At 38.4% G+C, this 72,089-nt stretch overlaps 1 protein-coding gene and 1 long non-coding RNA gene across 3 annotated transcripts; one reads left to right on the forward strand and one right to left on the reverse strand.

Moving 5' to 3' along the window:
- Positions 1-18,185: 18,185 nt before the first annotated feature.
- Positions 18,186-31,811, forward strand: LOC105052251 (uncharacterized). Of its 2 annotated transcripts, XR_002165597.3 has the most exons (3): positions 18,186-18,584; positions 18,979-19,077; positions 31,119-31,811. It is a non-coding gene; the product is annotated as an uncharacterized lncRNA (long non-coding RNA). The 2 variants fall into 2 exon arrangements; XR_002165596.3 differs by lacking the exon at positions 18,979-19,077.
- An 812-nt stretch (positions 31,812-32,623) lies between these two features.
- LOC105052250 (laccase-3) lies at positions 32,624-36,335 on the reverse strand. Its single transcript, XM_010933005.3, has 5 exons — positions 36,173-36,335; positions 35,929-36,080; positions 35,483-35,727; positions 34,048-34,176; positions 32,624-33,879 (listed from the first exon to the last, which is right to left on the reverse strand). The coding sequence occupies exons 1-5, from the start codon at positions 36,281-36,283 to the stop codon at positions 32,792-32,794; spliced, it is 1,725 nt and encodes a 574-aa protein (XP_010931307.1). The 5' UTR covers positions 36,284-36,335; the 3' UTR covers positions 32,624-32,791.
- Between the last annotated feature and the right edge of the window lie 35,754 nt (positions 36,336-72,089).

Raw genomic sequence — 72,089 nt, forward strand, 5'->3', positions numbered from 1 at the left:
AGTGCCATTTGTCACTCATTGACGGTGGAAGGTGAAATATTTTTAGATCGGAGCTATTCGAGCTACTATAAATAGGCGTAGTTTGCTTCTATGCCTTTCACTTTTACCATTTTATTGTTTCTGAGGGAGAGGAGTGGTGATTCACTAGTGATTTTTGATAGTCTCCAATGATCACCATCGATCAACTCAACCTTCTTCAATCGTAGCTGAGGTCCATGTTATAATCATGATAACTGTTCAATTAGTTTGTAGGCTAGGAGTCATGTTTCAATGATTATTGAGAGGACCCATGCAACTCATCTGTGGATGAGGTGGTACGTTAAGAGATGGACTTTGTCCAATTCATCCATCATAGGTCATTAGGGAGTTTGGAGAATGCTGGGCAGTGACTTCTATTCTTTGTCCGTGGACGAGGACTGCCCATTTGGAGAATCACATGGAGGGTGCATTCTGCTTTTTATCCATGGATAAGGAGCGTGCATTTGAGGAACCGTATGGAGAATGCAATTTGCTCCTTATCTATAGATGAGGAGCATGCGTTTGGAGAACCGCATAGAGAATACGTTTCGAAGACCGCAAAGAGAACACATTCCACTCCTCATTCATGGACAAGGAGCATGTATTGGAGATCGCATGGAGAACGCGTTCCACTCCTTATCTACGGATGAGGAGCGTACGTTGGAGAATCACATGGAGAGCATGTTCCGCTCCTCATCCATAGATGAGAAGCGCTTGTTCGGAGAATATTGGAGGTTCTCGGAAAGATATTAAGATCTGCAAAACAAATATCTTTATTGCTTGATTTTATGAAAATTATAATTCAAGGATAATAAATGCGTAGATTATCAAAATTTCAGATCCGAGAAAGCAAAGCTCCATCCAGTCAGCGAAGTTGATATGCTCCTGATCGCACCACTTCGTCAATGTGGTATGAACCCTCCCAATTCGGTGCTAGCTTTTTCTGCTCTATCAGTCGAGACACTTTAGCTCTTTATAGGACGAGGTCATCTACTCAAAAAACTTTACCTTTAATCTTTGAGTTATAATACCGAGCTACTCATCGCTAGTAATTCGCCATCCAAACTTGAGCTCATTCTTGGGTCTCCTCCAATAGATCCAGACTTGCTCTAATCCGATGAAGTTATCATCCTCATTGTATTTCTCAATCCGAAGTGACGGCAAGCCGATCTCCAAGGATATTACAGCTTTAGTCCCAAAGGTGAGATTGAAGGGTATTTCTCTGATAGGAACTCATTAAGTTGTGCGATATGCCCAAAATATGTTGTAAAGCTCCTCGACCCAAAGCCCCTTAGCTCAGCCTAGTCTTACTTTTAGCCCCTGTGACAGGGTTCAGTTAGTTATCTCTGCTTCACCATTGCTCAGGGGGTGAGCTACTGAGGTCAGTCATATGAAATCTTAAGACTGTTACAGAATTCCACGAACTTCGGATTGTTGAATTGGTGCCTATTATCTGTGATGATAGTTCGAGGTAGATTGAAATGATAAATAATGGATTTCCATACAAAGTCACGGACTTTAGCCTTGGTGATGGTTGCCAATGCTTTCGCTTCCACCCATTTTGTGAAGTAGTTGATTGTAATGAGCAAGAATTTTTTTTATGCAGCCGCAATGGGAAAAGACCCGAGAATATTCATGCCCCACTGGGCCAAAGCCAAGACATAGAGATCAGTGCCAGAGGGATCAACGATCGACATTGGATGTTGGAGTTCCTCTAGCATTAGTTGCACTTGTTTACCAGGTTCACTACATCCTTCTGCATACTCGGCCAGAAATAGCTTTGTCGGAGCACCTTATGTGCAAGTGCCCTGCCCCCTAGCAATGGTACGGATCTCTCCGATTACTGATCGATCTCTCTGAGGGTCTTCACATTGTGGCGGATCACCTTTAGGTTCTTCTCGATCTAATCGAGCATCAACATAACATCATAGGTGCCTCCGTCAGATTAGTGCTCCTATCTTCTCCTTGAGTTGCTAGCATTCTTTCGTATCATGACCGTGGTTTCAGTGATACCTACAATACTTTCTTGCATCCCTCACCTGTGCCGATGCAACCATCTTTTTTGGCCTTGGGAGCTCCTCTTGGCACTCTATTTTCATACGTATCTGAGCCTAGGGAGTATTCAATGGAGTGAAGTTGTGGAACCTTCATGGAGGAGTTCTAGATCGACGGTGCCTGGGAGGGGACCTGGCACAATCCCTACAAGGTGGAGTTCTGGATCGACGAGGTCCCCGTTGGGCGCACCCCATTCATCGGTGGTCTTTGTTCCCCTGACCATTCTTCGGCTGTGAGCCACCTCTAGGGTTATCTCCCTATTAATCCCAGGCTTCTTCTGCATGTACGTACCTTTCAACCTACTCAAGTATTTTAGCAAAGTCTTTGGGGTACTTTTTATTGAGCGAGAAGAGAAGGTTGTTCTGGAGGAGCCTGGCCTTAAAAATAGTCATAGCAACTGACTGATCCAAGTTTCGCACTTTCAGGGTCATGGTATTGAAGCGGTTGACATAATCCCAGAGGAACTCATTCTCCCACTATTTAATGCTGACAAGGAAATCCGAGTTTCGATGTTGTCTGTGGCTACTGATGAAGCACGTGACGAACATCCAACCAAGCTAATTGAAAGAGCTTATTGTGTCCGACTGAAGGCTTGAGTATTGATAGTGAGCGGCCTTCCTTAAAGTTAATGGAAAGCTCGGTAGAAGATTGCATCAGTTGCTCCATATAAGAGCATGAGAGATTTAAAGTTCTCCAGATGATCTATTGGATCAGTGGTCCCATCATATGGTTTCACTTGAGGTATTTTGAACCAAGGTGATAGTGGCTCGGTCATAATCTTCTACATGAATGGAGGGTCAGTGTTGAAGTCGAACTCTACACCTTGCTATAGTGAGGCTTGCAGCGCATTAATCTGGTGCTATATCTCCTGGAGCCTCTTTTGCATCTCCTCCTTCTAAGTTGAATAGCGACGAGGAGATAAGTTGTCTGATGTAGAATCTCTTCTTGACAACGGTGTCGGCGAGTGCCTGTGCCTCCTCAAGATGAGGCCATCTAGTCGGCTGAGATGGTTGGCACTTGCCCTTGGACTAGGTGGGTGAGATCGATTGATTGGTCTACCCCTATCCTCTTGTGGAGCCTTCGTGACGGGTTGAGGTGCAGAGGTCCATTGCTTCCCTCGTACTACGACATACAAGGCTTGCAGTTGTTAAAGAAGGCTGTTATACTGTTCTTACGAAATGGTCAGAGCTGGTGGAGGAGAAGGATTTTCATAGATTGGTTCGGGTGCAACATTCTCTACTGAACGTTGTTGGTCCACACTTCATTTGAATGGTATGATGCATTTGATACTCCTCATCATGGCCTCATGGCGATCTTCAGCGAATTCTCTCCTTCTTAGATCTGACTCCCAAATTAAGATGGGAACCCTTCCTCTAGTGCCAACTATTGGTTGCTACCAACTCCTGCACTTGAGGTCGGATGGCTAAGGTGATGAAGTAGCTGAGGATGCCTCCCGAATTCTGATTCGAAGACCTGCAAAAGGTTCTATTGGAGTATTTTCTGATGAGGACCCTCTGTATTCAAGTCAAAAGATGGAGAACAAATGTTGGATTTCGGTCATGCAGCAGAATATAAATTTTAAAATTTTTTAACATGCATAAAAAGAGTTTTAATACTTAAAATCAGCATACCAAAATTCAAACTCTAGAATCACCTTATTGATACCAATAAAACCAAAACAAGTATGCAACAAGATAGAAGTTATACTTTCTGAAGTCGATAGTCAGATAATAAAAGAATCCCCATAAAGCTCTAATGTAGAATTCCTCCAACGATGATTCACATGGGACTGATTAAGGTCCTTCCCGACCGAAGTAGTGCTATAGCCTTTTTTCACAAGAACACTATCAGCTTGTTTCTCAAAGAACGGTTAGCACCTCCACCTGTAGCCTTCAAATCTTTCACTAGGACTATGCCAAGAATCTCTTCTCGAGAGATCTCTCCATCCAAATTTGATTTTAAACTCCAACACTTAAAAAAATCAAACCTTAGGACAAGCAACCCCTTGTTTTTCTTTTTATTTTTTCTCTTCTTTCTATTTTTTTCACTCTTATTTTTCTTGTCTTTTTTTTAAATTTTTTCTATCTTTTCTTCTCTTATCACATGCCTATGCATCAAAATTTCTCAGCCCTTGTCACATAAGAGGCATACCATTTAAATAGAAAAAGAAGGGACAGTAAGAAGTCCCAAGGGGCTCCAACTCTTGGCGCTCCATTTCTTTCACACGGAGAATAATTCTCTGTATAACATTAAGTGGCACAGAAGAGTCTTCAAATAGAAAGACTCCTCCTCTTTTGCATCCCATAAATTCCATATTTAAATCAGCATGAAATACCAAGAGGTGGTGTGGAGAAATGCAAGTCTTCATTAAGGACTCTTCCTTCTTAACACAAAAAAGTGGGCGCTCTTAATTATTTGGCATGAACTTTTGGGAATGGCATGGAGGACTCCATTCTCACCTAAAACTCTTCCAAGTTAAGGCAAGAAATCTACCTAATCCAATTAGGTTCAAGGCTATAGGTTAGGTCTAGCTCAAACACTTTGAACTTAACCTAATTGGGAACTTGGGTTAACACAATATACTAGCATATCAAATTAACCCCTAGGATTTACACTAAATCCTAATTAAATCAGATCAAGATCAAATTTTAAAGTGTGTGACCCATTGGATTTTAAATCTAACTAGCAGTGGACTCGGGCTCTTGACCTAATCCTAAATCGATTAGATTAAGTCAGTCCAATTGCACTAATTAATCAGAACTTTTTTAATTAATTTTTGAATTAATTTTTTTTAATTTTTATAAGTTCACAAGTAAAGATTGACATCTAGCAACGTGTTATGACTATCTGAAAAAGATAAAATTTGATGAAAATATCAAAATTATTCTTCAGTGGCAAGTTATCATACAATTCAATCTTTCGATCATATAACATCCTAGATGAGCTATAGGTATGAAATCATGTCAAACTCAAATGCTTATCTATATGTATTTCGATCAGATAGTGATGATTCAGTTGATGATATATTAAAATTTTTTTTCTAATTATCATCTCATTTTGATCAAAGATTTTTCAAATCATCAACCTATGAGATCACATAGGATATTCGCTCCTCTTATTAGGAGTGACTGATCCCTTATTGACCACTCACAACCTCTATGCATACTTCACCATATCTAGAACATCCTATACAAGAATCAAAGAATCAAGCTAGAAAATAAATCAAAATATGGATTCATGTACACAAGACACCATGGTGATCTTAGGTCTAAAGATCACTTGCACAATTTTTACTAAAAAATAACCTGCTGATATGCAAATAAGGCTCCATTAGATATTTTTTACTAGGTCAATTCAGTGAATCCATTCTTTAATGAGCACCCACATCTTTATATTAGTATCACTATATAAGTGGTTATGAAATTAACCACCCTCTCCATTGACCATACATAGGATATGTCAGTCTTATCGGTATCATTGATCTCCGACTCAATGAACCAACAACTGAAAATATTTTAGATCAGGACTATCAAGAATCTAGCTCTCACTGATATGATCTCATCATGGCTCTAAAGCCATTGTCCTAATCTATAGGGTTATTATAATCCTAAGCAAGCATAAGATGCAGCATATAATGAATCAAAGTACCTAACTTTATTAATAAATAATATCAAATACATAAATTTAGAAGATAAAATATAAAAAAATATTCCATCACATCACATATGCAATTGGCTTGTAGGGCATTATTCTTTCAACAAAGAGAAGGAGAAAGTGGAGTTAAGAGCCTACCTTGGGAGTCCCTACACCCCTCTATTTATAAAGGGAGAGTTGGAGTCGTGAATGCCATGGAGTTCTGGTGGATTTTTGAGTTTTGCGCATAGATTAGGTTGGCAGAGAATTTTTTTCATTCAGGGCACGATTCGATCATAAAGATATTCTTCCTTATTTGGACTTTTCTTAATTAAAGAAGGCATGAAACTTGTTGATGGAGAACACTGTTCCTTTTAGGCAAAGGTCAGCCATAGCTGACCTGAATGTAGATTGTGCAAAGATGAGGTGAAGGAGTCATCGTCGAAGTAAGAACCTCGACCAAATCCAAGGTCCAAGTTTTTGATAATTATTTGCTGTGCTTATTCTGGTATAAGACGTATCTGGCATAAGTGGATCGGTCTGAGTTGTTCTCCATACCTATACTTCGGTTGCATATACCTCGACTTTTACTGAGGAAAAGATCAGACCAAGGTCGAGGTGAGGATCCACAACAATATGGATGATTGAATCTTCAATTTGGATAATCTACTATTAAAGTTAAAACTATTAACTATTTTTTTAATATTATGGATCTATACCTCAGCCTCAGTTGTCACATCTTCAACTCCAGCCGAGCTACGAGAGATGGATGCTTATCAAATCATAAGTATATGACAGATGTAAAGATCACCAGACATGACCTATTGAGTTCGCAGTAATTTTTGCTCTCCGACCCAATCCTGATTTACCTCGTCATTAGATGACCTACTACAGCTCGCACATGGTCGATCAATTTCAAACAATCTAGGGTCAACGCGTGCTCCACAGTCTCCAGAACCTTGGCCATGAACAATCTATCATAGTTCGTCCATTGCAGAGCTAAGCTCCTTGCCACCAGATCCGTTTCTCTTTTAAATTAAGAAAGTTCAAATAGAATAGAATTCCTCCATGATCGAGTCTTTAGCAAAAGAAAAATATCTTATCTGAATCAATCTGTACAATAAATCTAGAAGATTATTAGGACTCTGAGATGGATACGACTTCAACTCTTCTTCTATAAATAAAGAGACTCTGGGATCCTCACAGTAAGCTCTCGACTCCCTACTCTCTCCTCTCATTGTTCTCTATCTCCTAACTTGAGTGTCGGAGAGTCTTCACTGGAGAATACCTTGATGAGGACTTCTTATAGGCATTCGAGTGGAGCTCCAGTAGTGGTTCCACTTTGGCCACACCCACCTCAACGGCCGACCTCAGGTGGAGAGATCAGAAGCAACACTTAGCACTAGAGAAAAGATTCTCGACTGATTTTGAGATCTTATTTCGAGAGGAGAGAGCTCACCACTAGCCACCGTGAGGATGCGAAGGGGTGCATCGAACATGTCGCAATGCTCTAATGACAGGCAAGCCAATAATATCCCATCGACCAATGCACTACCACCATCAATCCAAGGAATCCCCCACCAATAGCACCGACGGTCTCTCAAGACTAATACAATAGCCTTGTCTAGCAGGTGCAAGTGCTTTTGGCTGCAGTGAGAGGGATGCAGCAGAATAGTGAACCTCGTCCTGCCCTTGAGAATCCATAGCCAGCCAGAGGAAGATCACCGGACCAACCTCCCCACAGTCCAAGGGCAGGAGCCAGTCGTCATAGCCACCTTGGTAGCCCATTCTGCCATAGACCTAGGCGATCACCTACCCCAATCTTGAGAAGGGATTCGACCTTAGGTCACGTCTCTCTTCGGCACCGTCCAACCTAAGAGGATGATTTGGAAAGGAGTTCCAAGAGATGCAACAAGAGATCGATATGCTACAGGCACCGAGGTAGTTGGATGATGATCTGAGATTTAACGTCAACACTCATTTACCCAAAGGATTATGAACAAGCCCCTTCTATCTTGATTTAAGATGTCCCAAGTAGATCCCTATGACAGAAATATTGACCCAATGGATCATTTAGAGAATTTCAGGTCTCTTATGCTCTTGCAAGAGACCAACGATGCGATTTTTTGTCGAGCTTTTCTCTTAACTCTGAGGAAGGCTGCTCACCATTAGTATTTGAACCTGCAATCGAATACGGTGGACTCCTTCCATCAATTAACTCGGTTGTTCATCACACACTTTATCTGCAATCATCAACAGTGCCGTAATTCAAATTTTTTGGTCAGCATAAAGCAGAGAGAGAATGAACTTCTTCGAGACTACATCAACCGCTTCAATGCTACGACCTTAGAGGTGCGGAACCTAGATCAATCCGTGACGATGATCGCGCTAAAGGTCTAGCTTCTTCAAAATGACCTCCTCTTCTCACTCAACTTAAACTATCTGAAGGACTTCACCAAAATATTGGAGCAGACGGAGAGGTACGCTCAGGCCAAAGAAGCTTGGGATCGACAAGGGGAGAACCTCGATGGTGGATCACAGTCGAACGCTGTGGGAGAAGAAGAAAGATTATCGATGAGTCAAGGTCTCATCGTTCTCAGACTCCATCTCAAAACAACTGACCTAGATCCCCTACGGCACCTCACCGATCCATGACCCCTTCGCGGAGGTTCCATTACTTCACTCCGCTGAACACTTCTCGAGCCCAAATCCTCATGGAGATAGAACAACAACAAGAGCTCCCCCTGATCGAGGAGGATGGTCGCTCCGGCTCGAGCAAGAAATCTAAGAAAGTACTGTAGATACCATCGGGACCACAGGCACGATACAGAAGAATGCTGCCAGCTCAAGGAGGAGATAAAGATGCTCATCTGATGTGGGCATCTTCGGTGCTATATTAATGAACGACGGATCTCAGAGAATCCACATAGTGAGCCTCCTCAACAAGAAGACCTTCATAGAGACCAACCATAGTAGGAGAGATCCGTATGATCTCTGGGGGGCAGCTCGACCGTGGTACCTCTGATCTGAGCCGAGCTGAAGAGAAAGAGCTGGAAAAGAGGAGGATCAACAATGAAATCATCTCCTCCGAAGCCGATCTAAAAAGAATAAAGTGCCCACATGATGATCCTCTAGTTGTTTTTCTAAATATTTCTAATTATGATGTACATCGAGTCCTAGTTGATAATAAAAGTTTTGTTGATATTTTTTTTTATGATGCATTTGTTCATATGAACCTAAATTCTGAGTTGTTGATGAAGAGGAACACACCTCTGATTGGGTTCTCGAATAGCATAGTGCCTGTAGAAGGAACCATTTTCTTGACCACGACAGTCGAACGAGCTTCAAAATAGACTGTGGTCAAAATAAATTATTTTGTAGTGAAGAGCCCATCTGTCTACAATATTATCTTAGGTCGACCTGCACTGAATACTCTCTGAGCCATAATATTGACCTATCACTTGATGATGAAATTTTCTACTCCATATGAAGTCGACGAGCTCTGAGGAAATCAGCAGCTTGTGAAGGAATACTATATGGCGATCTTATGCAGGGTGACACCAATGGAACAATCGATGGATGCGCTAGACATATGGGACAAGCTAACCAAACAAGAGGCCATCCAGTGGAAGATCTTATCCCAGTATTGATTGATGAGGACCCAAATAAAGTAGTGAAGATCGGCTCAAACTTATGCGAAGAGGATCGTCGGCATCTCACCTCTTTTCTCCAAGCTAATACTGATGTATTTGCTTGGTCGGCCTCTGACATACCTAATATTGATCCAAAAATCATAGTTCATCGACTCAATATGGATCCAAAGCATCATCCGGTCAGACAAAAGAAGTGCAGTTTTGCTCCCAAGCGACTAAAGGTCATACAAGAAGAGATAGACGAGCTTTTAAAGATAGGGTTCATCCGAAAAGTCTATTACCCAGAGTGGTTAGATAATATCATCCTCATTAAGAAAGCTAATGGAAAGTGGTGCGCGTGCATCGACTATATCAATCTCAACAAAGTATGTCCAAAGGATAGCTATCCTCTACCTCACATTGATCAATTGATGGATGCAACCTCGAGGCATCAGCTCTTATCATTCATGGATATATTTTTTGGATATAATTAGATATGAATGGCCATCGAAGATGAGGAGAAGACTTCTTTTGTAACTGACTAGGGTTTTTTTTGCTATAGAGTTATACCATTCGACCTAAAGAATATAAGTGTGACCTACCAACGGCTCGTTAACAAGATCTTCAAAGAGCAGATCGACAAAAATATGGAGATGTACATGGATGATATACTTGTCAAAAGCAGAGCTATCGAGTACCACATCACCAATCTTGAGGAGTCATTCATCATGCTGTGGCTCTTTCAAATGAAGCTCAATCTCGAGAGTGCACGTTTGGCATCACCTCTGATAAATTCTTCAATTTCATGGTGTCTTAACGAGGGATCGAAGCAAATTCAAAAAAAAATCCAAGCTCTATAAGAAATGAAACCTTTGAGGATGATCAAAGAAGTACAGTGCTTAACTGGGAGAATCATAGCTTTGAATAGGTTTCTCTTAAAGTTGGTCGAAAGGAGCCTTCCCTTCTTCAAAGCTCTTAAATAGACAAAAAATTTTCGGTGGTCGAACGAGTGTCAAACTACATTTGATAACCTAAAAAGATACCTCGACTCACCTCTCCTCCTAAGCAAACCAGAATCTGGAGAAGTGCTATACTTGTACCTTGCTATTTCACCCTCGATGATCAGTTCAGTCCTCATCCGATAGGAGGCCAAGGTACAAAAGCCAATTTACTATGTCAGTCGGGTGCTCCATGATATCGAGACTAGATATATGAAGTTTGAGATGATAGCCTATGCTCTCATGATATCTTTTAAAAAGCTACACCCATACTTTCAAGCATATACCATCGTCATCCTCACCGACCAACCCATCAGATCAATACTGTATTGGTCTGATACTTCAGGATGACTAGCTAAGTGGGCTGTTGAGATAAAAAATTCGATATCAAATATCTACCTCAATCATCCATCAAAGCTCAAGCATTGGCTAATTTCATCCTGGAGTGCACCATCCCAGATGAGGAACAAAATGGTGAGAAGGCAGCTCCGATGATCAATGAATACTGGGTTCTGCATGTAGACGGTTCTTCAAACACCACGGGCTCGGGAGCTGGACTGATCTTTACTAGTTCAGATGGAGTGGTCACAGAGTACGCATTGCGATTTGGATTCTCCACCTCCAACAACAAAGCTGAATACTAAGTGTTAGTGACTAGTCTGAGAATGATAAGGAATTGGACGTCCGGCACCTCAGAGTTCATTGTGATTCTCAGCCCATCATCAGCCAGATTTAAGAAGAATATGAAGCGTGGGAGCCGAACATGATAAAATACCTACAAAAGGTCAAGGACCTTGCCTCCAACTTTGCTACCATGAACATCCAACAAATATCAAGGGTGGAGAATGTGTGGGCTGATCTCCTCTCAAAGCTCGCAATGCTCGGTGCAGCCAATCTGAAAAGAAGCTCATACCTTGAAACCCTTAAGAAGTCGAGCATTGAAGAACCCTCTATGATGTCAACAGATTTTGAGCTAAGCTGGTTAGATCTGATCTTACGTTATCTGCAAGATGGAGTGTTGCCTACTGATCGAGATGAAGCCAAGAAATTGAGACATCTTGCACTACAATACCTTATCTATGAAGGAAGATTATACAAAAGGTTCTTCACCCTTCCCTTACTTTGATGTCTTCATCCCTAAGAAGCTGAATATGCCCTGCGAGAAGTTCATGAGAGAATCTGCAGCAATCACTTTGGAGACAAAGCCCTCGCCCATATGGTGCTACGATAGGGATACTTTTGGCTGACCATCTAGAAAGACATTACTGATCTGGTGAATAAATGCGATCAGTGCTAGAGGATCTCGAACATCCAGCACCGACCTTCAACCCTTTTGGCTCCAATTACCATGCCCTAGCCCTTCGTCTAGTGAGGAATGGACATCTTTGGATCTTTTTCCATCGCAGTGGTGCAGAAGAAATTTTTACTAAATGTTATCGACTACTTCACCAAATAGATGGAAGCGAAAGCATTAGCGACCATCACTGAGGCCAAGGTTCATGATTTTATATGAAAGTCGATCATTTGCCGATTTGATTTATCTTGAGCAATCATCACCGACAACGGACGTCAGTTTGACAATCCAAAGTTTATAGGATTCTACAATGAGCTTGGCATCTCTCATAGATTGACTTCAGTAGATCATCCTCAGAACAACGATGAAGCTAAAGTGACAAACAGGATCTTACTACAATGGCTAAAGGCTTAGCTGGACCAGGCTAAAGGATTATGGGTTGAAGAACTATACCATATGCTCTGGGCATATCGTATGACTCAGCAAATTCCAACTAGAGAGACCCCCTTTAAGCTGGCTTTCGGAACCGAGACCATCATACCTCTTGAGATCGGCTTGCCCATGCTACAGGTAGAAGAGTTTGACACAGATAGTAATTCCATTGGACGGAGAGCAAACCTAGACTTGCTGGAAAAAATCTGAGAGCGAGCATGAATTCGGATGGCCAACTATCAACAAAAAGGAGCTCAGTACTACAATTCATGAGTCAAGAAAAAATCATTTCTTGCTAGACAACTAGTTCTTCATCGAGCTAAAGTTTCGCATCCAACTAAATGATCGAAGCTTGCGCCAAACTGAAAAGGCCTGTACCACATCGTCGAAGTAGTTCGATCGAGAGTCTATCACCTTTGTCGGCTTGACGGAACTCCGATCTCCAGGATTTGAAACTTCAATAACTTACATATTTATCACCCTTGAATTATAAATTTTTTTGAATTATATAATAAAGAATTATTTTTGCAGATCTATGTATTTTTTTTTGAAACCACGCGTGCTCGATCATCCGATCGAGGAGTAGTATGCATCTCCAATCGATCTCCATCATGCGCTCCTCAGCCACGATCGAGGAATGATATACATCTCCATGTGGCTCTACATCGCATGCTCCTCGACCATGGTCGAGGAGCAGAATGCATCTCCAATCAATCTACATTGCATGCTCTTTGACCACGATCGAGAAGCGATATGCATCTCCATGCACCTCTCCATCACGTGCTCCTCAGCCACAATCAAGAAGCTGAACACATCTCTAATCGATCTCTATCATGCACTCCTCGACCATGGTTGAGGAGAGGTACGCATCTCCATGTGGCTCTCCATCGTCCACTCCTCAGCCACGATCGAGGAGCAGAATGTGTCTCCAATCGATTTTCATCATGCGCTCTTCGACCATGATCGAGAAGCGATATGCATCTCCATGTAGCTCTCCATCATGCGCTCCTCAACCACGATCGAGGAGTGAAATACATCTCCGATCGATCTCTATCGCATGCTCCTCGACCACGATCGAGGAGTGGTATGCATCTCCATACGGCTCTCCATCGCGTGCTCTTTGGCCACGGTTGAGTAGTGGAATGCATCTCCAATCGATCTCCATCGCACGCTGCTCAGCCACGATCGAGGAGTGAAATATGTCCCCATGCAGCTCTCCATCGTGCGATCTTCGATCATGGTCGAGGAGCGAAATGTATCTTCGTTCGATCTCCATCGTGCGCTCCTCGACCACGGCCAAGGAATGGAATGCATCTCCAATCGATCTTCAATGCGTGCTCTTTGATCATGATCGAAAAGCAGAATGCATCTCCAATCGATCTCCATCATGCGCTCCTCGACCATGGTTGAGGAGCGGAACGCATCTCCATTCGATCTCTATTGCATGCTCCTCGACCATGGTCAAGAAGCGGAACGCATCTCCAATTGATCTCCAACACGTGCTCTTCAATCACGATCAAGGAGTAGAATGCATCTCCAATCGATCTCCATCATGCGCTTTTCAATCATGGTCGAGGAGCGAAATGCATCTCCAGGTGATCTCCATCACATGCTCTTCGACCACAATCGAGGAGTGGAACACATTTTCAATCGATCTCCAATACGTGCTCCTCGATCACGGTCGAGGAGTGGAATGCATCTCCAATCAATCTTCATCACGCACTCCTCGATCACAGTCGAGGAGCAAAATATGCCTCCATTCGATCTTCAACATGTGCTCCTCGACTACAACTGAGGACTGGATGTCTCCAAGCTCAACCTTCTACCTATCAAACTACAACAGTTATTTCACTCAGAGTAGGAGTAAGCAAAAATCGAATCTGAACCAATCAAACTAGTGAAACTGAACCAAACCGTAGGTTTGGTGTGGTTTAAAATTTTATTCGATTTGGTTTGGTTGGTTTTTGATATATAAAAAATAAATTTGAATTGATTCAGATTTGTCAGTAAATAAAATCATTGTCAAATCGAATCAGACCGATTTTAATAAAACGACATCATTTTGATTAGAGTGTTGTTTATGTTGGAGTATTAATGTATTAAAAAATAATTTTAGATTTATGATGTTATTTATCAATTTGATTTTATGTTGATTAGCCTTAACCCTAAGTGACTTACTTATCAGATTGTTTATTTTTTTGTAATGTATTAGAGATCTTTATCTTAATCTTTAATGATGGTGTTTGTTTAAGAATTTTATTTTGTTGAGTAATACTATCTTATGTCAATTTAAATTATTTTACTTAATAATTTTTTTTGATGGTACTCTTACATGAAAAGAAAATAAGTCTTCATGAATCACAAAAAAAATAATAATAATATAAATCGATAAATCAAACCAAATCAGACCATGTAAATCTTGTTGGTGTGGTTTGGTTTCAATATTCTATTAGTCCGATTTGGTTTCTAGAAATGTCAAATCATTTAGGATTGGTTTGACTTAGGTTTGAGCATAAAATCGATCCAAATCAGATCATGCTCACCCCTAACTCAGAGACTATCGATTTTCACTCTTCGTCGCCAAGAAAATGACCTAAAGGTGATGAACAGCCTTCGCAATACTTAATATAGGTCAGACACTGAACCCAGTTACAATAAAGTGGCCAATCTCCATGATTTTCATTGTTGACACAATAATGAAGAAAAAGGTAATTTCATCGAAAGAAAGATTTTTATAAGATTTTGGTCGGTTCGTTATAAAATACCTCGGTAGACTCTGAGGTTCTCAAAAAGAGACCGAACAACTTTCAAGCTCGGACAAGCCTAAGCTAAGGTACAAAAGTTTAAGCTCCCTCAGGAGCACGGGACTCATCGACCTTAGCGCGGTCGAAGAGAATGATGATGGCTGGAGGCAGAGCCGATGCAACATCTTTGACTGGTTGATCTTTATGAATTGGGCTGAAGAGCTTCTCGACCCACAGTCCCTCATCGTCGACCTTGCTGACCTCCTCCTCGCCATCTGACTCCAAGGAATCGAGATTGAGGTCAAGAAAATGGTTTTTGACCTTTTTCGTGAAGCCCTTGATCCTTTGTAGGTACGAGGCCGAGTCAAACTCCACCTTGATGTCTCAAAATTCGATCGAAGAGTGGAAGGCTTCGATCACAGTGACCTAGCGGCCTCCAGCTTCTCCTCACATTTATTCTTCTTGACAAACAGTCGAGCTTCAGCATCAGCTCGGGCCTTGGTGAGCTCAGACCCCAATTACTTTACCTCTTCCTTTAGCAATCTGGTCTCATCCTCGACCTTCAGCTTGGAGAGCTGGGCATCATCTGCCCTTCGAATAGCTTGAGTGGCCTTCTCCTTGGCCTTCCTTGAAATTTGTCGAGCTTCACGGATCATCTCCGAGAAATGATCTACATAGTGGATGAGCTACAAAAAAAAAGAGAGAAGGAGGAAGAGGGAGATTAGTAAAGGACTAAGCAGAAAGATTGGATTAAACTGAGGAATGGTGGTAGATCGTCACTTACCCGGAGGAGGGAGTCCCACGAATCATGGATTCGGAACACCCCGCCTTCAGCATCGATGGCTTCAATGTTGGCTGGTAGTATGGCCAGCCTAAGTAGAGACCGGGCGATCCGATAACCATCGATGGCCTTCCTGGTGTTCGGGGCCTCGATGTCTGGTAGAACCTCCACCGAAGGGGATGCCTCAGCCAGTAGGTCGACTGGGTGAGAAGACATGCGCACCAAAATTTGGGGGGTGCCGAACTCTGCTGCGATGAGGAACTAGAAGGTCGAGGGACAGGTTCCCTGGCACAGTAAAATGGAGAGGCTATATGACCTTCGCCGGCGTCGACTCCTTCCTCGGGTAAGCACTCTTGGGCCTCGAGGAACCCCCAGTTACAAGCTGGGCAAGGACGGCCTTGGTTCAGCCATGCTTGGGAGCTAGGGCCACACTTACCTTCTTTCTCTTCGCGACCCGACGAAGAGCTTCCAGATCTTCGGTATTCATTGCTGCACAAGAGGTGAAGTTAGCTAAAGGAAAATAAGACCAAACTGAATAAGATGAAGATACTTACTCTTAGGGTCAGCTGGGCTCAACCCAACCTTCAATAAGCTCTCCTCAGTAAGGAGCTTGGACAGCGGAGAGGGAGTGAGACCGAAGACCTGCACCAATACCTCCTCCTCAACATCCAACAGTGTGGAAGCTCTGACCGCCGACCTATGAGGTTGACCCCATGATGTGTTGAATTCCCAGAATTGCTCGGCTGAGATAAAAAAGAAGCGCTCCTTCTAGTTATGGACCGAGGAAGGAGCATCTTGAAAGAGATGACGTTTCTTTCGAGGAGAGATGTACCACCACCTGACCTCCGTAGGGTGTTCCTTTAATGTGAAACAAGCCCGAAAGAGATGGAAGGTCAGTTTGACCCCGAGGAGAAGACAATGGATAAAAAAGGCCAAAATTTGATGCCATGAGTTCGGCACTATCCTGCAAGGGTTTATTCTATACAAGTTAAGAAACTCTACGACCAAAAGGTGAAAGAGCAGCCTAAAACCGGCCTTCAGGGATTCCTCATAAAGACCTACCCGATCTTGATGGTGAAGAGCTATCTATTCCACGGGAACAACGGCCTCTAGCTTGAACTCGAACAGGACTTGGTATTTCAACCTGATGATCTCCAAATCCTCCGAGATGAGGATAGAGTTCACCCTAAACGGTCTGTAGCTTGGGACCTCACTCTCTTCGGGCCTACTTGAAGAACAAGCTACTTCGGACTCTTGGTCCACACCTCTCACATTGTCACCCGAACTCCAGGTGGGTGGGGATGAACTCAATGCACTCATGATAAATAACAAAGAACTGACCCAAAGGATGATGCGGCCGAGCAAATAAGGGATGAAGATGGGGTCGACGGTAGCTTGGCTTCAACCAAGCAGAATCTCTAAGAAAGCAAAGTAATGGAGTTCCCCATCTGAATAGCAAAAGCAGTAAAACTAAAAGTTACAACGGCTCCTATTTATAGAAGGCCCAGATGGCTCCGATCTATTGTCAATTTACCTCCTCCAACCGATGTTCGACAAATGGCAGTTTCTGATTGATCAAACCATAGCTCCCATGGATCTAATGATTCAACGACCCAGATTTGAAGATGGTTCGCCTCAAAATGCTGATCTTCGACATGTGTTAGCAGAAGATAGTTTGACCAACTTAGCCTCAACCTCAGAGTGATACTCCCTTCAACCGACCTATCGAAAGGTCGGCCTTGAGAGTGGAGGGCATCTGTTGTGGATCTATACTTCGACCTCGGCTGTCACATCCTCGGCTCTAGTCGAGCTATAGGAGATGGATGCTTATAAGATCGTGAGTATACAACAGATATGAAGATTGTCAGACATGACCTATTGAGTTCGCAGCAGTTTTTGCTCCCCGACCCAATCCTGATTTACCTCGTCATTAGACGACCTACTCAGCTCGCACATGGCCGACCAATCTCAAGCAATCTAGGGTCAACACATGCTCCATGGTCTCCAGAACCATAGCCACGAACGATCTATCATAGTTCGTCTGTTGCCGAGCTAAGCTCCTTGCCACCAGATCTGTTTCTCTTTTAAACTGGAAAGGTCCAAATGGAATCGAATTTCTTCACGATCTAATCTCCTACAAAAAGTAAATATCTTATCCAAATCAATCTGTACGATAAATTTAGAAGATTATCAAGACTCCGAGACGGATACGATTTCAACTTCTCCCTTATAAATAAAAAGACTCCGAGACCCTCATAGTAAGCTCTTAACTCTCAACTCTCTCCTCTTATTGTTCTTCATCTCCTAACTTGAGCATCGAAGGGTTTTTATCAGAGAACATCTCGATGAGGACTTCTTACAGGTATTCGAGTGGAACTCTAGCAACGATTCCACTTCGGCCATACCCACCTCGGCAGCTGACCTCATACCGGAGATCAGGAGCAACATATAGATTTTTGAATCTTAGATGGTGTATTAATATGAGTGATTTTAAAATCATTTAATTTTGTAAAATATAGATCATTAATTCTTGATCTCGATTTTAAAATTAGTTTCTTAATGAGTTAAAATGTTAATATAATTGAGAACTATGAGAGGCTCATCACCTAGCTTCCCCGGCGATAGATCATTCATGAAACCGAACGAACCGATGGATCGAGAACATGCTGCACGGCTTGCGCACCGGTCGGAGCCTCTCCTCCATGATCTCCTTTGTTTCCTCCGGCTCCGACCCTCTGAAACCGCTAACTCCAGCCCTCACCTCTCCAGCTCCTCCCCACTTCTTTCTCTGCTACGGTTTCTTTAGAAATTCGCAGTGGTCCCTGAGATTTGGGCTTTCACCCTTGGCCCAAGAGTTGCTTCCTAGCCCTAGATTTCGAGAGCTCCCCGAGAATTCGAGCCGCCATGGAGGAGGAGAACACGGGGCCCTTCCACCGGGCGACCATGATGGCGTCGAAGATGGCTGCTGCTCTCGCCAGCACTGATAACCGCACCCAGGTGGATTCCATCTCCCCCTCTTCTTGTGTCGTGAACCATTATAGTTTCAAATGCTATTCCCTTCATTCGAATCGAATTTAATTGATGCCATCATTAACAGACTGAAGGGATTGCTTATCTCTTGTTGAATCTGTCTCCTTTTATCGATTATTTGCTTTTATATGCATTGTTCTGAACAAACGCCTTATTTTTTTTTGGTAAGAGAACAAACGCCTTTAATATGTATTAAATTAGACGTGGGAATGTTAAAGGCGTTTTCTTTTTTAATCGGAGGAAGGGTCAGGGTAGTTAAAGATTCGATTTTTTCGGGGTCAGATTTCGCTCTTGGATATCAATATCGAAAATTTAATGACTTTAATCACTATTTGTTTGGTTTTGGTTCTGCTGAAGGCAGCACTTTCTCGTCTTGAGGCATTGGAAAATGACCATGCCGGAGCAGAGGTGGTTGAGATTAATGATGAAGATGATGCTTCTCTAGATAACGATGATCAAGGTCTGTTTGCATCTCTTTTGGATTTAGTTTTGTTTCCTTTTGGATTTTTCTCACTGTCCCATTTGCAGAATTTAGACAAGCACCCTGTTCAAGTACTTCACTAGATTATATGTAAAAAAAAGTTAGTATGAAGCTGGTGGCATCATAGATCCTTATGGAGCTTTGTATTTTTATCTCTTGCATACTATTGAATTGTTTCTTACACTCGGAAGTTGAAAGTCTGTTTGCTACCTAAAACTCAGTTGCACTTCTGAGTTCTGGCTGAGAGGGATAAGTATGTGGTGCGGTTTGTCCTGTCCTTCATAATCTTGCAGCTAACTTTTGGAACACTAGCTAACAATTGCTGTTCTCATCCCTCGGTAATGGAAAATTCCTTCTTCAATGGTTTTTAAATTTTCAAGTACTTTATTTTAGCTGTTTCTTGGTGAATTGAGATATGTGCTAAGTGTTGGAGGATTACACATGTAATTTTTCTTTTCTTTGAGGGATCTTTAAAATTTCTTTAAAGATCTCAAAAGTAAAGTGCTATTTTCAGGACCCTTCTCTTTCACGAACGGTGAAAATTCATATTTTTTTGTTGTTTGAAGTTTTTGTGCATTTGATTACAGCTTGTTGTTTTAGAATTTTTTTTTTTTGTTGCCTGTTGTTTCCAATGAAATTAGTATTATAGAGATTGGTTTGCACATGACTTAGTAAAAAATAGCAAATTATTGTTCTTGAAAAAAATTAAGAAAAGATAAACAAGAAGCATGACAAAAATATCATGTTTATAAATTGTTGGGGTGAATCCTCGGATGATAACCGACTAAGTTGATAACCGTTTTTGATATCGGCCGACAATCTACTTTGGATTTTGATCGAATAAGTGCGGTGTGATTGACTAATAGTTCGATGTACAATCAACACATCCACGTGATCTTCGATTGAGGACTTCCTCGGTATTTAGCGGACTATTTCAACCCTGAGGAAATAGGGGCCGAATGACAGTTGTGCAACATGGATATTAATTGCCTACAATTGCAAGGTCATGGGATGTAATAACTACCTACTAATGATCCATTACTCAATCTTTACATTATTGATGATGAGTATCTGGATAAATACCCACGTAAATGCAGTAACACTCATGTCTCCATATTCTAAGGGACGGAGGTTAACGACAATCCCATCCTATATAAAGGGAGGTAAGAGGGAGATCCGAGTAAGATTTTTTCGGACATATTCTGTTGCTTTTATTTTTCTGGTTCTCTTTAACTGTTTTCTTTCTCCAACTGACTTAGGCATCAGAGGGTCCTCTGTCGGACAACTTCCGACAAGCGGACTTAATTTTACAGGTTCTTATTTTTGCGAGACTCAGGCGCACTTACTCAGTTCAGGGTCAATTATCTCACTGGAGTTTAGCGGCAATAATTTGGCGCACTAGGAAGGGAGGCTAGTAGTAAACTCCTCAACACGAACCATGGCAAAAATAAGAGCCCAAAATGCTTTAACCAGTTCTGTCAGATGCTCCTTGCGGTGTGAAGTACCTCTGGCTCCCAACACAGAGCCCAATGCTTCACGACCTGTAGTCACGACGAATCAACAATAGTTTACTGCACTCGTGCAGCAGGTCAAGACCTTGACAGAAGTCATTCACAGTTTTCAACAGACTGCGGAACAGCAACAGCAGCATCAACATCCAGAGGAGCCTGCACCGCAAGTTGTGCCGTCAAGATAGTCGATGTGCCCCTTCTCTGCATTGTCCACATACTCGGCACTCACATCGTGCCGATCCATGATCTCCTCGGCACTCACATCATGCCAACTCTCGACACACCCGACATTCACATCGTGTCAATTTTGGAGAATGGTGGCCTCCTCGACAAGCATCCAAAAAAGGAAGCGTCCACGTTCTCCTTCCAGTTCTTCTGGGGAAGATTCCACACCTGAATATGCCTGCCATTCCGATGGATCACAACGGCGGTTCGACGACTACGACCGCAAGCTATGAGAAATCAAACGTCGACTTGCATAGCTGCAGGTGGACAATCAAGGTCCTGCTAACATCCTCGGTGTTAATACTAGTTCGTCTTTTTTTCGACAGGTCTTGGATGAGTTGATCTCGATCCGATTCAAGATGCCGTAGATGGAGCCTTATGATGGCTCCATCGATCCACTTGATCACTTGGAGAGCTATAAAGCTCTTATGATGCTTCAGGGAAACTCCGATGTCCTTCTTTGTGTGGCCTTCCCGGCTACTCTTCGAAAAACTGCTCGGACATGATATTTGGGGCTTCAACCAAGAAGTATCCACTCTTTTGAAGAGTTTGAGTAGTTGTTTGTGGCTTATTTCAGTACTAACAAAAAACTGCCACGAAATTCTAACAGCCTCTTCTTCATCAAGCAGTAAGAGGGGGAGTCATTGAGAGAGTATGTGGCGCGTTTCAATGCTGCCACCTTGGAGGTCCGAGACCTCAACGAATCAACGGCCATTTCGGCCATGAAAAGGGGATTACGCAATTTCAGATTGACGTATTCTTTGGATAAGATGCTCCCCTGAACATATGCTGAACTTCTTGAGCACGCATAGAAGTACATTCATGCCGAGGAAGGTGCTACCGATCGACGTCAATCCGAAGGCAAAGATCGGAAGAAGATGAAGAAGAACGGAGCTTCGGTAGGACCTAGTAAGGTTCGAACTGATAGAGAGGCCCTACCTCGTTGATAGAGTCCAAATCTGAAAAATTTCAGATACAGGTATGACTTTTACACCCCCCTCATTGCTCGTGGATAGATTCTCATGAAGATAGAAGGGAAAAGCTACCTCCGACGATCTGAACCGATGAAGACAGCACCGATGTCCAGTAATAGAAAAAGGCACCATTGATTTCATTGCGACCACGGTTATAATATCATATAGTGCATCCAGTTAAAGGACGAGATAGAGGTCCTGATTCATCGGGACTATCTCGGAAAGTACTTACAGGATTGTCCACCTCAACTCCCCTCCGATCAACAACCTCAGCCGTATCTCGAGGAAGAAATTCATGCTCAATCGACGGTGGATGTGATCAACATGATCTTCGGAGGAATGATGCTTGGGGGCAGAAGATTCGGAGAGCTCTTCGAAGCGTCAATGGGGAGATAACACAATTACTATCTTCTACGGAGATCTTCAAGGAGTACAAATTCTGTATGATGATGCTGTTGTTGTTTCTATGACAATAGCTAATTATGATGTAAAACATTATTTGGTCGATAATGAAAGTTCGGCAAACGTATTATTTTATGATGTTTTTTTCCGAATGCAACTATCTACTAACTAACTAGAACCGGTTAATATGCCTCTAGTCGGATTTATGGGTGACTCAACAAAAATAGAACAGAAAATAGAACTTTCTGTTATTGCTGACGACAACCACGATAGTCTACTGTATGACTTAATTTTCTCGTGATACGAATTCCTTCGGCATACAACGTAATATTGGGATGATCTGAACTAAACGTGCTTCGGACTGTCGTGTCGACATATTATCTACTCGTCCATTTTCTGACAACAAATAGAATCGGTGAAATGCGAGGAGACCAACAGTTGGCCCGACAATGCTACCTAACAATGATAAAAGGAATGAAGCCTTTAGAAGCTCTTCCTATTGATGGGTTAGACTAGCGAGAAGAAAGCAGACGAGAACCCATCGAACAATTTATCTTGGTACCTCTGAGGGAAGAAGACCCAACAAAAACAAAAGTCAGATCAATGTTGAGCCAAGATCTTCGAGACAACCTTATGGCTTTCCTACAAGGGAATGCCGACATTTTTACATGGTCGGCTTCGGATATGCTGGTATACCTTTTGACATGATTGTCTATAGGTTAAATGTTGACCTTAAATGCAGGCCAATTCGTCAGAAAAAAAAAAAATTTATACTTGAAAGACAAAAAGCAATCAACGAAGAAGTTGACAAATTGCTAGCCGTGGATTTTATCTGAGAAGAAAATTATCCGGACTGGCTAGCAAATGTGGTGATGGTCAAGAAGACCAACGGCAAGTGGAGAATATATATTGACTACACCGATTTAAACAAAGTTTGTCCAAAAAATAACTTTTCACTATCGAGAATCGACTAACTCGTCGATGCTACATCGAGCCATCAGCTTCTAAGCTTCATGGATGCTTTTTTTGGTTACAACCAAATCCAGATGGTGTCCGAGGATGAGGAGAAGACAGTGTTTATCATCGAGAAGGGCCTATACTGCTACAAAGTCATGCCTTTCGGTCTTAAAAATGCTGGAAGAACTTATCAACTAGTCAACAAAATCTTCAAGAATCAGATTGATCGAAATATGGAAGTTTATGTTGACGACATGCTCGTGAAAAGTGACGAGACCTCTCGACATATTGACGACTTAGCAGAAGCCTTCGATGCCTTGAGAAGACACCAAATGAAGTTAAACCTGATTGAATGTGCATTCGAGGTAACCTCGAGAAAGTTCCTTGGGTTCATGGTGATAATGCGCAGCATAGAAGCTAACCTTGAGTAGATCAAAGCAATCCTCAACATGAAACCTCCGACTTCAAAACAAGATATCCAAAAGCTGGTTGGACGTATTGCATCACTTAACCGATTTATCTCTAAGTTGGCAAAGCAATATCTTTCGTTTTTCAAGACAGACAAATAAAGAATTTTGACTGGACGGATGAGTGCCAAAAAGCTTTTGAAGACTTGAAGACATATTTGAGTTCTCTTCCTCTACCGACAAAACTGAACATGGGCGACAAATTACTCATGTATTTGGCAACATCCTCTGAAGCTGTGAGTTCGGTTTTGGTTCAAGAAGATGATGGGGTACAAAAATCCATCTACTACATTAGCAGGGCCTTGCATGGGGTAGAAACAAGATACTCCAAAATCTAGAAGGTCGTTTACACTATGATCATCACTGTACAATGACTTCGCCCCTATTTTCAAAGCCATTCAGTAATAGTTCTAACTGATCTTCTCTTGAGAACTTTACTGGAACGATCAAATACTTCGAGAAGAATGGCAAAATGGACAATTGAACTTGATGAGTTCGATCTTTCTTATCTTCTTCGATCTTCAATAGAAGTCCAAATATTGGCCGACTGTATCGTCGAGTGCACGATTTTAGAGGATAAAGAAACCCAAAAGCAATCCGAGGAAGAACAGACCCCAGAATCGGTATGGATTCTACATGTGTATGGAGCTTCTAATGCCCAAGATTGTAGAGCGGGACTTATTCTAACCAATATTGAAGGGGTAGCCACCTAATACTCTCTTCGCTTTTCTTTCAAGACTTCGAATAATCAAATCGAATATGAAGCCCTGATAATCGGCTTAAAGGTTGCCAATGAGCTCGGTGTGAAATGATTAAAAGTTTTCACCAATTCACAACTTGTAGCTGGATAAGCCCGAGGAGAATATGAAGCACAAGATCCAGTTCTAGCAAGGTACCTTGGTAAGCTTCAATCCTTGAAGGCAAATTTTGATTATTTGGAAATTTTTCATATCCCTCGCTTGGAGAATGCCCCAGCAGACTCTTTATCTCGACTCGCAATCTCTAGGTGCAATGAGTTGGAAAAGATTTTCATCGAACATCTCAACATTCTGAGCATCGACATCCAAGAAGTTTACTAAGTCCAAGTTGGTCATAAATCGAGTTGGATTGATCCAATTGTTGGATACTTAACCGATGGGACTCTACCGATAGACCCAAAGGAGGCACGATGAATCAGACGTTTAGCATCTCGATATGTGCTTCTAAATGAACAACTTTATAGAAGATCCACTTCTCTATCTCTATTTAAATATATTCGCTCTATCGAAGCCGACTACGCCCTCAGAGAAGTCCATGAAGGAATTTGTGGCAATCATCCGGGGGACAAGTTGTTATCCTACAAAATACTTCGACAAGGATATTATTGGCCAACTATGCAAAAGGATGCTGCTGACTTGATGCAAAAATGTGATCAATGTCGATAGTTTTTTAATATACAAAGACTGCCATGAAGTCATCTTACTGCAATATCAGCATCCTGGCCATTCGATAATAGGGAGTCAACATAGTCTGTTCCCTCCTGCGAGTGGATAACGAAGATTCATAATAGTTGCCATTGACTATTTTACGAAATGGATGGAAGCGGAATCACTTGCACGGGTAAAGAAGAAGATGATGGATTTTCTATGAAAGTCGGTTATTTGCCGTTTTGGTTTACCTCGAGTAATCATCACGGACAATGGCTGACAATTCAACAATGCTAAGTTCAAAAAATTTTGCACAAAATTTCATATTACTCACAAGCTTATCTCAGTCAGACATCCACAATCAAATGAGGAAGCCGAAGTAACCAACAAAACAATATTACATGGCCTGAAGATAAGGTTAAATCAAGCCAAAGGTCAATGGGTTGACGAATTGTACAGTGTTCTATGATCTTACCGAACAACTCTCCAAATCCCAACTGGAGAAACACCCTTCAACTTAGCATTCGGAATAAAAGCTATAATTCCTATAGAAATCGGCTTGCTGTTCATAAGGATCGAAAACTATGACGAGACAACTAATTCGGATAGACAATGTGCTGACTTAGATTTGCTCGATGAAATTCGAAGGCAAGCTCAACTGAGGATGGCTTCATACTAACAGTGCGTAGCCCAATATTATAATTTTTTGGTTATGCCCAAGATTTTCTGACAAGGGGATCTCATCCTTAGGAGACCGAAGTCTCCAAACCAATCGAGCAGGAAAAACTGTCGCCGAATTGGGAAGGTCCCTACAAAATCTCTGAAGTACTCCGATCAGGAGCATACAAAATTATGAACTTAGACGGCATAGAAATTCATCGAATTTAGAATATCGAGAATCTACCAAATGTACTATCAGTAAGTCATTAAATACAAATACAAATGACTCCTTTTCTACGACACTGTGCCAACAAGTTCAACTATTCGGACATGAATTGAATAACATGATCAAATGATACTTGGTCATAAACAAAAATCGTCGGTTGACATCCGACGAAAAGTTAGTTGATTGACACTCGATTAACATAGGGTTAAAAATGCCCAAAAATAGTAGTTAGTCGGTTTGCACCCGATTAACTAAGGGTCCAATGATCTGAAACAAAATTGAGCAACCATGTTCGACACAACTCTACAGTCGACTATGTTACTTAGCTCGACATACTAGGAGGGCCGACTACATGACTTAGAAAAATTCTCACCTACTTGATCTTACTCATCAACGTCTATTGATTATCTACAATTTACTACCGACGATCTTACTTAACCCTTTTTTCGAAAGTATCAAATGAAATTAGAAGGAATAAAATTTTACACAAAAATGATTTGAGAAGAGGAGTTCATTTCATTCCAAAACAAAGTTTATACATAGTCAGAAAAAGAGAAAAAATACAAAGAGTTCAAGGATGCGTGTCGGGGCTTGCTGCTTCATCGATGCTTCAGGGGCCTTGTCCTCGTCTTCATCAGAGGCCTCGTCGGGCAGCAATCCGCTCAAGTTCAACTTAGGATGGAGATGATGAAGGGCCATTTTGCAGTCTTCGAAACCAACTCGGTAAGCAACGATCGACCCCTCAACGACTTCATCCTCAAACTTTTGAGAAGTTCGAAACTCGGCTAGTGCTTGAGAAGCAGCTTTATGGGTCCAAGTTTCTGTTGCCAACACCTTCTCTGTCTCTCGGGCGGCCTTGGGCGTCTTTCCTCTTATCCCTCTCTTCAGTGAGGGTAATTTCTGTCGACTCTGTTTCCTTCTTGAAGTCAGCTTTTAGCTTCTTCAGTTCCTCCTTCCTTTTCAGTTGGGATTCTAATTCGGCAGTTTTGTCGTGAGGAGCTAGCTCAGCCTCCAATCGAGCAAGATCATCTTGGTATTTCTTCTTTTGCTTTTCAGCTGCACGGATAAGTTCTTCAGCTACTTCGGCCCGAGCGTTGGCAGTTTGGGCCTGGTCTTCTAGTTGATAACTGAGTTGGCCAAAGCCGGTCAGTCTTTCGTATAAAATTGTTGCATTTTGTGCCAACTACAAGAAGCAAAATTTTTTCTAAGTTAGAAGTTCGGGAAGAAATCAATGTACAAATAAATATCGAAAAGATGGACATCTAGACTTACCGACAACGGCGATGCGTAGCAGCCCAATATGATCTCCTCAACTGGATGGGCCTTCCTTTCTTCCCAGTTGGTGGGGAGCATGATCATCTTCATCAGCTCCCTAGCAAGACAGTGGTCCCGGAGTGCCTCGTCTGTTGTCTTGACGCAGATCCCAATTGCAACATACCCCTCCTCCGACGACATTAGAGGGGCATGCTCCACAGTAGAGGCGGCGACCATCGGCGCCTTTCCTAGGTTGGCGCTTCCGATAGCCGAAGAAGTTCGGTGCAAAGCAACTCAGCCAGCATCCGAGCTATTCTACACCAGCAAGGCTTGTACCATGGGGGCGGCAGGCCTAGTCGGCGCCTCATTGACAACAATGACATCATCATCTTGTTCGGCGGACACTGTTGGTGCTAGTGTTGGGGGTGACGCATGGGGTGGTGAAGATACTCAGGGAAGCGATGGTGATTGGGTACTCGGCATGCATGAGGAAGACTCTCTTTGAGGTTTCTTCAGTGGCCCTCGAGAAGGCCCTCCTTGGCCAGAGTCCGATCTCTTCTTAACGGCTCGCTGGATGGATTCCACCGAGATCTTCATGTCTACAAGTCGACAAAGAAAGTTAGTCTCCAGATTAAAAGCAAATCTACAGAAAAAAGCTTGAAATTTTGAAAGAAAAGAAAATCCTACCTAAGGAGTTAACCGGCCTTAATCCGGCATCATATAAGGATTGCCCCGCAAGAAGTTTCCATTGTGTTTGAACTTTGACACCGAGCAATAACTCATAATGCTCCCTATCCCCCTCAAGGGCTACATTTTTGTTCGGAGAAAGATCAGGAGTGGTCCAAATCCAATTGAAGCCCTACGGTTGGTCGGCAGCAATGTAAAAGAATCTATTCTTCCACCTGTGGATAGAAGAAGGAAGTCCGGTAATGAATTGACGGTAGTACTAGGGGCTGAAGAACCATCATCCTTTTTTTCAAAGATGTTTCTTCAACATAAACAAAGCACGAAAGAGGGAAATCCTTAGTTCGCAATGGAGGAGATGACAAAGGACAACAAAAGAACTAAAATTTCGGAAGGAATTTGGAGCAAGTTGAGTAGGGACTATGTCATACAAGTCAAAAATGTTGGCAAAAAAAGGATGCAAGGAAAATCGGAGCCCTGACCAAAGGAACTCCTCATAGATGGCAATATGGCCATCAAGGGGATGGACAACCAAACCATCTTGGTCGAAGCCGACAATTTGTAGTAACTCAGGATAATGATCCCTCAACTGTTGAACGTTAGCTTCATACTATTCGGATCTCCTATGAAGAGGTCCAGAAGGATTCTCAGTAGCCGACTAATCATCCGACTCGTGAGAACCATAGCGGTCCTGTCGAGAAGAAGTGACATCCTTAGGAGCATTTTGAGGAGCCTCCACGATTTCTCTTCGAGTAGTCGGAGCCCGAAAACTTTGGTCTCTCACCACATTCTTGTCTCCAGACTCTCTCGTAGAAGAAGACATCCCGACTAGAAGACTTAGAAGGAAATCCTACAAACTAGAAAAGAAGGGAAGGAATTAACCTCAGGAAGGGGTTGGACGATGACGATGGAGAAACCGGCGGCAACAGAGATGACAACGTCGAAGAGAAAGGAGATGGACTCTTCCTGCGACTGTGGATTGAGAGGAGAAATGAAACCAGCAACAAAAAGAATTCGTGAACAGAAGAAGATTCAGGGGTGAGGGATCCCCTATTTATAGGGATGCCCAATGGCTACGATTGATGGCGAGAACCCCGTCGCCTTCTAAGATGCCGACACATGGCATAAATCTCAGCCAACGACTTTTCTGGCCATTGGACGCACCGCCGCTGTGATTTCGCCACGTCAGTTAAATCCATGAGAAAGTTAGCCAAACAAGTGACTGATCGACACGTGGCTGATCCGGATGGTTCGCGAATCATTATTCTGCCAGTGCGATCTTCCATAATCATTCTGGAAGGTCTTTTTGAGCGATCTACAGCAATAATTGCTGCACGTTCTGCGAAACGACGGAGTCGCCACACGTTTTGCATGTGACAAAACGACTGCAGGATCCCGTAGATGACAAAATGACTGGATGTCTCTTTTTGAGACGACAATAAATGAAATCAATTGATGATTCAAAATCAGGCGCAAAGTTCAAACTCCGATTAACTGCCTTCGCCCAATGCCACTACGTCACATTGGACTTGGGAGTTGGGGAGCAAGTGTTGGGGTGAATCCTCGAATGATAACCAAGTTGACAACCGATTAAGTTAATAACTGACTTTGATACCAGCCAACAATCTACTTCGAATTTTGGCCGAATAAGTGCGGTGTGACTGACTAATAGTTCGACGTACAACCAACACCTCCGTGTGATCTTCGACTGAGGGTTTCTTTGGTATTTAGCCGACTATTTCGACCTCGAGGAAATAGGGGCCGAATGACAATTGTGCAACGTGGGTATTAATTGCCCATAATTGCGAGGACATGGGATTGTGATAACTGCCTACTAATGACCCATTACCCATTCTTTATGTTACCAACGACGATTATCTGGATAAATACCCACGTAAATGTGGTAACACCCACATCCCTGTATTCTGAGGGATGGAGATTATAAAATAATGACAATCCCACACTATATAAAGGGAGGTAAGAGGAGGATCTGGGTAAGATTTTTCTGGATATATTCTGTTGCTCTCATTTTTTTGGTTCTCTTTAATTGTTCCCTTTCTCCGGCTGATTTAGGCATCAGAGGGTCTCCCACCAGATAACTTCTGGCAAGCGGATTTGATTTTGCAGGTTCTTATTTCTGCGAGACTCAGGCACACTTACTCAGTTTAGGGCCGACTGTCTCACCGGAGTTTAGCGGCAACATAAATAAATCAGGAAAACAAAAGTTTTAGTTATGAACGTTATTGTTTTATTTCATAAGTTATTACTATAAAGAATAAAGATAGAAATTTAAAGGTGTGCAAATGTTCCTCTAATTGAAAAGGCAAAACTTTGTTGCTGATAATATTGCACTAAGAGAACTGCACAAGTATTACTACCGTTTTCTGATTAGTATTTCACAAAGTCATATAAAAATTCCATTCCAATCCACCACTGTCTTATGCAACTCTTTCCAATAGATCATCTTCAGCTCAACCAGATATATCCATAAAGAAATATTTGTTAAGTTTTGGGGCATAATGATTTAATTGTGAACTCTGCGGTATTCTGCAGAGCTACATGCTATCTGCTTATTCTATTGAACAGCTTCTTTGATCTTTTGTATAGCTTTTCTCATCTCATAGCTCATTGTGAAACTCAAAGCACTGGCCGAATGAGATTGACTTTTCATCTGCTTATAATTGGTATAATCTGTTCAATGTCATCAAACCAGAGAGTTGTAGGACATGTTACACATGCTTCTTTTCATAGACAAGCAACTGCTCCTTTGGAGCTTTGGTGATATAGGTTTCAGTACCCATGAGTTCTCACAATAATGAAGCTTGTAATATTCTGTTGTTTGAATCCCGACACTAGTGACAGTTTCTTTTCTTTCAATTAGTTTCCCTAAAATCAGCACTCTGAGCACACAAATTAATCTGTGTCATATTTTCTAGCCAGTTTTAGGTACGATGGTTATTGGACCACTTGTTCAATATTCATGCATCCAGCTGACAAAATTTGTTTAGTATGCTTATAATGCAATATATTATGCAAGCTTGCAAATCTCTTTTGCTCAGACAACTCGATGTGATGCTATAACTGCTGAAAAGTCATTTATAGATGTTGTTGTCATTGTTCAAGCCATGTTGTTGTGTGAAAGTAGAGAGTTGGATCAGTTAATAGCATACTTGAAAATGTGCTTTTTCATCAAATTTAAGCTGGCTCTTTCCCTTGATACAATATAACATTTATTATACGTCTGTGGTGTACAGTCAAAAGCAACAGCTAAGAACATGAAGTGCAAGACTAGACAGGCGAGAGCACTGGCGAATGCTGAGAAGGCACCAAGGAAATTCATACAGGATGTAAGCACTAGTGCATGTCTCTGGATATTAACGGTTGTCTGCACCTGTAATTTGTCTCACGTGTTGCCATTTGCTTTTAATTGCCACTGGCAAATCTAGAGGCCTCGACTCCACTTGTTCCCTCCTATTTGATGGCCACCAACCACTACGTCTGGTTCCCATTTCTGCACAGTTTGTGTATGCTTCCAACTACACATGCATTAGGTGTGGGAGGCAATTTTGTTCATGCCGTTGTCTGGTTATACACAATGCCACCCGATGTTCAAATTTTGTAGCCTGATCTTTGGCTTGATTGTTATCAAGAGCTCCTGTATGAGATTGTCCAGGTTTTAAAGATTGCTTGGAGGTCTGGTTTGTTGAGAAGAAAGGAGGTTTGGTCCCTCTTGTAGACATTATGATGTTAAATCATGTTGTCTATACCAGTACTCAATGATTAAAAGTATGCATTTCTGAGATGCAATTGCATCCTTATCTGCAAAATTTATAATTTATTACCAAACGAACTGATCAAAATTATATTGACAAAGCAAAAGATTGTATAGCAAACTGGAATGGCTATGATTATTAATTAATATACAGTCTTAAACTTAGCCTTATTAATATCATTCGCCTGTTCCTTCCTATTAGACGCTTTTCATATTTTCTCATGCTGTTCAAGTCTGTTGTTAAGCATATCATTTGCTACAGTTGTCCCTTTATTTTCGATATCTGTCTCTTGTATCTAGCACATATCCATCACAAATTTCAAATCTTTGGTATGCTTGTCTCTGTACATTGGTCGTAAGTCGCGTTCAAAGAATTCTAAGCATGCCAATTGTTAAGTTGATCATCAATACAAAATATCCTCAGTTTTTAGTTCTTTATGGTTTGTTTCTGTTTTATCTACTAAGATCTGTGGATGCATAAATCAGCTTATGGGATGAATTAAGGTAGAATATGCATGGATGATATCTTATGCATGGAGAAACATTAGTTAGGTGATCCATCCTTGTCGCCAGATCTGTGATGTACTTTACCACTTAATTTTTGATGGATCCTTTTTATGTGTTTATTTTGAACCAACTTGATCCTTTTTTTTTTTTCCTGATCTTGTTGCTGCTATTGGTAGTGATGGTGCAGGAGCCTGATGAGCTAGGGAAGCCAAGGCATTGTAAATTAAAATTATTGTTTCTCAGTCATTAATGCTTCGACACTCTTTCGATCTCCTTCAAGACATGTACCTGCATAAATATATATACTCAATTCACTTACGTCTGTACTGTGTATGTATGTATAATTGTTTTGGGAATCTGGCATTCAAAATGAATATTGAATAAAATATATCAGTCCATATTGATGCATTAAGGACAGGGAAAGTGCTAGAAGATGGTATTCTTTGAACATAAATAATTATTATTGAAATAAATGTAAAGAACAATGCCGAATTAAGACTCGAATAATCCAAAGTCCTTTTAAAAATTGGAAAAACCCTGAAAAACAATAATTCAAAAAAAAAAAAGAGTAATGGAAAAACTACATTTCCCCGATTGCTTAGCTTCCATTATGGAGGAAGATGTTGCTTTAGGCTTGCAAAAATTTGTTCAGCAGATGGGAAGGTCAGCTGGAGGAGGCTCCAGGGACTGCAACATTCCGACCCCATTCTCCACCAGGAAAGCCATGGCCAAGCCCCAGGTAATATGAACATCCAAATGGCAATGCATGAGCCAGACCCCTGGATTGTCCGCTACGAATCGGATGACAGCCCAGCCGTTCACCGGCACTCCGACGGTGTTTCTCATCGGCGGGTCGACAAGGTTGAACCTGGCAGCATCCTTTGCAGCGTTGAAGTTCCCAAACCCCTCGGCGAGGATGTAGAAATCATGGCCATGGATGTGGATTGGATGGTTCTCAGCAGCAAATATGTTGGTGCCTTGGAGTACCAGCTGCACCACAGAACCATATTTCAACTTGTACACCTTGGTTGCTGCAACGGGCTGCCACAGGGAACGGCTAACGTTGGCCGCCGTGTAGTCGAACTGCACCGGCGGCTGGGCCGGGAAGTCGGTGGTGAACACGCCGGGCACGCCGAGGTGGTGGGCCTGGAGGATGGAGAAGTTGGCAGGCAAGACAAAGGAGATGTTGTTCATGCTCGCCCCAAAGCGAGTCCCATTCGGGCCGCCGCATCTCTTACCTCGAGGGCACTTGAACAGCCCAAGGCCCACGGTGAAGAAGAGGTTCTCATCTACTGGGCCAGGGATGTCAACTTTCCTCGGGCTTCTCAGGCCGGTAGAAAAGGCTGTGGCGGTGGCGGTGTCATTGTAGGCTGGGAGCTTGGGGAATTTCGGTTGAACAATGCCTTGCCCGGACTTTCCCGCAGAGAAGCCGCAGTCGTAATCCAGGATGGCGGTGGTGGTGGTGTTGTCAAAAGGGACGCCCTGGGCACTGGCATAGGCCCGGGCAGCCATGTAGTACCGGGACACTGGCTGGTCCATCGTCACGAGGACATCGGTGGTCTGGCCTGGGCCCAGCATGAGCACCGAGGTGGTGAAAGGCTTGGTGTAGGAGGCGTCGGCTCCGACAACGGTCATCTTGTGGCCAGCAATGGTGAAGAAGAGCTCAGTGTTTAGGGCTGCATTGATGATCCGGAGGAGGTTGGTCTCACCGGCTGCCACCGGAATGACTGTTGTGCCTGTGGATTTAGTTGAAAGCAATGCTTAGCTTGAGAAGAATTCATCACGCCAATATAAGCAAGCCCAACTATGGCATTTGCCGGTTAAATTGACCCAAATGGGCCTTCGTCTATGGATATATATTAGCTTTTTCGCTGGTTGGTAAAATATGAGAAGAACCCGCCTACCTTTGCCGGAACACTTGTAGAGATCGCCGGGTTGGCCATTGATGGTGAAAGCGTCAGAGGTGTTCGGAGCTGCTCCTGTCCGTGTCGCCTGTCTCACAACATCAATTGGATTTGCATCCCACCACTCTCCTGTTTATCATTATTATACTTCATCAGAATGATTTATTACATGGTTGTTTGAAGAAGTTTCTATATATGGCTTGGCTTATTAGGTCGGTTGGACCACAGTTCAGGCCTGTTGCAGAATACAAGAGAGTTCCTTGTAGGACCAGGTCCCGGGCAAATCTTAGAGCATATGCTCGGTGGATAACATGCAATCGGGAATTGGTGAAATACAAGGGGTAATGTGGCGTGTTATCCACCACTGGATTTGGTGTGGTCCATTGGACCTGGTCCAACTAATAATTAGACCCCTTTCCCTTGTGGTGATCTAATTTTGTCACCTGATATCTTAGCAGCATATTAAGTTAAACCATCAGGGAAAAAAAGCTTCTCTTTCTTGTTTACTGAAAAGCATATGGTCCATGTTTGCATGTAATGAGGTCCTAATTAAAGTTTGTTAGCTCCGTGGTCGTTAAGCTTGGGTGACACAAATTGCCCTTTAGTTGCACACCCAAGAGTATAAGGTCCTAATCAAAGTTGTTAAACTGTGTGGCCCATAGATTTGAGGGGCATAAATTTCTTTTTCTTGTGTACTCAAAGCCTTAGCTCCTAAACTCCTAATCGAAGTTTGTTGACCCTGTAGCCTATAGACCCTGTGAAATGATGCGGTTGCGGTGCTAGTTGGTGATGCCTGTCCTTTTCTTTTCAGTTAGCAAAGTCAAATGACTTTTTTGTGGCAGAATTATTGCCTTTTCACCAAGGAAAAGGTTCCTTCTAAAGAACACAGAACATCCCTCGTTTCCCAGGGGCCCAGACTTTGCAAAAGCCCTGAAAAACCAATTGTCTATAGAAATATGAAATGTTTTTATTTAATTTTTATTTTTTGAAGATTTCTTTTTCTTTTTTAAAGATAACCAGTTTCTACGCTTCATGGCTCATCTTTCTAGTGTTTCGTAGAATTTAAAAATTTTTGTTGGCTATGGATTACTGCCATACACCCACGAGACTTAATAGAGGTATATGAATCTTGACTACTAATAAATCATCATCACCACCGGACTCTTTCTTTTTTGTCTTTTTTTTTTTTTTTTATTGACCCTAGACCGCAGCATCGGTTTAACTGCAAAGTGGTCAGTCCCATCGGATGAAGCCCAGCCAATCAATGTAAAAAAAAAAAAAAAAAGGGCGGTTGGCCATCGACTGCATGGACCCACGTACCAAAGTTGCATGCTATCTACGAATGGCTTGATAGAGATGGTGCATCGGATGAAATGTTGGACTTGTCACACAATTCCTTTTGGTTATTTACTGCTGTTTGAGAAAAGATTGTTACCAAGAATGATGGGGATCTCTCTTTTGGGCTTGGTGAATGGATAGGAGGTTTTCTCCTTCGGGTGGATGATGAGAGCTCCATGCACAGTGGCCCTGAGCCAGGAGCTGTGTGCATGCCACCACAACGTCCCCTCTTGGCCCTCGATCGTAAACCGGTACGTATAGCTCCTACCCGGCCTGATCGGACACTGCGTCACCATCTCCGGTCCATCGGCCCATGCCGTTCTCATTTGTCGAATTCCATGCCTCAAAAAAAAAAAAAAAAAAAAAAAATGAAGAACTTGCTTAGTAATAGCTATTTATGCCTATGAATGCAATGAAAAGAAAACCGAGCAGGGTACCAGACTTGCAATAAATTTGTACATAACGTGGGTTTGCATGCATGGTTTTCATGCAAGTACGTATGTGAATGTGTATCTATATACGTATATATACGGATATATATACCAGTGAATTGTGACATTGTATCTGGCCCGGTTCACGACATTAATCACGAGGGTGTCACCATTTTTAACTTCCAGAGTTGGCCCTGGGTATTGCCCATTCACCGTAATGATGTTGTGGGTCTTGCACAGCCTCTTCACTGGCGTTGCTTGGACCTGAATCCAATATCAAAAGTACGTTTAAGATCTAAGAAGACGAAGGAGCAGGCAGACTAGAGATGAGATGAGTGGCACGCATATATACATACAACAAAGTCGTGGTAATGAACTTCAGCTTTGATTTGAGAGGAGAGAAGAAAGAAACTAAGAAGGAAGCAGAGGAACCAGAACGGCATGACAGTGTTCGAGTGAGCCTCCATATATAGCTTAACTAAAGCCTTGTTGTCTTTCTCAGAGAAAAACTAAGGCTTGTTGTTTGAAAGCTATGAGATGGTACTGCGATGGAAACGGAGAGGTATATATAGATAGCATGGGCATGGAGGGAATGGGGTTGTTTTGAGGTTGGCGGATTAGGTTTTAGTTTATGGTGAAAGCCTTTTGTTTTCTTTTAAATTAATGTCTGGTCAAGTTCCCATGTTCTCTTTTGATCAACCCTGTAGAAGTTGGTGCACCCACTAGCATTTCTGTTGAAGGTAGTAATTTCAGCAATGCTTGTTCTACAAGTCTCCCCATGGATACCCCGTCAGGACAACACAACATGATGGCCTATACATTTCGTGCATCGAATAAATTTTGACAATACCAAAGGTCTACATTTGCTCACCTAAATTGGTTGCATATTTTTGCATGGACCTTTCAAGACCTATGGTCCATGACACCTTGGAAAGGGATTAGTACATTGGCATTTTGACAATATATCAAGCATTCAGTCAGAAGTCTCGTCTATAGAATCCCACAAATATTCCTTGAAGCGACAAGTCTGTGGGTTTGGCTAGGCGTTGCTTTAGGGAGTGCAACTTCGGTTATAGTAAATATATATGACCGTTTCCATCTGCAGATAGAATAGAGGGGGCTGAAAGTTCTTCAGGGAGGCCTCATGTCGACAAAGTCTTCTCAGTTGGGTTGTTCTTCTAGAGAGAAACCTAGACGTAATTAACTAAATCGATATAACTCCTCCGGGCTTCTTGTTAATTATATGTGCTTTCTGAGTTATGTTTGCTTCTCTCGAACTGTCAATCATCTCACAACCCAATCACCTTTTGTCAATATAGCATTAAAAAAAAAAGAAGTTTCACTTGCATGCTTTTATCTATATAGTCTCGAGTATAACTTAAGCTCTGACCTCACATTAATAAAGAAGTTGAATTAGGTAGCTTTCCTTTCCAAGTCAAAACTTGGATTCAGGGGATTCTAGTTTCTGACCTCATGAACTTCTCTCCATAAGCATGGAATGAACATGAGAATCAATAAAATTGGTAATCGATATTAAATAAGCTAACTTTCTCTTTAAAAAGCATTAAATAAGGCCAAGGATTAGGTATACGTAGCGTTACTTGCACATCACTTGTCATTATGTATTATAGTTCAATTCTGAAAAATACTTGCGTCCATCTAATGATTCCTTGAAGTCTCCCTGTCAGAAGATTTCCAACCTATAGCCATCTGGTCTACTTATTGGACTATTATAGACAAGGCTACCTAATTGCTTGGTCCACTGCACTGACTATCTCTACAACGATAACATAACAACCATCCTCCGTTGTGGTTTTCAGAGAAAATCCAAAGCATTATTGCTGATGGAGGCATTTTACCAATCAGTTCTCTTCCTTGATGCTGGATGTTTTCCCTTCTAATTCAAGAAAAGGGGAATACTGTTGAGAGCCATTTAGTCAAACAAGTTGGCAATGTGAATATCAAACCTTAAAGTTAGGAAGATAGTTTTTCAGCCAAGAAAGAGAAGATATTCTTGGTAGGACAAGACCGAATTCAGGTGGAGACTACTATCGCTGATTTGGAGTGAATTGGCAGCTAAGTGGGAACCACTATAAACAATTGGTTATTGCACCGAAACGTTTCACATGCAAATGGTTCCTTAGATCTCTCTGCAATCCATGTGGGTGAAGGGAGGAGCACAAAAAAAAAGAAATGGTGAACCTCACTTCCCACCAACAATTAGATAGTGACACAAGCATACAGACCACTGAGCGAGGTGAGCGGCTCCATGTATCAGTTGAAGCAAGCATCATTTTAGACACAGCGAGCATTGTCTATAGATGATTTCTGATGGGGTTACATCGTGACGTGAACTCGGTTGCATGGCTCCAAGCAGCCAAAGGTGTAATTAATACCAAAAAGTACTGGGAGATGGAAATAGTTGGAGTGAGGCATCACCTAACATATTAATAACAATGAAAGAAGTTTTGGAGTTGTAATGCCAATGTAAAAGAATCTATAACAAGCTCTCTGACATCATATATTCTCACACAACTCCGAATAAAGCAGTAGTTTAGTTCGGTTCTAAGAAAGGATAACAACATGTTGGTGGGGTTAGGAGCGGATGGTGAGATCTATAATTTGGCAAGGAGGACTCCAATAATGTGGTACAGTCATTTGAACAATCTAGACTTGTAGTTGATATAATGGAGTGGCCTAACCTCCCTGTTCTTCAAAAAAATAAAAATAAAAAAAGGAAGTTGATATGATGGAGGCAGAAATGGGAAGTCGTATAACTTATGCGACACTTTGATTACATGAAGTCTTGTAATGGTCCCTGTATTTACACGGTTTTCCTTTGCAGAAACATCAACAAGTTTGGAAAGAATCTCGCATCTGAACTATAATATTATTCAGAAGCCAAAATTTTAAAAAATAAACAATTGCTTATACAATGTGATAGGATATGTTTAGGCATCTGGCATAAAGAAGTACAGTGGGGCAAAATTAATTTATATAAGAAATCATCCTTCTGATATGATAGAAGATCAAAAGTTGTGTGGACATTATAAGAAGCTGAGCACACTTTTGCTGCGATCTCATCTTGTTGCAAGATCATGAGAACCTTTATCAGTATTCAAAAAATAGAGATGAAGGAACTTTAATGATTCAGTATCTTAGGATAAACACTAGAGCCACTCCAACAAACAGAAAGACCTCTTAGAATGGTGTGGTTGGAGGAGGAACAGTATTAGCTTTTCCTGATGAATACCAGGACTGTACAGCAGTCAACAACTACTCCCATTAAGCCCAACAGCAAAAACTACGAATTTTTCTGTGACCTTCCAAAACCACTCTGTGGTATTGCCAAGATTCCAGAGCACCAATATATACTGTCTAAATGACCTCACCAGCATTAGCTTTCAAATAATGTGTGACCACATAAATAACAATTACAGTATGGCCAAGCAATATTGCACGCTAGCAGAACTAAGTTCAGATCTTGCGTTGTTGATCACACACTACAGAGTTGCAGGTGGATATGGATTAAAATCCTCACAATCCCTCTTCTGTAGGTAGGATACCAGGACATTTATTTGATAGCAACGCAGTTTTGAACACCTTACAGTACAATTCATTATACTTGAACCTCTGTATTCATCTGCATCTTCTAGACATATCCCTCTATCTTGTACTCTTGTTTTGATCTTTCTGTTCTTGTGGTTAATCTTTATCTTAATAATTAAGGGGAAGCTCCTTGCTTCCTCTGTTTTCCATCAAAAAAAAAAAAAAAAAAGGAAAAAACACTACAACAAAAATGATTTTTGGTGACAAATTTCTAATGGCATTTCTTATTACATGCTGTAATTTTTTTTTACTGTATTTTGATAAAAATATTACTATCTTTTAATAAGTATTTTTACGAGTGGTATGTTATTTTAATACTGCTATAAATTTTTATTTTTACGTCATATAACTTGAAGTGCTGGAAATCAGAAATGCTATTACGGGATTTAACTAATATAGAAGTAAATAATATTATAATTTAAAAGATTTTAAAAAATTATTATTAAATTTTAAATTATTAATTTTTACATAGAGCTTGATTTAGTCATATTGATCTCATAAAATATGTTATTATACATATATGTTCTTAGTATTACTTATTTAATGACATGAATGAATATTAATAAGTTAAATAAATTATTTTTATATATTAATAATATAAGTTGTAATTTGATGGCTAAGAACTTGCTATTTAAACAAAAAATCATTGGTTCGAACCCTTTCTTTGTTCTAATAGCCATTTTTTTTGTAGTAAAAAGAAAAAAGAAACTCATACTTGAATCATACAATGCATGGTCTTCAATCAAGGCAAGTTCAATTGATCATTAGTGGTGAAAGTATAGATCTTAGACATTATGTGCCAAGAAAATATCTGTCATCTAATGATCCAAACCCAAAAAGTTACAATTAGGACTCATTAAGATTAATAGTAGAAGAATCAAGTATTTTTATTGCAGATCAGGCTATCTACCATGTGCGTGAAGCTGCACTTTACTTCATCCATCTACAGACGGGAGTTCCATGAATTGACTCCAATTGCAGGATAACATGTGAACTGAATTCCAGTTATAGATGGTAAATTATAGATGGTAAATTATACAGGCAAGTGTTCAACAATGCTAAAATACCAGCAAAGCACATGTCCACTCCATTTTATCTATTTTTAGGAGGTGTTTGGTTGGAGAAAATGGAAGTCTAGAATCGAAATCGGAATGGGTGACTCTCGTTCCAACCGTTTGGTTGAGAAGAGTCCCATTCCGATTCCGATTAGGATGGAATGGGAATGACTCAATCTATATAGAATTCAATCCTTATTCTCTTCTATGGATTCAAACTACCACTCCAATTTTGATTTTGATTTCGATTCCAATCACGAATCAAACGTTTTGGAGAATTTGACAATTCCGATTCCGATTTCAACAAAACAAAATTTTGTCTCTCTCTCAAGAAAGATCTGAAATTCGAAATAAGAAGAAAATACTGTATAAGTCAATGCAAAATCGTACATTCTTAAAAAGAGCTGCCTTTAACAGTTTACAGAATGTCAGAATTTTCCCTCCGAAAAAGAGCATGTCAGAATCAAAGAGTGGACACAGCAAGCATTCATCTATAAGTCTAAAAACAGTTTTTTTGTGACAGAGAGAAACGGGGCCCTCAGGTCAATAATTCTGTCCAAAAGCATAATAAAGAAGTCGTCAACAATGACAGGCAAATCCCTGTTACAACCAAAACCATTATTGCCTCTCTACTTTATTATAATTAATGCATACATAATGATCAGGAGAAGACCCAATTTAGCAGCAAGAAGTGTTCATTATTCAAATCATTCATACTTAAACAGGTTCTAGTATAATTTTACCAAAAAAAAACAGGTTCTAGTATAACAACAGTCACCTTTATTCCATCATTAAAAGCAGAAGAAACCTTTTCTTTGCATATCTTTCCAGCAGGCATTATAGTTCTTAGCTGCCATTTGTATTACCAACCAAACCATAAGGCTTGGCAAATTCCTCAAGAAAGATGAAATCATCTAAATCAACAAATCGAATTGCAAGGGAAGAATGGATTTCCTCTCAGTTTCTTGCTTCTGAATGTTAACTATCTTCTATCTTTGATGCTTACGCTAGAGACGAGAAACATAAAAATACTAAATACTCGACAAGAAAATCAAAACTGGAACTCTACATATTACTCCACGTAACATCATGCATGTTCTACTTTTAATGTATTGGCTCCATGTCGTTTAATGACCAATTGATGAAGCAAAATAGAGTTACAACCACCGATCTCCCATCCCAATTTATAGTCCATTTCTCATAATTTTTATTGCAACTGTAGCTAGTGGTAAAATCAATGCCAGTTCATTAATAAATAAATCAATAGATATAAAAAAACCAATAGTTACTTATTCGTCTCATTGAAATGATTAGAAGTTCCAAAGTTGCATATAAATGGCAGTATAAAACATTTCTATTGCGAATCTGTTACTTCATGAGATTTACTCTATGAACAGTCTTGGGATTTATGGCATAAACATACTTGGGGCAAAAAGTTATCATCCAAAGCTAGGAATGACAACACCATTTTTAGCACAAAATGATGGAGCCTCCTTAAAAACATTATTCCAATCATTATCTCTCATGTCCTAAGTTGCTTTGACTGTAATGAGTCTTATAGATTGACAATATGTTGTTCTTCTTTGCAATGCTCATGATAATTCATTAGTGATTTCCTAGGACTACCGTTGGATGTGGGCTAGATGCAAAATAAAATGATTGAATCAGTTCTAATAGTACATACGCTTCAACCCTTTGTTCGAAATTTGAAATATCCTCCATAACAGTTTTCATGACAGCAATCATAGATAAAAACATCAGAATCAAGTTAATTAACTTTATCATAATGGAAGCACTAACATGCACCTCTGGGTCCCTTGAGGCTAGTTTCTTAATCAAAACCTTAACCACTTTAAACAATGCCAAACTTCAGAGCTTCAACAACTTCAATTGCTTGTTTTTCCTGAAGAATATATCATGACATTTGCATGCTCTAGCAACACTGTAAACACTAGGTACCAAATTAAGGAATACAACAATTTGAAAGTGATTTCTGCTATCTTTTTTTTTTTTTTTTCATGCAACAGCATGTTGCGAAAAAAGTATCTCGATAAAATGATCATAAAATGATTTTGTGGTTATTGTATGGAAATGTGTGAAACATAAACTTTGACACCATCTCCCATATCTTTAATTATACTTATACCTGTATTTTATGCTTTCATATAGTGATTGCAAAAATTTCCATGGTACCCATACCCAAAACATGCATATGAAAAAATAACTGCTTTATTGAAAAAAAATTGTTGAAACAAAAAATAAAAAACTAACGCAAGCATAGTTCTAAATTGGGCTGTGGGGTTTGGACTTCATAGGTTAGGGCTCAAACTTAGGCCAAGCTCGGCATTGTATCTTAGTAAAAGCCCCTCCCTCATAATACAACCATACATATTGCACACAGGAATCTATACGTGTATAACAACATGTTATATTCTAAACAGCATGGTCATATATGCCACCAATTATAGTTGCTTATGTATACAATAATACACCGAGATGAGCACTTGATGAATAGGTCTCTATATAGGAATAAGCAGCTATAATCAGCTATGTGATGCATGTTGCGTAGAATATAATTTCTTGGGCAGCTTGGGCCCATGATGTGTCAATCATTCTACATGCAAGTCAAGCCCTAGACCATATTGGCTTATTCTAATCTGCCTGATTGCTACTTCAGAATTTTAATATGTTCCATTATGGGTACAAATGAGCAAAATAAAGGTTGGTTGAGTAATAAGCTTCCCAGGCTTGGTCCATTATATGAAATGAAAGGGTTGACTGAGATGGGGTTGAAAACGAAAAATATATTCAATGCAGCCCATCATGAATCAAACTAAGCTCAAGTAAGCTTGTTATCAGGCCTAGTTAAATTTATATGTTTATTTATTTTTTGAAAAACCTAAAATGTTTAATCTCGAATTGTTAATTAAGCAAGCTTAAAAAAGTCTAAATGAGCTCATTAACAAACCAAGCTCAATCTACCCTAGCTACTTCATTTGTTCCAACCATATGTGTTATAGCATGAACACTTGCTGTATCGAAAAACAACTTGATTTGTTCAATGTGACAACAAAATATCTTTGACAAGATCAGATTCTGGAGCAACCAATCTATTGCGGTCAATAGCTCATGATCTGACACATGAGGTATCTTTTGCTCTAGCTCATCGGCCTCATGGTTGTATCCCTGTCAATTCTAATCTAAAAAATGCCTCACATGAGAAGGATAGTCCCTTTTTTTATAAGTCAAAGTTTTTTTTGACACACAACTAATATAAAATTAATGATGCACTCCTTATTATCACCACAGCCCTTCCTCCCCTCCTCCAGTCAGGAGGAGTTTGTATATGGGCGGGAGGTGCTCTCCTTTCTCACTATCATCTGTTGATAATAAGGAATGAGAGCACTATCAGTTTCATATTAGTTGTAAGTTAACGTAGGATTCTGACTTATATCAAAGAGATCATCCTTTTTATATAAAATATTTTTTGGATTAAAATCTAAAAAGACAAAATCATGAGATCCATGAGCTAGAGTAGACAATATCTTACATACGGGACCATGAGCCCTTGGCTGCAACTCAAACCAACCCAGATACCCCATCTTCTATAGCATGACATTCATCGTACGCAATCTAACCCAAATACCTCACCTACTATAGCATGACACTTATCATTCAAGACATCTATCAGATAATTCAAGCCCTAACATATCTAGTACATCATAATGTCAAACTTTTAAAATTTACTCCAACCACACTGATTGCGAAATTTATGGCCTTGGCAATTGGTAGGCCAACATAACACATTTACCAATTAGCCATGGGTTCAATTTTACTTCATCTACTTGATCCAACCTAAACCTTGAACCAGTTAGCAATGTTGCTTCTCTCCTTTGAAGTTTAGCACTTCTACAAAAAAAAAGCATCGTAAAAGCACCGATCTGAACAAAAATCATATGGAGTGGACGCTATAAAAGATCATATGGGGCGGGCTTCACAATGTGCCACATGTCCAATAATACTAATCTTAAGGTATGAGTCTAAAAGTCAAAATTTTTTTCTACCGATGGAGTTATTAGTTTCATGATTAAAATATTCTTTTTCTTCTTCATTTTCAATACATAGCAATGCATACTACATGATCATATGATACATACTAAATATATAACCAGATGATACATACTGTAAATTTTTTTGATACACACCTAGCACCGATCTAATACACACCTATAACTAAATTGATACATGATTTACCGAACTTAGTATTCATCAGTACATAGTATATGACTAGTTAATATACATCTAATAAAATATTCATCCAATATCCTAATACACATCTCTAGATACAGCAATACATATTTTTAAAATATAGCATTCATTAGTACACAGTATATAAACAAATGATATAAATTAGATAGCTTATTGATACATATTGTAAGCTTTTTTGATACACACCCAGCAATGACCCAATATATACCTCAAGGCTCTTTCTTCTCTTCCAAATCCCTCTTCTATCTAAGATCTTTGCATCTAAAAATTTATGAAAATTATGTATCATTTCATCTAGAAGTTTGTATTGGGATGTCGGATGAATATTTTGCTAGGTGTGTATCAACTGATCATATATTATGTATTAATGAATACTAAATTTGATAAACTATATATCAATTTATCTGTACATATATATTAGATTGTTATTGGATGTGTATCAAAAAAAATTTCAGCATATATCAATAAGCTATCTAGTATGTATCATTTACTGACGTGTTGTGTATTATTTTATCTAAAGATATATATTAAGATGTTGGAAGAATATTTTACTAAATATGTATCAATTAGTTGTATATTCTATACTAGTGAAATTAAATTCAGTAAATCATATATTAATTTAACTTTAGGTACGTATTAGATCATTGCTGGATGTGTATTAAAAAAAGCTTACAGTATGTATCACTTCGTTATATATTTAGTGTGTATGATATGGTTATATAGTATGCATCGCTATTTGTTGAAAATAAAAAAAAAAGAGAATACTTTAATCGCAAGACTAATAACTCCGTTAGTAGAAAATTTTTTTGACTTTTAGACTCATACTTTAAGATTAGTATTGAGGGACATATGGTATATTGTGAAGCCCGCCCCATGTGATCTTTCATAGTGCTCACCTCATATGATTTTTGTTCCATTGATCCCATCATAAGCTGCTTCGACGTGGTACATGCACTGCACAGTGATCAAAGCAAAAAGCACACTGACATATGAAGATGATCCAATAAGAAGATGATATGTAATCAAAACCCTTGAAACTTCTTAAACTTGGCTCATTTCCATTAGTACATTGGATGATCAGACACAGTTCATTAGACCTGAATCATTCTAGATGATGCGCATCCATGTTTTCCCAATTCCTTCGCTTACCCAAAATCATCAGACAATTCTATTCCCTAAGCATCCGCATAGAAGACAATACGGGCAACAAGATTTTTTGAATTATTAAAAAAAATTTGAATCATTTCCGTTCTTCCATTGATCGTATTATTCTTCAAATTGTCATACCAAACCAAAATATAGAATTACTTAATTATTCATAAATTATATAAAAATATGTTTTATGATTAATTCATATATTGGAATAGATCCTCGTCACTTAGCTGACCTTATCCAATCGACCTCAACTGGAGGCCTACTTCAGTAAAAACTAACCTTATCAGAAGACCATGGTCCTCAAGAAGTCGATCTCACTAGAAGGCCGACCTCATCTGAAAATTGAGATTGGTGAGAGTTCGACCTCAATATCACCTGGATGTGGTGACAGTCTGAGTTGAAGACTACATCAGCCGACGATCGGCCTGTTTCTACAGTGGCTTCGATGAAAAATTGACGTACTTACCTGTCATAATAGCTCTGATTCATAGATCGGATCCTTTAGCTACCTACGATGCCTGATTCTTCAGATTGATCATTTATCGACTAACTCTCTGATAATGTCGTGATGTTGTCGTTAGGACACTATAATTATCAAATTAATTTTAATTTTTAAAAAAATTAAAAATATATAAAAAGTAGTGAGTCGGATCAAATCCACAGAAAAGGCAGTACTTTAATTTGATAACTTTAATTTTTATAAAAAAATAAAATTAAAAAAAAATAATTTAAGTTAAAAAATAAAAATTAAAAGTATAAAAAATAAATCAAGTACTGGAATCTACTATCTAGATCCTAGCTTCCACTTACAATAAAAATAAAAGATAAAAAATTAAAGTACATAAAAATAAATTAGTACTAAGATCTATTAACTAAATCTTAGCATCTACGTACAATAAAAATAAATAATAAAAATTTAAAAATATAATAAAATAAATTTTATATTAATTAAAATTAAAATTTAATTATAAAAATTTTAAAATAAAATAAAATAAAATAAATTGTAATAAAAATCTGAAATTGATTGATGCAGTCTTATCGGAAAGATGGTTGATGATCTCTTTTTCTTTTTTCGTACTTCGTGGAGTGAACCGACTTCTCTCATTCTTCTCTTTGGATCTCTATACCTCTTTTAATTTTTTTTTTATATTTTTTATTTTATCTAATTTTTTATATTTTTTTTTATTTTTAGATTTTCTTATTTATAGGTGAATTTTTTATTTTTTCTGATAGAAAATGAAATCCTAAAATCCCTCAAAATTTGTCCAACCCGCGTACAATATTTCTGACCATTGGATCTACTTTTAATTGCCTTGATTTCATTAAAAATCCTTTCATTAGGCCTTGTTACAGTCGGGATCACTGTCAGCTGTCTAATCGATCGTCAAATTTGATTTGGGCCATTGGATCGTGCATCTGATCTCCTATTAAAAGTTAGATCGAACACGAACCATTAGATCAGGCTTGAGATTGATTTTGGACTGTCAGATGGTGCAAAAATCAGCTTCTCCAGTTTAGTTCTCAGCCGACAATGAATGCCAGTCATACAATCTTGCTCAAGATTGCTGCGGACCGTCCGATCGCACAAATGCTGTGGGTCACCATCGCTAGATATGGGAAGGAGCGATTTCAATCGTCCGATTAGGTGTTCAATGCGATCTCAACCGTTCAATCATGTAGAACTCAGTCACCTGCCCCATGAGCCATGACGTGGATCAGAGGTACTATGCTGTAGACCGCCCCCTGATTCCATGAGCCGATCGGTCAGTCCATCTTGCACTGAGTGGTTTAATTGTGTTAGGTTCGAGCCAATTTGAATTGATTTTGAGATCATTTTCAGCTTGCCTTTGGATCTTGATTCTGAATCTATTTTAAGTCCGATTTGCTCTAAATTTTTTTTATTTTAATCTACAAATCAGACTCTTTTTTATTGATGATCATATTTTCTGTAAAAAATAAATAAAAATATCAATTCTTAAGAAATAAATATAAATTTTTGTATAAATTAATATTTTTATTGATATATTTTCAGTACTCATCACACCCTCCAACTTGAACTTTGCTTATTTTCGAGTAAAGAAAGAATCTATAGTTAAGTACCATTTAACTTAGAGTTTTAAATTACATCAAGCAATTTAAAAAAGGACCACTGATGTTTAGCAAAGCGTGCGTAAGGTATGTCATTCGGATATTAATACTAATCAATGTGGGGTTAAGCTAAGAACACCAAATTTTTTTTGAACTTTTTTTAAATTATCCCTACCTTTATCTCCAAATCATTAACCTTCATATGGACAAGCATATTGTTACTTTCATCTTTCATTTATTATTATTATTTTTTAATGTTGTATTGCTATTGAGGGTCTTAACCCCTTAAGCTTTCTATTTGATTCATGTAGCGAGTTTTCAGCCAATGACTTCCAAACCAGATGGCTTTAGGGCACTAGGTATAGAATACCCCTCGATCTTATTTACTCGAATCAAATAGGCTGTAAGTTAAACTAGCTTCACAACAGAGCTTTTTGTCCTTCATACCTTTTGACATGAAACTCAATACTTGCTTAGGCAAAAAAGCCTGATTACTCAGCATGAAGTATTTAAATTTTTTTTTTTATATATATGAAGAAATATATAGTTATCTTATACAAGCCCATAGAAAGTAAACTCTTTTTTGATACTGGTAGAAAAATTTAGAAATACTCAAGAAAAATTATTTAAGTTCTAAACTTAACTCTTTATTAAGTTTTCTTAATACTTGATATCTCGATATCTCACAAATTCTCTGATCTATACATTAATTTTTTTTAAAAAAATACTTAGTTTAACTCAATTCTTAAGTATAATCAGGTGCTTAAATACTAAATACTAACTTACTTGATGATTTTAAAAAAATTTATTGAAAATATTTTTTTATTTTTATTTTTTTATCTTTTTTTTTCTTCAGCTTAATCGATATTGTCCTCAATGGAGTAGAAAAATAAAGGATGAATATAAAGAGAAAGAAAAGGAGAGATGTCACATGATCCAGAAGTCTTTTCAAAATTACTTCTCTCCCCAATTTAGCCAACATTATCTTCAAATCTCTATAAAAGACACTAAGCAAGACTCGATTAACCTAAATAAAATATAAAAGATATCAAAAAGTAGAAACTGAATTATCTCTCAGAAAGTGCTAAGTTTACACATTTTTAGCCAGACCAATGCAGATTCTACCTCATCTATCCCGTATCGAATAATGGATTGGCAAATTCTAATGGATAAGATGGGTGAGGCGAATCAAGTTGGGCATTCACCTCTTGAACTTGAGTTTCTTCAATGGGCTCATTCAAAAAATTATCTTTTATTAATTTTAAGAAAGAATAGGATTCAACTATTTCATCTATTAATTCAACTACAGAATAATTTTTTTTCTTTTGAGTGTACTTTGAGGTATTAAAAATATTAATTCTTATCTTTTGATCTCTAAAAAAAATATTTATGGCTCCTATTTTATAATTGATATTGGCATTGGCAGTGGTCAGGAATGGATGATATAAAATTATGAGATTCTGATTTAGCTTATGGGATGGTTCCATATCAGGTACGAGGAAGTCTACTGAAAAATAACATATGTTTACTTTGACTATGATATTCTCAATTTGACCACATGGCATCTTTATAGATCTATCAGCTAGTTGTAAAATAACCGATATAGGTTTTAGTTCTCTTATCCCAAATTTTTTATAGACTGAGGTCGGAAGTAGATTCACACTAGTTTCTAAGTCTAACAAGGCTCGGTCAATGGTGATACCTCCTATAACACATAAAATTAAAGGACCATCAGGATCTTTCATTTTTTGAGGCAATGGATTTAATAGGACTGTACTTACATCCTCAGACAATATAATTTTCTCTATTATTCTTGGCTCATACTTTTGTGTGTAGAGTTTCTTAAAAAATTTTGCATAAGCCGGAATGTGCTGCATCTTACCGAGGAGGCATAAATTAATATGAACTTGTTTGAATAACTCCATTAACTCCTCGTTGCATGCTCTTTGTTTTTTATGAGAAGAACCAGCTTTTAAGGCTGAAGGGAACGGAACTTTAAGTTTATATGACTCGGATAACTCATCTGCTTTCTTCTTCCCTTTATTTTTCTCACTCAAATTGAAACCAACATCAGTACTAGTTTCAGACTCAGATTCTTTTATATGGTTAGTCTCAATACTAACCTTTATGTTCTCATTTTGGCTAGTATCAGTACTAGCCTCTCTCATTTGGACTTGGTATGGATCCTTAAGAATCCTATCACTTCTAAGTTCAGTAATTGTATTGGCATTCTCAAATTGAGAATTCTTAGGAGGGACATTGAATTAATGATTAGATCCAGGTGGTTGGTGGACAGTGGGTGGGTTGTTCCTAGGATTTGTGATAAGTTGGTTTGGTAATTGACTTGATTCTTTCCTCATGGTAGACTCAGCTAACTGTCCTGTTTGTACTTCTAACCTGATGATAGATTATTGTTGGGTCATAATCAATTGTTAGAGTTGATTAAATCTATTGTCGGCTAGATTAATCTATTGAGGAGGTGGATATGACGATTGACTATGATATGGTGATTGGTTAGACTAATTAGGCTGACCTCTATTATAGGCATAATTCTGATATTGGGTCCTATTTTGAAAGTTTTGCATAGAAGAAATTTGGATCTGAGCTTGAGTCTGTTGGAGTCTCCAAAAAAATTTGGGGTGATTCTTCCAACCTGAATTATGTGTTTGAGAATGGATCATTGATAGGCTTGGAGTAACCTTGGACGGTTTAAACTTATTCTTGGATGAAAGGTGAAAATTGTGCAGCCGTAGGACATTCACTCATATGATGGACTGGGCTAGCATAGATAGAATAGATCTCCTGATAATTGGGAGATGGCATGTATTATGCAGAAAATTATTGACCTAGGATTAGGAACTGATCTAATTTTTGGGCAAAAAGATCGACTTTATCTAATTTTTAAGCTATTAGGTTCAAGTCAGCCTTAGAACTAAAGTCTGCTTGTTTGATTTCAAAAATTTCTATCTACTTTTGGTGAGGGATCGATCTTTCATAGGAAGATAATGAAGCATGGTTGATCGAGTTTTTACTCAAGATTTCAAATAAGATATAGGCTTCATCTTTACTCTTACTTATGAATGCACCTCCACAAGATGCATCTACCATCTGTCTATACTGATCACCTAAATCTTGATAGAAAGCTTGAACAATTTGCTATTTAGATAGACCATGGTGTGAGCATTTTATAAGTTCTTTAAGTCTCTCCCATAACTCATAAATTTGTTCTTCTGGAAGCTGAGCAAATCCAATGATGGCTTGTCTCATGGTGTTGGTTCGATCTATGGGATAGAATTTCTTAAGAAACTCATGCTACATTTTAGTCCAAGTTCGGATCGGTCTCCCTATTATGCCTAGCCAGTATTTGGCTTTGTCCTTAAATGAGAAGAGAAATAGGATCAGTCTAAGTGCATCATCAGTAAAATTTTGAATCTTCATCATGGAACAGATTTGTAAGAATTCATCTAGATGCTTGTAAGGATCTTCGTTGGTGTTCCCATAAAAAGATGGGAGCATCTGGATTATGGTCGATTTGATCTTATAATGACTTGCAGGAATATCAGATAAATAGATACAAGTTGATGGATAATAGGTGGAAGGAATAAAATATTTCTTCATCTATCTAGATGGTTCTCCAGGGTTTTTAGCCATTTGATTTTCAAGTTTAATGTAGATCAGCCATTCAATTTTAAGATTAGGTTCAACTAGGTTAAGGTAAAGAGATCTCCTACCATGCATAAACTAGTGCAAACCCTAATGTATGTGGTTTAGATTTTTTTTTTAAGAAGAGGGAGAAGGAAAAAGAAGAGGAAGAAAGAGAGAAGTTCTAGAGGTGAGAACCTTAAGAAAGCCTTAGACTTAGAGACGATAGATGAAAAGAATTAGTTGTGATTAAGTATTAATTATAATCAAGTTAGCAAGTAATTAAACCTAGGACACCTACGAATTTTTTAGACCTAACAATTCGATATAGAGTGACTTGGCCTAGATGCAAGTTGGGTCTGTTTTCTCTTCCTGTAACTAGCCAAGTAAGAGATGAGATCGTGGGAGTCCCCCCGTTGCTTATCTTAGACACCAATTGGATTGGCCAGGTAAGCTAATGGAATTAATTAAATAATCACGAGTCTACTTAGGCTTAGCCTTTATAATCTCTTTCCTTAGATATCAGTTTCAGGAGTGAGTCCAAATTTACTTTGTACTTGACTTCACTACAATACTTAAACTGAACTCAATTGATCCTAGGGGCCAACCAACGTCTACTTAATTTTAAGTAGACTTAGGTTAATACAGAATGCTGATTGATTATTTTTGGACTAAGGAAGGATGACAAAATCTCTATCTTATCTTGTTAATAGGTGTTGTTTTTAAGTTGATTTGAGATAAATATGCACAATCAATTTCAAATAAGGGATTCTATGCAACTAAATTATATGCATATAATTAATTAAACTTGAAAGCTTATCTTGTCTTCAGTGATCACCAAAAGTAAATCTAAGATGATGAATGCTTCTAAACAATTAAATTTCTACTCTTATCATATGATTTTTATTAGGTTTATGTGGATGACTTTTAAGTTAATTTGAAAAAAGAAAGCAACTAATGTTAAAAAAAAAAAATTTAGGGTTAGGATTGATCTCACCAACTTGAAGCGTTTCATCCTTCTTTTCTTCTCTTTTTTTTTCTGTAAAAAGATAAAAAATCAAAAAAATTAGTGAGCTATATTCATAAGAAAATCAAAAAAATCAAATGTTAAAATTGATGCCCTCTCCAGCAACGATGCCAAAAATTGATAATGTCATGATGTTGTGTTAAGACATCATGATTATCAAATTAATTTTAATTTTTTAAAAAAATTAAAAATATATAGAAGGCAACGAGTCGGATCGAATCTATAGAGAAGGCAGTGCTTTAATTTGATATCTTTGACTTTCATAAAAAAAATTAAATTTTAAGGAAAGCAATTTATGTCAGAAAATAAAAATTTAAAATGTGTAAAATAAATCTGATACTAGGATCTACTATTTAGATTCTAACTTCTATTTACAATAAAAATAAAAGATAAAAAATTAAAGTGCATAAAAATAAATTGATACTAAGATCTACTAATTAGATCTTAGCATCTACTTGCAATAAAAATAAATGATAAAAATTTAAAAGTATAATAAAATAAATTTTATATTAATTAAAATTAAAATTAAATTATAAAAAAATTAAAAAAAATAATAAAATAAAATAAATTGTAACAAAGATCTGAAGTTAATCGATGTAGCCTCATCAAAAAAATAGTTGATGACATCTTTTTCTTCCTTCGTACTCTGTGGAGCAAACTGATTTCTTTCCTTCTTCTCTTTGGATTTCTACACCTCTTCTAAATTTTTTTATTTTTTTCTTGATTTTCTCTTTTTTTTTTTACTTTTTCTCTTGTTCCTGGATCTTCTTATTTATAGGTGAATTTTTCATCTTTTTTTAGTAGAAAATGGAGTCATAAAATCTCTCAAAATATGTCCAACCCATGTACAAACAATATTTCTAACTGTCGAATCTGCTTTGAACCATCCAGGTTGCATCTACCCAATTTGGAAGATAGGGTCTTGAATTAGGTTGCTTAGCGGTTTGGTTTAGCCTATGCCAGTTAGATCGGTCATATGATGACTGATTAGATGAGTTCTAAACCTAAATCTCTCCACAAATATTAAGTCCATAGGTCTTCCATCATTGTAGATGTGCGGGTGTGCCACCGGTATTGATTGTTCTCGACTGGTTACAGTGGTTCAGTTGCATCAAAAATATGCAATCACTCTATTAGCAAAGAGTTGCTCCAAGATAAGGATGGGGTTGGGCCCAATAACTATTTGGTGAGGGACCCAATGATAGCCTTGCACCTGCTTGTGAATGGTAGGTCGGGCTTAACTAAGAAGTATGGATAATAACTGTTAAGTGAGCCCACATGACTTAGAGATCAAATCGCTGCAACATGCTTAGAGAAGCATCTGGGTAAAGAGTTGCTTATGCATCGATGTGCATGTTATCAATAACTAGTAGGTGAGGTACATATCATCGATGGGACCACAGCACCCACTAGGAATCCTTTATCGCGTTAGGATTTTTATTTCTTTTTCAGAGAGTAGAGGGATCTGATAAATTAGTGGGAGTCATTGTTTGCATCTTAAAATCTCTAGAAGCAAATATAAACATTAAGTACAAAAGTCTAACTTGAATTTTTACTCTCACAGTTAAACCATCATGTCAGCCTCAAATCTTCTAGTCCGCATCCTTAAAATCAATCGTTTGATCGATAATAATTTTAAGGACAGACTCAAAAATCTCAGGATTGTCCTGACCTCAAAAAAGTTAAGCCATGTTCTCAATCAGGATCTCGTAGTGCTACCAAACCATCCTACTGTTGAGCAAAGAGCTACTTTTGAGAAGTGGATGGATAAAGATAGTCGGGTCAAGTGCTATGTGCTGTCATCCATGTCAAACGGGTTGCAAAGCCAGCACAAGCATATACCCACTATTCGAGCCATGATCACTCACTTATAAGAGTTATATGATGAGCAGAACCGTATTGCGTGCTTCGAAGTATCTAAGAGGCTCTTCAATCTGAAGATGCGCGAGGGACAGCCTACCTATGAGCACTGTATGATAGTGATCAAGGACATTGAGGAGTTTGAAAAGCTTAGGCTAGATATGCAAAAAGAATTACAGATGGATCTGATCCTTCAATCCCTTACCAGTTCATATAGTCAATTTATTATGAATTTTTATATGAACAAATTTGACTGCACTATTTTCGAACTCGTCAACATATTGGTCACTACGAAGGGTACCTTAAAGAGTTCAAGAGGTACTGTTCTCGATGTGGAGCAGACTTCTTCTTCCAAGAGAAAGTCTACTGAAAAGAAGAAGGTTAAATCTACGAAGAAGCTAAAGAAAAAGAGCAAGCCGAAGAAGGATGGTCCAAAGACGACTGAGGCAAAGGAAAAGTATTTCCATTATCATGCTGAAGGCCACTGGAGGAGAAACTATCCAAAATACCTGAAGAGCCTAAAGATCAAAAAAGGAGGATAAACCTTTCGAAGGTATGCTCGTAATTGAATCTAATCTTATGGTTTCTTCTACTTCTAGTTGGGTATTAGACTCTGGCTCGAGTGCTTATATATATATCTCAATGCAGGATCTGATAGAAAGTAGGAGGTTAAGAAAAGGTGACATGATCCTTCAAATCGACAATGGAGCAAAGATTGCTGCAGAGACTGTTAGCACTTATCCTCTTCGATTACCATCTGGTGTTAGATTAAATTTAAAGGACTATTATTATGTTCTTGTAGCTAGTCAGAATTTGATTTTCATGTCTGTGCTAGCACAGGAAGGTTTTGAAATTTATTTCAATAAAGACTTTTGTTCTATTTATTTATGAAATAAATTGGTTGTATGAGATCTTTTAATTGATAGTCTTTATCACTTGCATGTTGATACGAATGTGAACCTAAACGAGCAAATAGTGAGTGCCGTAGGCCAAAAGAGACCCAGAGATGAAATTAACCAGAAGTATTTGTGGCACCATAGACTAGGCCATATTGGAGAAGACAGGATAAACAGACTGAACAAAGATGGGATCCTTGGCTCTCTTGACCCAGAGTTATATCCAGCTTGCGAATCTTGTCTTCGAGAAAAAATATTCAAGTTACCCTTTGTAGGATATGGGGAGAGGGTCACTGAGTTACTCACCCTGGTACACACCAATATATGTGGGCCATTTGATGTGTAGGCCAGTGATAGTTATACCTACTTCATTACCTTTACCGATGATCTGTCTAAGTACGGATATGTGTATCTGATGAAACACAAGTCTGAGGTCTTTGAAAAATTTAAGAAATTCAGACATAAAGTAGAAAAACAGACAGGCAAACCCATTAAGATTCTTTGATCTAATCGAGGAGGTGAATATCTTAGTCAAAAATTTTTGAAATATCTTAAAGATAATGGCATAGTCTCTCAATGGACCCCTTCTGGAATACCTCAGCTCAACGGGATATCCGAAAAAAGGAACAAGACCCTATTGGATATGGTCAGATCCATGATGAGCTTCACTGATCTATCCTTATTTCTTTGGGGATATACCTTGTTAACTGTCATTCACTTGTTGAATAGGATTCCATCCAAGTCCGTTCCTACCACACCATATGAGATATGGTTTGGTAAGAAGTTGAGTCTGGGTTATCTTAAGACTTAGAGATTCCAGCCTATGTCAAGAGACTGATGGCAAACAAGTTGGAGGATAGATCTATTATAGCTCGCTTTATAGAATATCCAAAAAAATCCATGGGATACTACTTCTATTTTCCACGATATCACAATGTGATTGTGAGTCAAAATACTATATTCCTAAAAAAATAATTTATCTAGGATGGTGGCAGTGGGAGGTTAGTGGAGCTCGAAGAGAAAGTCTCTGAAGAGCCAAGAGCTATAGATCCTCAGAAATTCATAGTCCATGAGCCAGTAGTTGATGTTCCTCTACCACCTCGTAGATCTAGTAAGATCTTCTGACCTTCTAAAAGGTACATGGGTATGCTTACGGAGAAAGTAAAGAAAATGTTCCTTATGGGAGATAGAAATTATTCTGATGATCCTAATATCTTTGATGAGGTGATGTCTGACATCGATTTCGAAAAATAGTTAGATGTGATGAAGTCAGAAATTAACTCAATACACTCGAACCAAGCCTGGACCTTAGTGTATCCACCTGAGGATATTGTACCCATTGGGTGTAAATAGATCTACAATAGGAAGATAGGTGCCGATGGTAAGGTAGAGACTTATAAAGCTAGGCTTGTGGCTAAAGGTTATAGTCAGCGCGAGGGCATTGACTATTAGAAAACCTTCTCATTCATAGCCATGCTGAAATCCATCCGCACTCTACTTGTTGTTGCAGCTCACTATGATTATAAAATCTGACAGATGGATGTGAAAACTACTTTTCTAAATAGATATATTGAGGAAAATATCTATATGGAACAACCTACAGATTTTACGTCCAGTGATGGTGATCACTAAAGGTCCATATACGGATTAAAGCAAGCTTCTCAGAGTTGGAACCATCATTTTGATGAAGGAATCAAATCGTTTGATTTCATCAAAAATGAAAAGGAACTTTGGAAAGCCCAAGTTGCATCTAAAAAAATTTTCTATTCATCTACATGATTAAGGATCAAATCCTTACCTGATTAGCAGCAGAACTAGAGATCAAATCTCAAATTATCTAATATAAATCTTTGTAGAGGCCTAGATGTGCAAACCTTTTACTTCGCATGCACGTCAGACGTTGCAAGAAAGCAGGATGAACTCCAATCTAATTAACTTTGCAACTCAATCAAATGAGAGAGGAGATGTGCTGGTGTGATACCTCACACCAGTAGGTGGGATGCCCAAATAAGATCCATGCCCAAGGGAAGAGGGGCGGCAACAAGGGGAGAGGCCAAGGGGGAAGAAGGGACCTCTCTCTCTTCTTTCACCTCTCTCTCTTTCTCTCTTCTCTCGATATGATTTGTGTGCTATGCATCCATAGGTAGAGGCCCTCTCTATTTATAGATAATTTTTATGACCTAATAAGTATAGAAGTCCTAACTCAAATCTGATTTGAATCAGTCCAATACTTATGAAAGAAGGATTCCTACATGAGATACAATTGCCATCACATATGACAACTAATTTGCACCCACTCCCTCACCCACAAAGGACGCCCCAAATGAGCAAAACTCTAGATGTTGGTCGGTCCATAATAGAGAAAAATTTTAGTGCAAGTGGGAATACTCATATCTCATCAAAAATAGATTCGATTCGAATTCAATTCGAAGTTGGTTCGAAATAATTTTGAAAGGCTGTCAATCCCAAACTCTTTAGAACTTTTGTATCAAGTCTAAGTTGAATTTTGGATCCAATTAAGATTAATTAGTTTATATCTAATTTGAAATTAATCAACACCTAAATTCAATCTTTCATATGCTCCATGGATCATAGATTAGAAACTATTCATCTCCGGGATGGAACCTAAACCTCATGTGTAGTGCTAGTTAGACATAGTCAACTCTTCAATCCTATTTGACCCATAATTTAATTTTTAATCAAGCTAGCTTATATGTTCAATCAAGTCAAGTACTTTCAAATTGGACATATAAATATAGACCAATTCTTTTCTACTTTGTCTGACTTGTGTGCTGACTCCATAAGTTCAAACACAAAGTCGGTAGCATTGGAATCAATTCCTACACTAATTGAGATAGCATCTAGCAATAGTTTTCGATATCTAGATAGGTCGAATTATCGCAAAAGAATATTTCAGAATTCATACACATGGTTACCGTATAATTCATCTTTTTGACTTTGAATGCTCTATGATGGTCTCAGATTAACTGTCAACTGAGATTGTTTCATCTATATTATATTTCAACCTTTCAAATCCATCTCATGGATTACCCTGGTCAAGACTTTGCTGAATTAAAATATAGTGATACATCAACTCCAATAATCCAAAGGGATCAATCCCATCTTGATCCACAGAGAAACTTCGCAAATGCTTGACTGTACCCAGTAGCCTTCCGTCACTACATTAGAATTCCAGATAGTCCGACACCAAAGCATAGTGAGTTGCTTGCAAGTCACTATGATGATCTTAGGTCTGAAAGATATTTATACCTATATATTTTGTGAGTAGCTCTTGACAGCAGAACACTCAGCAGACGAGTCACTTGTTCAATGATGATGTACCCCTACATCTCACCTGTATGCTATACCAGTGTCATCACACTCTTTGGTTAAGAGGATAACCAACCCATATGGCATACAACGATCTCCACTCGATAAACATCATCGTCCTGTAATGATGTATCATTTGGTCGCAAACATGTTTAAGAACTATACGATAAATCTTTTCTTTATCGCACACCAGCATAGTTTTAAGAACTTCATCACAGTACAAGAGTTCAAGAAAGATGTAACTTTGTGATGAAAAATGTTAGAATAATTTTTATTTAATAATCAATAATTCATAGACAAGGATAAACTCAATCGTCACACGATTGATTTTAGGACATAATTTCTAACCACTCCCACTTAGACTAAAGTCAATCGAGGCAGTATCTTATACCCATCTTCTATTTGAAATCATCAAATTTTTTGATCCCAAGAGCTTTAGTAAAGGGATCGACTAGATTCTCCTTTCTATCGATCGTTTGAAGTTTGATGTCACCATGGTTCACAATCTCTCGCATCAGGTGATAGTGGTGCAGAACATGCTTGGTGCGATGGTATGACTTGGATTCTTTCGCCTGAGCTATGGTATTGGAGCTGTCACAGTACAGCAATACAGGGCCATCAATGAAAGATGTAACTCCCAGCTCGCTGATGAACTTTCACAACCATATTGCCTCTTTTGTAGCATCCGATACAGCAATGTATTCCTCTTCGCATATAGAATCGATCACAGTATGTTGCTTGAAACTATTCCAGCAAACAGCTCCTCTATTCAGAGTAAATACGTAGCCCGACATGCTTCTACTATCATCATAATCTAATTGAAAATTAAAATCAATATATCCCATGAAGTTTCAGATCAGTGTCTCCATAGATAAGCCATTGTTCTTTAGTATTTCTCAAATACTTAAGAATTGCTTTTGCAATCTTTCAATGCTTCTCATCCGGATCAGACCGGTACCTACTTACTATCTCTAGTGAATAGGCCACATCCGATCTCGTACATGTCATAGTGTGCATGATAGATCCCACTGTCGAAGCATATGATATTTTATTCATACACTCTCTCTCCTCAGGAGTTATTGGACAATCCTTCTTGGAAAGAGTAATCCCATGGCCTATCGAAAGATAGTCTTTCTTGAAATTATCCATGTTGAAGTGCTTCAACAGAGTGTCGATGTACGTGATTTGGGACAATCCAAATAACCTTCTAAATCTATCTCTATAGATTTTCATCCCAAGGATGTAGGATGCTTCTCTCAAGTCCTTCATGGAGAACTGTGATGATAACCACAGCTTCACACTCTGCAAAATCAGGATGTCATTTTTTAGTAATAGTATGTCATCCACATACAGCACAAGGAAGATGACTACAGAATCAGAAGTCCACTTGTAGATGCAAGGCTCTTCTCCATTCCTAATGAAGCCATATATTTTGATCACCTTATCAAAATGCATGTTCCAACTCCTAGATGCCTGCTTAAGTCCATAAATAGATCTTTTCAGCTTACACACTTTTGACTCATCTGTGGATGTGAACCCTTCAGGTTGTATCATATACACCTCTTCTTCCAGCTCTCCATTAAGGATAATGATTTTGACATCCATCTGTCAGATCTCATAATCTAAGTGTGCAGCGATAGCAAGCATAATCTGGATGGACTTAAGCATTGCCACATGAGAGAACGTCTCGTCATAGTCAATACCATAACGCTGACGGTAATCCTTGACAACTAGATGGGCTTTATAGGTCTCTACCTTTCCATCTGCTCTTTTTTTCTCTTGAAAATCTATTTACACCCTATGAGTTTTATCCCTTCAGACAGATCAATTAGTGTTCATACACCATTGATCTCCATAGACTCTCTCTCGAATTTCATGGTCTCAAACCATTTCTGAGAGTCAGACCTTTGCATGGCCTTTATATAGGTGATCGGATCCTCATCGTTCTTATCAAATTCGATGGGGTCACTGTCTTGGATCAGAAAACTGTAGTATCTATCTGATTGATGTGATACTCTATCGGATCTCCTTAATGATGCCTCTACTAGCTTCAGATTTGATTCACTAATCAAATCTAATTCTGTGTGTGTCGGTCCTTCCACCTCATAAACTTCATCAAGTTTAATTTTACAGATATTAGCTCCTTCACCAAGGACCTCCTTTTTCAAAAAGACTGTTCGGCTGCTGACAAATACCTTTTGTTCTATAGCGAGGTAGAAGTAGTACTTTTTAGTTTTCTTTGGGTACCTTACGAACAAGCATCTGTCAGACTTTGATCCAAGCTTATCTGTCTTTAAATGCTTGATATAAACTGGACACCCTCTGACCCTAAGGTGTGAGAGCACCGACTTACGTCCAGTCCATATTTCATATGAAGTTTTATCGACAGACTTGCTGGGCACCTTATTCAGAATATAGCAGGCAGTTTCTAAAGTAAATCTCCAAAAAGAGATCGGCAGACTCGCAAAGCCCATCATAGATCTGACCATGTCTAACAAGGTTCGATTTTTCATCTCTGACACTCTGTTATATTGTGGTGTTCCAGAAAAGATCCACTGTGAGAGAATCTCATTCTCTTCCAGATATATCAGAAATTCACTGGTGAGGTATTCACATCCTCAATCTGATCTCTTCCCAGTTTATTTCTCTACTCCAGTACAGAATCATTTGAACATTTCAAATGATTCTGATTTATACTTCATAAGATAGATATACCCATACCTCGATAGGTCGTCTGTAAATGTAATGAAATAGTAGTATCCTTTTCTGGCACTTATGTTCATAGATCCGCATATATCAGTATGTATTAGACCTAGGATATCACCAGTTTTTTCACCTTTTCTTTTAAAAAGTGACTTAGTCATCTTACCAAGTAGATAGGACTCACAGGTAGGTAATGATTCACAAATATCTATCTCAAGGATATGTTCCTTGATCAACCTATCAATCCTATTCTTGTTCACATGACCAAGCCTACAATGCTAAAGGTAGGATTCACTGACATTATCTAATTTAGGGTGCTTACTGGATGTGTACATTATACTAACATGCTGTGATATTATGTATATATCATATTTTAATTATCCACACATAATTGTAGTATCATTCATAATGATATCACAAAAATTATCCTTTATTATAAATTTGTAATCAAGTTTGGCCAAAAAGCCTACAGAGATGACATTCATCAAAAAAGAGGGACAATAATGACAATCATTTAACATGACACCATTGGACTCGAAGACAAGCTACAAAGTTTTCAAGGTCAGAACTGAAATAAGACTTCCATCTCCAACGTTAAGGAACCGCTCGTCCTCTCAAAATTTTCTACTTGCAGTCCCTATAACGAATTGCATATATTAATAGAACTTTCGATATCCAAAATCTAGGTAGTAGTATCATAAATAGAGAAATTATAAGGTGTTATCATATAAGTACCTTGTGAAGCAACCGCTTGCTTTTTCTCTTATTTTTAGGCCTGTTTGAATCAAGGGTGGCTATGTAAGCAAGACAATTTTTTTTTCAATGATCCAGCTTTTTGCAGAAGAAGCACTCTACCTGACTCTTATCAATTTTTGATGGTTTGCTCTGCTTGGGATCGACGGCATGGGATTTCTAAATTTTTTCTTCTTTTCTCTCCTAGAGGATTGACGCTCTACAGTTGAACCTTTCACTAAATTCACTGGCTCCTTCTAGAGCTGGTGATCATTTTCAAAAGTCTACAGTAACCCTAGCAAACCATGATAGTTTACCGTAGGTTTTGTCATTCTATAATGACTGAAAAAGAATAGGTAGGATTTTGATAGTGAATTGAGGATAGCATCCTTGTCTAACTGTTCATGCAATGAAAAGTCAAGTTTACTAAGACATTCAATCTGCTCAATCATGTACAATATATGATCGATGACTGAAGCTCCCTCTCGCATACGGGCATTGAATACTGTGCAGAAGGTTTTGTCTCTTCATATCTTCAAGGGTGTCGAAAGACTCATTCAACATTTGAATGGTCTCCTCTGGCTGCGCATCCTCGAACTTATGACTAAGTTCATCGTTTATGGCTACCCTCATCACGCAATGCACAGTCGTGCGGTCATTGAGCTATTTCATGTAAGTGTCTCTCACAGCACAAGGAGCATTAGCTACAGGTTCTTCAGGTACCTGATTCGTAAGGATATATAAAATCCTCTCATGCTCCAAGACGATCTTCAACTTTCGATACCAGCTATCGATGTTGGATCCGATGAGCCTGTCGCTATCCAACAGCATACGGAGGGATAGTGTGTTGGCCATAACTGAAAGAAAAAAATTAGTCTATTAGTATATGAATTATTTTTGATCTTGAAGATATGATCTTTAGTCTAAAGGTCCTCTCACTATTTTTATGAATTGGTAGCCTCTACCACCAACTCGAGGAATCACACTAATTTTTTAGCGAGTACTAAAATCCACACGGACTGTATTCGAGTCCGGGTGTGGCTCGGCCAATCCTAGTGCATCCATGTAGGTTCATAACTAATTATTTTTCCAAACAACTTCTAGCAATAAGTTTTGCCTCAGACTTTCCTTCAGCAAGTTTATGGCATCTCCACTGAAAATTTTGGTTAGGTCAACCATTAACATGACACATCAAGTGCATCCAACAAACAGATGTTCAGGCCCGAGTATGGCTCGACCAATTTAAGCATTGATCTAAAGGTACATCATGATGGTCATATGATAAATGACAATTCTAATATGTAATAAACACCAGGCGTGTGGTGCATCCAATGCCTATTTAGAATATTAGACTCATTATCATGCATATTAATGGAAGGCAATGATCAAGTTATCTTATAACTTTATCACTTTATGGACCTAATAATTTCGAAGATTTGATTTCATTGATCTAAGAATAAGAGAAGAAGTCGACCTACAAACTGCAAATCTTTCTACTAACTTCACCAAGTCATGTAAAGGATTAGACATAAGCTGGTCTAAAGATACCTAAATCAGTCATACTAATTCACCTTAATGGCATGGGTCTGCACGAATCGACTAGTGACCTAATCAAAACATAATCTACCATGTTCACCAAGTAAATGAGATCAGTGGGAGGGATATGCCCTTAACTCATCGTAGACGCATCTAAGTGCATAGCTTCCAATTAAAAATTACTTGATCGAATTTGCCAAACTTACCTTAGACACCAACTGATTAATTAGTTTTGATTTGGTTTACCAGAAGATTAGGGCTCAACCACGGAGCCATGATCGTGGTCCATTTATTAGGGTCAAACACATGGACTTGATCAAACTATAATTATTGAGATTGATTTAGAAAAATACTGACCTGATCTAATTCAACACTTGATTAGATTTAATCAATTTCTCTACATAATTCATATGTATTTTTAACCCTAGGTCTAATCCATTAGAAGGATCGGATTCATACTAATCCTTTGCCCATCATTTTATGTGATGCCTTAATGATCTTCAATTCTCAAATCTAGATCATTCAAAACTTAATTCAAAATTAAGTGTGTGAAATATGTGTTTCAGTCTGTAGAACTATTTTATAGAAATTTCAAATGAAGCATACCAGATGTTTCAATCCATGAAAATAATTTTTTATAATATGTTTAACAATTAAATATGCATAAGTATAATCTAAACTTTATACATACATCTCATGCATTAAGACAACTTTTAGATCAATATCGATTACATTATATGTAATATACAATTCAGATTTAAAATAATTTTATATCTGAATTTTATCCTATTGTAATGAATCATAACTCATTTTAGATCTAATCTAAATATATTTATGATCAAAATATTACATAAAAATCTATTCACTTTTTTTTTTCACGAAATTGGATCATAATGACACCTCTATACGTCATAAGAAAACCCATCGAATAGGCAAAAAAGAGATTAATCCCTTCAATCTCCTATGATCGGACAGTCTGGTGATCTCATCAATTTGAGCACTAGGCTACTAAGATCTGAATCTAATTTTATATATAATTACATCAACATGTAATTATTGACAAAACTATTTTATGTCATGAATATATCTTTGATCTTATCAATTATGTTCTTCATCTAATCTAATTAGATTTAATGTATCATATACATCATATCATATCTAAAATATATCTTATACTAATTATAAAATATCAATTTCAAATTTGATATCATATAGAAAATTAATTAGATACAAATATGAATGCATAAGGAATAAATTTTTGATAAAATCTATTTTCGCTCAGTACTGAATTCTGATAAGATTCAGATCTAAATATCCATCAAAATAGATTCAATTTAGATCTAAAATAAATCTTACTTTATAAGAGAAACAGTAATATTAAACTTCTATTACAATAAATTTAAAATAAATTTTAATTCATATTGTTATTCCATCAGAAATTCAACAATAACAGAATTCTGTTATAACAAACTTATAACAACCTCAATCAACTATTGAGTAGGCACCTATAATCTGATTAAAATCAGATCAAAAATTTTATATAAATAGATTTAAATCAGATTTAATATCTTACAAAAAAATCTTAATTATATCTTGTATAATTAATCTTAAAAAATTTTGTTATACATGCATATATTTCAGACCTGCTCTAATATCAATTGAAGGGAAAGAAACTGTTTCTCTTTGAAAAGCCCAGGTTGCATCTAAAAAATTTTTATATTCATCTACATGATTAAGGATCAAATCTTTACCTGATTAGAAATAGAACAAGAGATCAAATTTTAAATTATTTGATATAAACCTTCTACTTCGCTGCACGTCAGACATCGCAGGAAAGCAGGATGAACTCCAATCTAATTACCTTCGCAACTCAATCAAATGAGAGAGGAGATGTGTTGGTGTGAGGTGATCCAATTGCCTTCACAACTTAATCAAATGAGAGAGAAGATATACTGGTGTGACACCTCACACTAGCAGGTGGGATGCCCAAATAAGATCCATGCCCAAGAGAAGTGGGGCGGCAATAAGGGAAGAGGCCAAGGGAGAAGAAGGGACCTCTCTCTCTTCTCATGCCTCTCTCATTCTTTCTCTCTTCTCTCGATCTGATTTATGTGCTATGCATCCATAGGTAGAGATCCTCTCTATTTATAGATGATTTTTATGACCCAATAAGTATAGAAATCCTAACTCAAATCTGATTTGAATCAGTCAAATACTCATGAAAGAAGAATTTCTACATGAGATATAATTGTCATCACATATGACAACCAATTTCACCCACTCCCTCACCCACATGGGATGCTCTAAATGAGCAAAGCTCCAGGTGTTGGTTGGCCCATAATAGAGGAGAATCTCAGTGTAAGTGAGAATACTCATATCTCATAAAAAATGGGTCTGATTCGAATCCAATTCGAAGCTGGTTCGAAATAATTTCGAAAGACTGTCAATCTCAAACTCTTTAGAACTTTTATACCAAGTTTAACTTAAATTTTGGATCCAATTAAGATTAATTAATTCAGATCTAATCTGAAATTAATCAATACTTAATTTCAATCTTTTATATACTCTATCGATCATAGATCAGAAACTGTTCATCCTCGGGATCGAACCTGAATATCATGTGTAGTACTAGCTAGACATAGTCAACTCTTCAATCCTGTTTGACCAATAACTTAATTCTCAATCAAGCTAGCTTATATATTCAATCAAGTCAAGTACTTTCAAATTGGACATATAAACATAGGCCAATTCCTTCCTATTTTGTCTGACTTGTGTGCGTCACTCTATAGGTCAAACACTAAGTCGGTTGCACAGAAATCAATTTTTGCACTAATCGAAATATCATCTAGCAATGATTTTTGATATTCAAATAGATCGAATTATCGTAAAAAAATATTTCAGAACCCATACACATGGTTACCGCATAATTCATCCTTTTGATTCTGAATGCTCTAGGATGGTCTCAGGTTAACTATCAACTGAAGTTGCTTCATCCGTATTGTATTTCAATCTTTCAAATCCATCTCATAGATTATCCTGACCAAGGCTTTGCTGAATTAAAATACAGCGATATATTAACTCCAATATTTCAAAGAGGTCAATCTCATCTTGATCCATACACAGACTTCGCAAGTATTTAACTGTACCCAGTAGCCTTCTGTCACTGCATTAGAAATCCAGATAGTCTGACACCAAAGCACAGTGAGTTGCTTGCAAGTCACTATGATGATCTCAGGTCCGAAAGATACTTATATCCATGTGTTTCACGAGCAGTCTTTGACAGCAGAATGCTCAGCAGATGAGTTACTTGTTCAGTAACAATGTATCCCTATATCTCACCTGTATGCCATACCAGTGTCATCATACTTCTTGGTTAAGAGGATAATCCATCCATATTGCACACAACAATCTTCACTCGATAAACGTTATCATCCTGTAATGACGTATCATTTGATCATGAATATATTTAAAAACTATATGATAAATCTTCTCTTTATCGTACACTAGCATAGTTCTAAGTGTTGGGAATAGTATTTCAAAGCCAATCGTCAGCCTGTTGATGGTTGTGCTCATTTTTGTATATGTACATGAATTATGAATTAATAAAAATCATTTTAGTATTTTTCATCACAAAATATTTCATCTTCTAATGAACTCCTATGTTGTGGTGAAGTCCTTAGGACTATTTAGACTCGACAAAGGAGGATTTGTCGTTTAGTCCTTAAATCTGTTCGCGACCAAATGATACGTTGTTACCAAAGATGACAATGTTTATCAAGCATAGGTCGTTGTGTGTCATATAGGTTGGTTGTCCTCTTAACCAATGAGTGTGGAGACACTGGTATGGCATACAGGTGAGATGTAAGGGTACATCTGCACTAAACATGACTGACTCCAGAACTATTTCTGCTATGCTTCGATGGAATATGGGTATAAATGTCCCTCCGACCTGAGACCATCACGGTGACTTGCAAGCAACTTACTACACTTAGGCACTGGACTACCTGAATTTCTAATTCAGTGACGGAAGGCTGCTGGGTGTAGTCAAGTACTTGACTTGTCGGTGCGTGTGTCAAGATGAGATTGACCACTCCAGTTTAGGATCTATGTACAGTCGTATTTTAATTTAGCAAAACCTTGATCAGGGTAGTTCTTGTAAGGAGTCACAGGACTGTTTGAGTTGAGCACGATTCGGATGATCTGATCAGGATTGACAGTTTAACCCTGAATCGTCCTAAACACAGGGGTCAAAAGGATGAATTATACAGTAACCATATTCATGTAGGTTCTAAGTATTGCGATTGCAACTTTTCGACCTATCCGAATGTCGGGTACCATTACTAGATGGTCACTTTGATTAGTACAGGAATTGGTTCCTGTGCTACCGGCTTAGGTTCGAACCTGCAGGGTCACATACATTAGAGGTTCCTATCTGATCTGATGGCTGGTGTAGAATCCTTCATGTTTGAGACTCAATGATCGAGAATCAGGATTCTCTGATCATGAGTTTCACACATTATGGGTACCGGGGTCAAGAGTCCCACTGGTTGGGACTTTTCGATCAGGATTACATATCGATGAATTCTGATGTCCGATTGCCCATCGGATTTGGACTCAGTATTTATGAGAGATTTAATTAATGATTTGATCGCTAATTAACTTAATTTGATTGAGTAATTATTTTTGGATCAAGTCCAATTGAATTAGATTCAGTTGGGTTTGACCCGATTAGGTTAAGAGTTGACCTAATCGTCGGATGGTTTGGTCCCTGATTTGATCAGGGGTTGGGCTTAGTCAATTTTTGATTTGATTAGGATTTTATTGAGCCTAATTTAGCTGGGTTTAAATTAGTCTAATTGGACCTAAATTATTTGGTTCAATTAGGTTGGTTTAAATAATTAAACCACCTTGACCCAATCTCCATGCGCCACCTCACTTCCATTGCACCCATTAGAATTCATGAGAAGAAACTTCTCATGAATTATTTTCTCATGCCAAGCCCTCTCCACGCCCCACTTTAATGTGCCATATGAATGGATAAGGATGATTGGTTGGCCATTCAAATTCAAAATAAAGTTTGAATTTGAATGGGCAATCAATCTTTGCACCTTATCCCTTTTTTATGCCCCATTTATTACATGAGAAAAGGTTTCTCATGAAATCACTCCATGCATAATTTAAGCCACGCCTCATGCCTTTAGTGGATAAGGGATGAGTTGGTGTCCATTTGAATTCAAAATTTGATTTGAATTCAAATGTGCAGTTACTCATCTTTATCCTTTCTTTTGGATAAGACGTTTGACGTTGTTATAAAAGGAGAAGAAGAGTGGGGCGTGCAAATAAGAAGATTTTTGGAAAAAAATTTTAGTACATGAGGAAATCTTGTGCATGAGAAGAAAATCCATATCCTTCCAAGAGAAAAAGAAAGAAAAGAAAGAAAAGTGGGTGCAAGGTTTTCAGTGAGTTTCCTAGAGTTTTAGCCTGGGGTTTGGGAAGTGAGAAAGTGAGCTACGAGTGTCGTGAGCCCACAAAATCTCAGAGAAATCTTCAACATCCTCTCAAGCACCTTTGTTGATGATCCAGAGTGTTCGAAGAATCGACAGACATCGATCGAAGGAGTTCGATCAGCATCGACCGTCAAAAGGACTCTACAACGAGCTAGCACTCGTGAGGAGTCGATTAAATCGAGAGCTTCGTGTGGATGATCCATAGAGATCAGACACACTATGTGGCTATATCACAATGATCAGACTCTCCCGATAGTGATCAGATTGCGGCGATCTACTACCCGTACAAAGATATTGTGTTCTGAACACATTACAGTAAAGTGTTTACTGTTTGAATTTGAAATTCAAATTTAAATGAATGCATGCTATATATCATATTTAGATCCTAGTATAGGATAAATTTATGTTAATTAATTAGATTAATTAATATTTTTCTACTGTAAAATTATAATTTTTTAAAAAATTAAAATTACCATTTTACCCCTGTATTGAATTTCCCCACAAATGATATCAGAGCGGGTTCTTAGATATGATATATATATTTGCATGCGTAGATTAAGTTATAATCTAAAATTTTAAATTTAAAATTTAAAATTCAAAAATTTAAAATTTGAATTTTGAAAGTTGTTCGAAATTCAAAATTCAAAAATTTGAAATTCAAATTTTAAAATTTGAAATTTAAAATTCAAAATTCAAAAATTTAAAATTTAAAATTTAAAATTTAAAATTTAAAATTTGATTGAAATTTTAAATTTGAAATTCAAAATTTGAAATTCAAAATTTGAAATTCAAAAATTTGAAATTTGAAATTTGTTTGAAATTTGAAATTCAAAATTTAAAATTTAAAATTTAAATTTTGAAATTGGTATATTTAGATGTACTTGATCCAAGTAGCAAGTAATCGAATTGGGTTGGTTGCCATGGCCGTCCGATCATAGGAGAAAAGTAGGGTTTAAATGCCCTCTCCTCCCATTCGATAGGGTCTCCTATGGCGGTAGGGATGCTGCTGTAATTATATTCCATATAGATGAAGCAGCGAAAGGAATTAAGATGTAAAGGTTCAATTGTGAAATTTATCATGAATGTGTTAGATTAGATCTAAAGAAATATTCATGATTTATTTTGATTGAGTTATTTTCTGTTATGTAATTAGCAATAGGATTGCTATTTATGAAATGTGCTGATCTATTTGTGAAATGAGTCAACATATTTGGTGAACAAAAAATAAAATCTTTGAAATTTAAAAATTATTTTCGAAATGCCAAACCCTGATCCATCAATCCAAATACTTAATTAAAAGAATTAAGTGTTGTCTAGTAGGTCTAGAATTGTGAATTAAGACCTAAGACAATTGTATAAACTTGTGGATCAATGGGTTAGATGGATTAGGTCCATAATTGGGTTAGACCTAAGGTTAGCTTAAAGAAATGGACTAAATTAGAGTAATTGGTCAAATCTAATCAAAAATTGAATTAGATTTGGTCAAGGATACTCTAGACTCAACTCCAATAGTTGTAGTTGAATGGGTCCTTGTCTTTAACTAGACCAAGATGGACTTAATTTATGGCTACGCGGTGGAACCCAATTTACTAAGTTGATCAAATTAAAACTAATGAACCGGTTGGTGTCTAAGGTAAGTTTGGCAGTTTGACCAGTGGTTTTTAAGCGGGAGCTACTCGCAGTGATTCGATCTCTGACGAGTTAATGGCTTATCCCCACTACTGATCTCACTTACCTGGCCAACCTGGTGAATTAGATTTTGATTAGATCACTTGGTGATTAGGGCTCACCCATGTCATTAGGTAAATCAGTTTGACTGATTTAGGTGCTCCTAATGCCAGCTTTAATTAAATCCTTTTTAATCTGACTTGGTGAAGTCAGTGGGAGGATTGAAATTGGCTGGATATTTTTTTCTCATCTATCCTTTAATAAAATTCTCAAAAATTATTAGGTCCCTAAAAATGATTAAGTTATATTGATAACTAATTCATAGCCTCCCATTAAGTGAGTGATAATGAGTCCATTAGTTTAATAATCATTGGAGGCCCAAAGGCCTGGTGCTTATTGACTAATGGAATTATCATTCATAATATGATAATTTGGTTTGAGTCTTTCTGATGGTGATCAGGTTGGCCGGCCAAAGTCGGGTCTGATCATTTATTGGTCCGATTCATCAAATCAAATCATGTTAATGGTTGGATCTAACCAGATCTTTTCAGTGGAGGCCAAAGCCTACTGATTAGGTTCTGGGGCAAAAATCAATTACTAGAAGTTGTTTAGAGAAACAACTGGTTATGAATCTACCCATAGATGCACATGGGTTGACCAACCAAAGTTGGGCTCGTGTGTAGTTTGTGTGGATTCTAGTATCCACTAAGGAATTAAAGTAATTCCTCGAATTGGAGGTTGAGGCTACCAGTTCGTAAAAATACTGGGAGAAACTTTAGACTAAAGTCTAAGTCTTTAGTATTTATAATTTATGTACTAATAGAGGTTTGGTTTTTCTTTATGCAGCTATGGCCACTACCCTATTCCTCCGATCATTATTAGATAATGACAAGCTCATGGAACCTAATTTCGATAGCTGATATCAAAAATTAAAAATCGTCCTTGAGCATGAGCGGATCCTTTATGTAGTAACGGATCCGGCACCTGAGGAGCCAGTTCCGAATGTTAGAGGGATGGTCCGAGACACTTATCAGAAGTGGTTCAACGACCGCACCACCATTTGGTGCATTATGCTGGCGGCAATGAATGATGAATTCAGCCGCAGGTTCGAAAATGCCCAGCTACAGAAGATGCTTCAAATGTTGAACGACTCTTTTGGCACGCTTGACGATGTTGAAAGGCACAAAATTAGTTGT

The sequence above is a fragment of the Elaeis guineensis genome, chromosome 10 (assembly GCF_000442705.2).
Source record: "Elaeis guineensis isolate ETL-2024a chromosome 10, EG11, whole genome shotgun sequence".
Classification (NCBI taxonomy): domain Eukaryota; kingdom Viridiplantae; phylum Streptophyta; class Magnoliopsida; order Arecales; family Arecaceae; genus Elaeis; species Elaeis guineensis.

Bases quoted from the DNA above. Each gene is read 5' to 3' on its own strand.
- LOC105052250 (XM_010933005.3), bottom strand. From the start codon at position 36,283: ATGGAGGCTCACTCGAACACTGTCATGCCGTTCTGGTTCCTCTGCTTC. The intron at 36,081-36,172 runs GTATGTATATAT...TATTGGATTCAG, and splicing joins TTCATTACCACGACTTTGTT to GTCCAAGCAACGCCAGTGAA. The intron at 35,728-35,928 runs GTATATATATCC...TTTTTTTTTGAG, and splicing joins TACAATGTCACAATTCACTG to GCATGGAATTCGACAAATGA.